Source organism: Myxocyprinus asiaticus, chromosome 38, assembly GCF_019703515.2.
Source record: "Myxocyprinus asiaticus isolate MX2 ecotype Aquarium Trade chromosome 38, UBuf_Myxa_2, whole genome shotgun sequence".
Lineage (NCBI taxonomy): Eukaryota > Metazoa > Chordata > Actinopteri > Cypriniformes > Catostomidae > Myxocyprinus > Myxocyprinus asiaticus.
The window spans coordinates 17,358,739-17,430,827 of record NC_059381.1 but is presented as its reverse complement, the minus strand read 5'-3'; the positions used below and the strand labels follow the sequence as shown (position 1 = coordinate 17,430,827).

Below are 72,089 nucleotides of genomic sequence, written 5' to 3'. Positions count from 1 at the left end.
CTACAATATAGTTGTAAAATTTCCAGCTATTAATGTAAAAAAATAAATAAATAAATAAAATGATATTTGTAAAAAAATTTTGATAAACTTGGTTTAATGAAAAAAAAAACATATATATATAAAACATCTCGCTAAAACTAAAACGTATCTTTTTTTGGTGATGGGGCAAGTAAAAATTAACTAATGGCTAATCATCCTTTTTGTTGTGCCATAAAGAGGTCATGTCATGCAATCTTTTTTATTTTATCATTTTCCTAAAAGTTAATTTTCTAATGTTAGTTATGTTTTAAATAGTTTTTAGGAAAGGTCTTAAAGACAAATGGAAAATAAAATCTTATTGCGAGTATCTTGTGTTTCATCCTTCAGAAAGTTGGACACCTTGGGTTGTTCCTCCTTAATGCCAAACTCAGATTTGAAAGACTGTGACTGTTTTATACTCACAGTAGCAGATGTGGTCGAGCCTCCATCAGTTTCTTCTTTGATGTTTTTGTTGGGTTTTTCAATAAACCTTTTCTAAATTTTACACAGTAAGTATGTTTTGCTTGATTTTGTATGCTTTAAATGGCAGTTAAAAAGACAGAAGAATACTTACTTTGAGCAGACTTTCCAAAAAAGTTACTCATTGGGTTTGCTTTGGAGTATGGTTTTGTTTTCGATGTTTCAACCTAAAAATGATACAAAAGACAAAGGGTTCAAGGTTCCAACTCCTTTGATGAAAGAATTTCCATGAATTCTAGATATTACTGGATTTAAAAAAAAAAAAAAAAAAAAAAAAAAAAAAAAAAACACAAAATCACTCAAAGAGCAATTACTAGTCGAACCAAGCATAACTAGACAAAACTGTATATCCCTATACAAATGTGTGATTTTTAAAGATTTCATTCATTTCCATGACTTTACATTTTTAAAACTCACCGATATTTCCAGGTTATCCAAAACTGTGGGAATGCCGAACAATATAAGTACACACTTACTTGAGAGGATTCATCTTTCTGCTCTGTTTTCACTTTGCTGGATTCTTGGCTTTTAGCAGCATTTTTGTTTGCAAAAATTCCCATGAGGCCTGCTGGCTGTTTTGCATTTGGTTTGGAGGTAGCAGAAGTGTTTTTATTTAAGCCAGGTTTACTGATCACCTTTTGGGCTGGCATGTCCAAAGCCATCTCCTGAACTCTCTGGAGCTGTGTAGAATACATTGGCACTGCTGCAGCACAGCGTATAGCACTATACCTGAGGAAAAGAGGGAAAAAGGGTTTGATGCATGCATTCACAGAATAATGAAATTTTTTGTCATACTTTGTGGAGATCACATACTTATTGCAGTTCTTCAGGTTCTCCTTAACAGCATCATAATCTGTACTGTAGAGTGGAGCACTATCCTTGAGCTCTGCTCTCTGCACGCTGTACACATGTACACTGACGGTCACATCCATCTTAGCTTTAACATCTGTTTAAAAAGGAGTCACATCATTATGTGAGATCAGAGTAACCTGACAGAAGCTGCAAACACGAGAGACCAGTGAAGCCACACAGGGAAGTTGTCGCATTTTTACTGGGCAGTGTTTTAATGTTTTTTTAAATGTTATAAATGCATACAAGTTAATCATTAAAATATTTGTTGGCCTTAATCATGGCTTGATATTTGTGTATGTTACCTTTAAATTTTTGTTGCTTCATAAATAGTTTTGTTTCAGTTATTTTACCATTTAAACTTTGAAATAGGCTGTTGAATGGCAGGTTCAATATTGTGACAAAGTGTGACATTATGCCCCAATATTGGACCACTTTACCTGTATCTTTATTTTCTAGGTAACAATTGTGAAACTATTAAATAGCTTTTTTGTAGCTGAGACTGTGTGTTTGTATACAGAAAGTGACTTTCAAAAATAAACCTGACAAATATTTAGTAAAAAGTGTGACAGCTAACCCCAGTTTCCCAAACATCAATTCAGAACATCTTATTTCTCCAAACCAAGATTTCAAACATAGTAGTCTTACCCTCAAGCTTGTCCTCGCGTACTACTGACACTTTATGGCACTAAAAAGGAAAAGAAAACGTTCAATGGCAGGTAATGACCTTAAAGGGATAATTCACCCAAAAAATGAAAATTCTCTCATTATTTACTCACCCTCATACCATCCCAGATATGTATGACTTTCTTTCTTCTGCTGAACATAAAGATTTTTAGAAGAATCTCTCAGCTCTGTGGGTCCTTACAATGCAAATGAATGGCGATCAGTCCTTTGTAGCTCCAAAAATCACATAAAGGAAATATAAAAGTAATCCATATGACTCCAGTGGTTAAATATGTATCTTCAGAAGTGATATGATAGAGAAACAGACCAAAATTAAAGTCCTTTTTTTTTTTTAACTCTAAATCTCCATTTTTACTTTCAAACGTGAAAGTAAACAGGCACCACAAATGGCTTTCAGATCTAAAAGTGAAAGTGGATATTTAGAGTAAAAAAAGGACTTACATTTCAATCCGTTTCTCACCCACATCTATAATATCGCTTCTGAAGATACAGATTTAAAGCTACAGTAAGTAACTTTTGGCCCTCTAGCGGTTAAAAAATAAAACTGCATGCGTCTTGCAGAAGGACATTATTTTGGTAATGACATAAGTTGTGCTTCAGCTCTGCTCCTCTGTGCGGATGAATGTGGGTCGAGGCACCGGTGTACAAATGGATACAGGACATCTTATCAGAGCAAATGGACAAATAAATAATGAAAGTGTTAGGCAACGTTTGTTAATTAGACATAACGATTGCTAGTCTGATAAGGTCAAATGTTGAAAAGTTTTTATAACAGCAGGATATTCTGGCCAAATAGGACATGACAGTAACTAATTTATAGATTGTCATTGTTACCAACCAGTTATCAGCATCATTTTAAGACAAACATGTCCCTGGCAAGCCTAGGAATAAAGGATTTATTTATATACATTTTTGCCATTATAAAGAAAAATACACACGTGTGTAAGCAAGTGAAAATTCTGCACCAATTACAGTATAATTATTGTATTTCACTACACACACACACAGACGTGTGTGTGTGTGATTACACAATTATACATAAACCACATCAATAAAATATCTTACCTGTTGAGTAAAAAAAAAAGCCATCTCTGGGTCGCTTTTAAATCCTTTCATATCTCGGAGTTGTACACATCTGAAAAGCCAAGCCGATGTTGATTCAGGTTTTATTACGGACTCTGTCACTTTCCCTTTTTGCTTGTAGACTCTGTTCGGGGTTTCTTTGTTTTTACAAAGTGATTCCCTGGAGGTTTGCAGTTTTGAATGATCCATGGTCAATTTTTCTCATTCTTCTTGACAAACTTTCAGCTTCACGCTACTCCCACACACGCGCTACAATAGCCGGAGCTTAATTTATCTGTGTATGGATATGACCTCAACATGCACGGGCGAATGACGTGTGTATGCAATTTCCCATGAAATCTGTCCCGACATCTCTAAAATATTTATAATATAATATCATTATTATAGGTTTATCAAAGTGTATTTGGGTAAAGTAAATACATGGTTTGGAAGATGGATTTTTGTTGCACTCTCTCATTAATAACATTTTATTCTTTTTTAACAACAACAAACTTTAACTTTAACCATATCCATATTTAGTCATATGGATTACTTTTATGCTGCCTTTATGTGATTTTTGGTGCTACAAATATCTGATCAACATTCACTTGCATTGTATGGACCTACAGAGCTATTATTATTATATAAATATTATTCTAAAAATCTTAATTTGTGTTCTGCTGAAGAAAGTCATACACATATGGGATTGCATGAGAGTGAGTAAATGATGAGAGATAAAACATGTTGTGTGAACTATACCTTTAAGGTTGTTTATTCTGGAATAGTTTGCTTCACAACCTATAAATTAATGGGTGCCCGCATTTTAAGCAATAATCACATCTCCATCCTTACCATGCTACCATTCTCCACACACTTGCCAGATATGAGGTAGGTGGCGTGAAGGGGAGTCCCTGAACATTCCTTGCGCTTCTGCTCCAAGAAATGATACAACATTCTGCAACAATTCCACATGAAAACTGATGCTGTCAGCACATCATAAGCAACAACTGCTTGTTATACATTACAACTGACATCAACTTAAAATACACGACTTACTGTTTGGCTGCGTTTACATGGACCCCAAGAGTTAAACTGAGCCATTTGTAGGTGACCTGGAAAATGAAAATAAAAACACTGACATCACTTGTATATAGGGAACACGAATTCCTCGAATGCACTGTAATTCGCTCTGAAAAACAGCGTCAGTTAAATTAATAAATGCAAATGTAAATAAAGTTTCAAGGCAGAACAGCTTTATTTGATGTTTGGTCTTTAACAGCTTGGATCCGAGCTCTGCAGTGTCATCTACAAACACATTGAGAAAACATTTTCTGCTTGATATCCCAACATAAGTGGACAATTCTAACATCACATCACACATTACGTTACGAATATAAACACAAAGACAAATAAACATTAAGCTGTTGTAAACAGACACATGCAAGCTAGCTTGTTATCTTATCAATCATCTCACTTTTTAGTTGCATGAACAATATCGTAAAGAGCAACTTACAATCTTATTTTGGTCATTGACGAATTCGTCAATATTTTCTAAATACAGGTCATCCATATTGGAAATTCCAGCTAAATAAAATCCAGTTTCACGCTTTTGCTCTTCACGTTTGTGGAAGTCACCAAGCGCGGGAACTGCTGCAGAGCTGTATTTACTTCCGGGCTTCTTCCTCTTCTTCTTCTTCTTCTTCTTCTTCCTTTTCCGTTTTATGGCGGGTGGCACCTACTATGTTGGAGTGTGGACCAGAGTTATATATCCCTTTAACATCAAATAAATAAAACTATATTTCACTTAAAGGAGCAATATGTAACATTGACATCAAGCGTTTAAAATGGGTACTGCAGTCCAAATTCAAAATATTGGAGAAGGTTGTCTCCCCTACCCCTTCCTCCCCAGATTCGAAGGTCACACGGGTTGCCAGGTTGAGGACACGCAACAGGAACGAGCAAACTGACAATGGCAAGCGACGAGCTTTACACTGTAAGTTGATCAGCTAATGTATACGTTTGCAAAGTTTTTATTGTTTACAAATTATAAACCAGCTCATGTGGATTTTTTTTATAACTCTGTCAATGTTACCGAGATGTATTGCTGGCTTCCAAATCAAATCAAATCAAATCACTTTATTGTCACACAGCCATAAACACAAGTGCAATGGTGTGTGAAATTCTTGGGTGCAGTTCCGATCAACATAGCAGTCGTGACAGTGATGAGACATATAGCAATTTACAATAACATCAAATTAACACAGCACAATTTAAACATCTGATATACACATAATTACACTCAAAAATATACAAATAATAACATACACTGTACAGTATACAATACGCACTATATAGATACACATTATTCAATAAAAAAAAATAAAAAAAAAATATATATAAAAAAAGTATATATATATATATATAGAATGTACAGTATTGTACTGTATTGACATTCAGGCTGTCGGTTGATAGTCAGTTGTTAAGAGAGAATATAATATAATAGTAATATAATTTATGACAGTCCAGTGTGAGATATAAGAGTAAGGGTAATAAAGTGCAGTGCTGATGTATTTGATCGTGGGAGATCAAGAGTTCAGAAGTCTGATTGCTTGGGGGAAGAAGCTGTCATGGAGACGGCTGGTGCGGGTCCTGATGCTGCGATACCGCCTACCTGATGGTAGCAGTGAGAACAGCCCATGGCTCGGGTGGCTGGAGTCTCTGATGATCCTCCAAGCTTTTTTCACACACCGCCTTGTATATATTTCCTGGAGGGAGGGAAGCTCACCTCCGATGATGTGTCTGGCAGTTCGCACCACCCTTTGCAGTGCTTTGCGGTTGTGGGCGGTGCTATTGCTGTACCAGGCGGAGATGCAGCCAGTCAGGATACTCTCTACAGTGCAGGTGTAGAACCGTGTGAGGATGTGGCGGTTCATTCCAAACTTCCTCAGCCGTCTCAGAAAGAAGAGGCGCTGATGAGCCTTCTTCACAACGACTTCAGTGTGGATGGACCATGTGAGTTCCTCAGTGATGTGGACACCCAGGAACTTGAAGCTGCTGACTCTCTCCACTGGTGCTCCATTGATGGTGATGGGACTGTGTTCTCTGTCTTTTCTTCTGAAGTCCACCACAAGCTCCTTTGTCTTACTGACGTTGAGGGAGAGGTTGTGCTCCTGACACCAGTGTGTCAGAGTGTGCACCTCCTCTCTGTAGGCTGTTTCATCATTGTCAGTGATCAGACCTACCACCGCCGTGTCATCAGCAAACTTAATGATGGCATTGGAGCTATGTGTTGCCACACAGTCATGTGTGTACAGGGAATACAGGAGTGGGCTGAGAACACAGCCCTCCGGGCTCCAGTGTTGAGGGTCAGTGAGGAGGAGATGATGTTGCTGCCTATTCTAACCACCTGGCGTCTGCTTGACAGGAAGTCCAGGATCCAGCTGCACAGTGAGCTGTTTAAGCCCAGAGCCCGGAGTTTCTCATCTAGCTTGGAGGGCACTATGGTGTTGAATGCTGAGCTGTAGTCTACAAACAGTATTCTCACATAAGTGTTCTTTTTTTCCAGGTGGGAGAGAGCAGTGTGTATTGTAGATGCAATGGCATCATCAGTGGAGTGGTTGTTGCGGTAAGCAAACTGCAGTGGGTCAAGAGAGAGAGGCAATACAGAGCAGATGTAATCTCTGATTAGTCTCTCAAAGCATTTGCTGATGATGGGGGTCAGAGCAACAGGACGCCAGTCATTTAAGCAAGTTGTTTTTGATTGTTTTGGAACAGGCACAATGGTGGATGTTTTAAAGCATGTGGGGACTACAGACAAAGAGAAGGAAAGGTTGAAAATGTCCATAAAAACACCAGCTAGCTGGTTCGCGCACGCTCTGATGACGCGGCCTGGAATGCCATCTGGACCCGCGGCTTTGTGGATATTCACCCGTTGGAAGGATCGGGTTACATCCGCTACAGAGACGGAGAGTGAACTAACCTCTGTAGCTTCAGCCGCGAGAGCTCTCTCCGCGAGGGCGGTGTTATTTCCCTTGAAACGAGCATAAAAAGTATTTAGCTCATCCGGGAGAGAGGCAGCGGTGTTCATGGCGGAGTTTTTATTCCCTTTAAAGTCCATGATGATGTTAATTCCCTGCCACATGCTTCTAGAGTTGGTGGTGTTAAACTGTCCTTCAATCTTGCTCCTGTACTGGCGTTTTGCGTTTTCTGAGGGCATAACTGGCTTGTTTATGCTCCTCCGCGTTCCCGGAATTAAAAGCGGAGGTCCGCACATTAAGTGCCGCGCGAACATCGCTATTAATCCAAGGTTTCTGATTCAGGTCGGAACAACATCCTCTACGCACATTTTGATGAAACACATTACGCTATCAGCGTAAAGCTCGATGTCGTCATCAGAGGCGTACCGGAACATCTCCCAGTCCGTGTGATCAAAACAGTCTTGTAGCGTAGAATCTGATTGGTCCGACCAGCACTGGATCGTTCTGAGGGTGGGTGCTTCCTGTTTCAATTTCTGCCTGTAAGCGGGCAGAAGCAGAATGGAAGAGTGGTCCGATTTGCCAAATGGTGGGTGGGGGAGGGATTTGTAGCCATCCCGGAAGGGAGAGTAGCAATGGTCCAAAACCTGGTCCCCTCGTGTGTTGAAACTAATGTGCTGGAGGTATTTTGGTGCGACTGATTTTAAACTGGCTTTATTAAAGTCCCCGGTCACAATGAACACGGCCTCAGGGTGCGCGGTTTCCTGCTCACTTATACTCCCATACAGTTCCTTGAGTGCCCGGTCTGTGTCGGCTTGTGGGGGAATGTACACAGCTGTGATAATGACCGCTGTGAATTCCCTCGGTAGCCAGAATGGTCGACACAGAAGCATAAGAAATTCCAGATCAGGAGAGCAGAAAGACTTGATAGAATGTACGTTCCTCTGATCACACCAGGATTTGTTGATCATAAAACATACACCACCTCCTCTACTTTTACCTGAGAGGTCTTTCGCTCTGTCCGCTCGGTGCACGGAGAACTCCGCAGGTTCAATGGCTGAGTCTGGAATCTCCGCAGACATCCAAGTTTCCATAAGGGAGATAATGCAGCAGTCCCTTGTATCTCGTTGGAAAGAGATCCGCGCTTTCAGCTCGCAGAGCTTGTTATCCAGAGACTTGCCAGTAGAATAGTGGGTAGCGGGGGTCGATTTGCGCGGCGTCTTACTCTGATGAGAACGTCGGCTCTGTTTCCCCTTTTCCTTTTGTGTTTCCGCAGCCGGGCAGCCCAGACAAAGGGCTCCGCTGGCGTGTTTGTAAACGGCGGGTCGGCATTGAGGAATGTGAAGTCCGGTTTACAGTGTGAAATTGCTGAACCAATGTCCAAAAGTGTTTGTCTGTTGTAGACAATAAGGCAGACAACATCCAAGACAAAAACCATAAGAATTGTGAACAAAACAAACAAAACACTACTATGTTGTGTCGGAGCTCGCAACGCAGCAGCCATACTCGGTGCCATCTTGAGTTTCCAGTCCAAGTTTCCAGTTCCAGTTGAGTTTCCATGGCTGCAGCGTTCTGTGTTTGCCCGCTAACTTTTATTTAAAATCTGGCAACCCTGGGTGTCGAAATACTATTGGGAAATGGGCAGTGGGCGGGATCACACAGGCCATAGCACAAACAGAAATTCTGGCCTGGAAGGACATTTCAAAGTAGAGTATACTGGCTGTAGCATTGTTTTCGGAGAAGCCATATTTCAACTTAGCATGTTTCCTAAATCTCTGATAACATGATAATTTTATGCTTTAGTACAGTAAATATATTGCATACTGCACCTTTAACACTAAATTATGTTGATCAGCCCATTTTCTTTTAAATAATGGAATAGATTCCCTAACCCGATGGTAAATCATTTTTTTTAAACTCAGTTCTTCCGCTCCAAGCTTCCTGATTTCCCTCTTTAATGTTTCTGGTTCTGGAGAGTACTTTTGGCAGTGACAGATGACATGCTCCACTGATTCCTCTAATTAACAGTGCTCACATAGTCCTGAGGGATGTTTATTTATTAAGTGCAGTGTTTTATTAAGCCTGGTATGTCCTACCCTCAGCCTTGTTAAGATGTTCTCTTTAATGCTCCTTTTAGTTGTCCTCACTGTGCCTGTATCCTCACTGTGCTGCCACTCTTTAATGATGTTTCTTTTATTCCTTTTGCTTCATATTTACTGAGTGAAATGTCCATGATGTCCTCATGTTTCAGAGCCTGTTTTGCTAATGTATCAATTTCATTGCCCTTTATCCCACTGTGAGCTGGTATCCACATAAATGTTATCATAATATTCATTTAAATCTGTACAGAGCTTCATATATCACATTAACTGTATCCTGCTGAGATGTAAATGACTGCAATGACATTAATGCAGAACACGAATCAGTACAAAGAACAACCTTTTTAACTCTTCTACCCACTGTAATGCTGTTGCAATTGCCATCATCTCGATTGTGTATATGGACAAATGATCTGATGTTCTTCTTTTAACAGAAACTTGTAAGGCTGGAATACTAAAAGCAAAACATCTGCTTCCTGTATTAGGACCCTTGGATATACTGGAACAAATGTTTGATATAATGTTTGTAACCTGTCTTCAACAAAGACTGCTATATTTCCAAAACCTTTATGTACCTGCATTTCCTCCAGAATATAGAAATCAGCTGACACTGAAGGAAACAGCCAGGGTGGTGTTACTGATAACTGTACTGTGGGAATATATCTTTTCTGATTTAATGTCATGTCTCTGGCTACTTTCTCACTGCTCCATGCACACTCTTGTTTGGCCCTTTCTCTCTCCCAACATGGGAGAAATAGGCCCTATCTTTGTTGTTGGATGTCGGTCTTCTGAATGTCTTTGAAGATTTACCCAGTAGTTCATCATTAACTGTTTGCGTCTAATATGCAGCGGTATTTCACCCACTTCAACCTGAAGAGTGGACACAGGAGTCGTTTTGAAACCACCATAACAAAGTCTCAAAGTTTGAGTTTGCACAACCTCCAACTTCTTTAATGTGGTTTGTGCTGCTGAAACATAAGCATTGCACCCATAGTCTAACACTGATCTAATCAATGCTACATAAATATTTCTAATTGCAGATCTGCTCGCTCCCCATTCTGACCCTGTTAAACATCTCATCACATTCAATATCTTTTTACACTTGGTGATTATCTTATGAATATGTTCATTCCATGTTAACTTTGCATCATACCACACACCCAGAAACCTAAAGACTGTCACTTGTTCTATCATTTGCCCATACATCTTTATCTGTGTATCAACACCTCTCTTTCAAGTGAACATTACTGTTTTGTTTTTTTCTACTGAAAACTTGAATCCGCATGAATATGACTATGACTATGAATTTTCAACCACCTTAACTGCCTCTTGTATTTTTCCCATAATATGATTAATATTCTTTCCCTTTTTCCACAAGGCTCCATCATCAGCAAATGATGACTGTCCAATATCACCTTGGACTTGAGAAAAAACATCATTAATCATAATGGAAAAGAGTATTGGGCTAGTGACACTGCCCTGAGGAGTACCATTATCTACCATATTACTTCCTTATAAAGCTGTCCCAATTCAGACATGAATAAATCTATCAAATAAAAATGCTTTAATCCAATTATATGTTCTACCTTCTATTCCTATCATATTTAAATTGATCATTAATTTACTTCTGGTCATGTGGGTTACAGCATCAAATAGCGGCGTGAGTCTTGTATTTTAGAGCTTATACTTTACAAACCAATGTTTCTACACTGTTTTTCATCATACACACTATATGTTTTATCATAATGTGTTAGTGTATGTAGAGTTGATCCAATATCAGTTAGTGGCAGGTTATTGCATGTTGCAGAAACCTTTCAATGTATTACATTTTCTGGCTGCCACCACACGAGGTGCATTTGCTGATTATTTTAAATGGGACACTGCAAATTTCACCTGGGCTTGTCAGTTTTGGGGTGCTTACACTAAAACTAGTTGCCTAGTACAGGGATTGTAAAACTTTTTGATGCCATGGACCCCCAAATATGATGATCCACTTGTGAGGGACCACCTTCCTAAATAGGCAGCTTGAAGACCCAGTCTGAAGACCCAGTTATACTAAATTGACTTGTATATTTTCATTGTACTAAAGCCAAATGATCTGAGAGTGAATAATGTCTTAAATTTGTTCTGTTCAGCGCACAGTTATCACTATTAACCGACTATAAGTAAATAAACTAATATATTGAAAATTCATCTTTAGAGTTCTACTGAAGAAAAAAAGTTATATGGTTTTGAGCAAAAATAGTAAATAAGAGTAAACAATGACATTCACCCATTTTAACATATATTTTCTACGGACAACTTAGCACCCCCTTGCGGCCCCCTGGGGGTCCACGAACCCCTGAAAACCCCTGGCCTAGTAGCCTATAACCATAAACCTGACCGCCAGCAAAGTTCTGTTGCAAAAGCAATCTTTTGCTCAAAACATTGTAATTTGAAAAAAATTACTTTTTAACTTGACTGAATTGCTGATTGACACAACATATTACATGAAATTACTTTTCAAAAGAGTGTTTACCTGTTGTTACCCAGTGTATTATTCTCAATATACATTCCACCATTTGGTTTCAATCTCAGCTGACAACAGGAATGTGATATTTTAATTTATTTTGTTTTAATAATTATATGCTTTTTACAATATATGTATATATATATATATATATATATATATATATATATATATATATATATATATATATATATATATATATAAAAGCTACGACCAGCCAATTAGCTTAGGCTGGTTTTAGCTTTTTTTTTTCTTTCTTTTTTCACAGGCATGAATGTTTTTATTTTTTATCCAAGCTTCTCATGTGATATAGGCTACATAATTTTCACAAGCACAAGCATTAGACTCTCTGCAGATTTCACAAAGGCATCACTGACACATCTCTCCATTGACATTATCTCAAATTAAACATTTAAGCATGGCTTGAGTTAAAAAAAAAAGAAAGAAAAGAAAAGAAAAAAAAAGAAATGATGGTGAACTCCTCTTTAGGAACGGCTACTGTGTCCTCATTTCATTTGTACTTCTCAAAGAAAATGTGATACTCAGCATCTGCAAAGAACCAAACCAAAATATTAATGTATTTAAAAAAAAGTATATATATATATATATATAATGGATGTGGCAGACTATAACTATGTTATAATGCTTATGCCTAAATGTATAGGAACTCACTGAAATTCCTTGCCGCAGCCTAAGTGTCCAAAGTAAAACTCGGATTGAAGGCACACTCCTTGTCGGCAAACTCCACTGAGGCTTGCACAGCTCCAGGGAAATGATGCAGCCTCAGTCTCTTTGCCTTAAACCAACAATAAATATATTTGCTCATACAGACCAACACTGACAGATGAAAACAATCTAGCAAAATAACTCAAATGTGGTTGGAGCAATGCATCAAGAATATGTTTTTTTTCTGTACTATGCTATTACAGTCACTTCCACTAACATCACATTAAAACTGTTTATTTTTGCATTTTTGTCCCGGAAATGTGATCCAAAGTAAATTTTCAGGTTTACGAAAGCACATACATATTAGAAATGGAAAGATGAAAAATGTAAAATTTTAATTACTCTACATCATCCAATGCAAACATACATAACTTACATTGCAATGCTAAGATGACCAGGAGAATCAAGGCAGGTACAATCTGAAGTTTCATGTTGGTTTCTTCGGCTGGCGATACTCCTGAGACGTTGGCATAGTGTTCTGGTCAGGCTGGGTCTTATTTTCCAAGTCACTCCAGGAGGAGTGACTAAATTTACTCTAATCAAACTAAGTTAAAAATTAAATTAAGTGGCTGAATGAATGGACATATTGTTCTTAATTCCACATGGTGTAATCAGAAAATACCTACAATGGAAGAGGTATTCATAGCAGAGTAACATCATGCGTTTTAGGCTGCAGCAAATTATCAACATACAAAAGAAAATCATCACCTGATCTGAGACACATGCTTGTCCTGACGGCTATAATTTTTTTGTCTCTCTTTAGAATTCTCACTGAACAATGACTTCTTGGATTTCATTCCATGCAAGATCGTGCATTTTTTAAGAATATAATTTAGAAGCATTTGATGTAAGGATTTATAAACTTCACTTCTACAGTTATAACTATCTTTATAGCTTGTTGTAGCTAGGATACAACTGGAAAGGTCTATCATTTGCTCTTTAACATGGTCTAAGAATGGGTGAAGTGTGTCATTATGACCATTGTGGCTAAATAAATGTAACCTGAAACAATGAAACCTCAAATAAAACTCTTGAGAATAATATATATATATATATATATATATATATATATATATATATATATATATAGTGTGTGTGTGTGTGTGTGTGTGTGTGTGTGTGTGTGTGTGTGTGTGTGTGTGTGTGTGTGTAAATGATCAAACAATAATAATTAATTGCTGAGGAAAAAGAAATCTAAGTAAAAATCTGTGTTGTTTACAAAAGCCATCAATATGCAGAAATCTGACAGCCAGTAATATGTTTCCCCTCCTCTTGACTTAATATAAGACAGTATTTAACAGTGCACAAAACATAATTAGTTCAAAGCAGGCCTGTGTTTTTTCTATGCTTTGGTTTGTTTGTTTTTTAGGTCTGAAAAAAATTAAAAATAAGGTTTAGAGAATGTGTCAAATTATGTTCTTCTGTGGGTTTTGCACCAAACAACACACTAACAACGCCAAGGTCATGGGTTCAATACAGGAAACACAAAATAATAAAGTGTAAACCTTGAATTTACTGTTTGTCACTTTGGATAAAAAAGTCTGTCAGATTTGTAATTGTCAAAGTTAACTGCCGTTAACAAATGTAAACTTATATCTTAAACCTTTTAAGCACAATCACAATTTTTAATGATTGCTAATTTAAACAATAACAATAAAAAAAAGAAAAAAAGAAAAAAAGAAAATGTGGATTTTATAATTTGAAGGTTTGCAGACTATATAAGTCAAATTCACAATGTGAAATGTTTGAGCAGTTCAGACAGTACTTAGTAACATCCCATTTGGCAGAAATCCTAGTAGTCCAACGTAGGCTGCTCTAGCAGTCCTTCTTCCTGTTGGATTTTTTCTCATCCTTCCTTATAGAATGTTTTAGTAATATTCTTGTTGTGTTGTGTACAGTGCATGTTTAAGATCTATCCACATATTGAGTTTGAGGTATATATTAGAGTATCATCTTGTTGTAATATAAAACTTTCAACTTTAGTTTCATCCCTGATATTGAGACATTAGTAACACACACTGATAAAATGGAAGGATATCCACACCTTTGCAAATGTTACATTTGTTTTTTTTAATTATTATTATTATTATTAGTCTGATAAACCCAAAAAATAAATAGAAAATTAGCATTGCATGACATTACATGTTACAATGCAACTTTTGCATTACAGAAACAGTTTGAGTTTGTTTGCTGCATTAACTTCTTTACACCTAAACAACACAAAATTTGGCCAATTATTCCCAAACTCTTGTATAAAACTGCATTTTTTATTTTATTTGAGGCAGTTAAGTAAAACTGCTGAAAATATTAATACAGAGAGAACAAATAATGAGTTAACGCTCAATTAGAATAATTTAAAAATTGTGCTTTCCAGTGTGAATCTTACAGAAGTGTGGAGTGGCAGTAATAACTTGTTAACAGAAGATGGCACCAAATATTCACATTGATGACATCTTTCTCAACTGTTATAATGTCTTTGTTCATAAGATCACTTAAAGGTGTTCTGTATGAGAAGAAGGCCTGTTTTGGGCTTTTTTTGTCTTTAATGGCCTTAAAGATGTGACATATACTGAGTCAAATGTGAACCTTCAGACATATTATCCCCCAACTGCAAACATACATATTTCATGCTCTTATATAGATACATATTTTTATCCCAGGCCTATCAAATCCAACATTAAAACTACAGCTTAAATTAAAAAAATGTAAACTAATCATTGTATTAATGCAGCAAAGTAAAAATCATCTCAAAATAAAACTTCTATTTTCACTTGCATAATTGGCAGAAAGCTATATATATATATATAATCACTAAACAGCCCATGCACATCATTTTATTGTGTGCCATGAACACATAAAATAAAAAATAAAAAATACACAACAAACGTACACACTGTGAGTTATGAGAAAAGCCTTTTATTTCTCATCATTTGGAAAACAAACAATATTTTTGCTCTGACAGGACCTAAATTTATACAATATATTATTGAATTAACAAAAGGGGGGATGGTCAGGAAAATAACAGACAAAAATATATTTAATATGTGAGGTAATGATTTTGCTCTAAATTCTGTGTGGAGAGAATCAAAAAGAGCACAAGTATGTAGTTCAGAAAGGAAATCAAGTGTGGCACACAAGTGCTAAAGAACTTGTCTTGATTTAGTTTTGATTTTCTGCATGCTAAAATTATTTTCAAATAGGAAATCAGTACAAAACTAACCAAAATAGTTATCAAAACAAACACTGACCCATTAAACAGACCCTGAAAAATGTCTTGCTTGCATCCAAGATTCTGCAAGTACAGGTTTTCACAGAAAAGTTTATCTATGCTATGTCTGCAAATAGGGCTTTTAATAGCCAGTAAAATGGCTTGTACAACAAGGAAATACCCAAATAAAAGTCATCAGCCATAGTACAGTTAAAGCTGACATTATACTATGGTAATGTAGGTCGGCATTTTGCTATGTACCTATCAAATGCCATGACACTTACATTTGTGAATTTGCCAATTCCATAGATGAGGATGACAATACTTTGCACAATGCATTCCTCAAGTGAAATCAAACTGGTTTCCATGAGCAAATATGACAAAGCCCTTAGATAAAAACCTGTGGTTCCACACAAATCATTAATACAGAGATTACACAAGAAAATATACATAGAATCGTGCAGTGCTTTCTTAAAAGCAATAATCAGGATTAAGATGGCATTAAGAACAATAGTCAGAAGGTAACGTGGAAGCACAAAAGCAAATACTATGATCCTACTGGTCCAGTCCCATTCATTTAGAGCTGTGACAGTATTGAGGCAGAAATGTTATCCATTCCTTCTAAAAATCTTGTTTCCAGATTGTCTCTAGGCCTACACAAACAATTTAGTCTTTCAATTACGTATCTTGTGTTGTCCTTTTGAAAGCTGTTTCTAGCTTTTTAAATAATTTAAATGGTCTAAGTATCAGCATATCATACGCAAAACATTTGAAGTAACATAAACAAAGGTCTTGTGCTTGAAGAGTTGTACGGGTTAGAGATGGTCTCTGAGCACCTCCACTGTCAGATTATGTGCTTCAAGGGGTCAAACCCTTCACTGTTCTACAACTGCTTGAGCCAACTTTATATACTGTCAGATATGTAACATTTAGGAATAATTGTAGAATTGCAAGGTTAACCTTGCAGTTATAATATTAGGTGGTTTTATCCTGTAATTCTAAAGGAACTGAAAATAAATAAATAAATGTTAACCTAAAAATGTGCTTTATGTGTTAACATTTAAATGAACTGGTTTTATTCAAGTACAAAATATTATTTAACTAGGGTTACAAATTTTAATAAAATGAAATCCCAATTAATTAATCAACTTAATCATAATTAATTGCATGTATAATGATCTCTGAAAAAAGACCTAAAATAACAATAATTCAATATACTGTATAATGATTAAATCATTATAAATATTGAAATAAAAAAATTATAAATATAATATATATTTTTAAATATGATAATTCAGACTATTAAAATGCATTACACCATTGTGGCAAGCAAGTAAAGCATTGATAAGACAATACAAAAAGTGGCTTAGAAAACAATATATTGTTTATTTCCACATTATTGAACATATTTAATTGGCCTACAGTCCACAGCAATCCATTTTTTCAGTTGAATTCATCATTCTGTCCAAAATAGATGAATTATAAGGGCTTTTCTAAGTGTCACGGACGCTGGTGAAGATTCCTCAATTGGCCATCGGAGGTCTCCCTCACTTGAGTATTAACACTGGACTACATTTCCCAAGTACCCGCATACCTGGACTGATTACTGCCTACCTGTTCCACATCACTCAGACTATTTAAGCCCTGTGTGTTTGTTCATTTATTGCGAAGTCTTGTTTGCCCCGGCTACATTTCTGAGCATTATTATTTCCTGTGTTGTTCTACCCGTGTATGACTCTGCCTTGGATTACATCTTTACGTATTTTGCTGCCTGCCTATCATTGTATTTGCCTGGACTATTTCTATTGATGTTTGCTGCCTGCCCCGATCCTCTGCCTGTTTCACCACGTTACTGCTCTGCCTCTGATATTGTTGATTGCCCTGGTTATTCGACCCATGCTTGTCTGTACTCTTTACTTGCTGTATTAAATCGCAGATGGATCCCACTCAACCTGAGTCACTGTTACAGAAGACTTCGCCAACTACCGATCCAGAGGTCCTCATGCATCTGTCCAACGAACTCTGTCCAAGCAAACCAACTGGCATCTCACCAACAACAACTAGGTCGACTCACCTTGTTAACGGAGGAGTTGGTGAAATCCGTTCAGTGTCTCCATCAGCCTGCACCCGAATCCGTTTCCCCAGTGCCTCAAGCGAGTCAGGTACCTATCATAATGCCTCACAGCACAGTGACTGCTAATCCACATTTAGCCTTTCCAGGAAACTTTGACGGTATCCCAACCAAATGGAAGGACATTTTCATGCAATGCTCTATGTTCCAAGCTCAACAATCTTCGTTATACCCGACTGATGATAGTAAGATCTCTCTTGTGTGTTCACCATGGGAAAGGTGCTGGAGTGCGCAACAGCTGTATGGGCCAATCGAGGGTTAAACCGCACCACTTTCAATGATTTTATTCGCGACTAAGAGAGGTCTTCGAACATTCTGAGGGAGGAAGGAGTGCTGGGGAACAACTGCTTGTGCTTCGTCAGGGAAGTAATACCGCAGCTGAATTCGCTCTGGCTTTTGCACTCTTGCTGCACAAACTGTTTGGATGGAAGACACATTAAAACTGCTGTTTCATCAAGGATTAAACACAGATGTGCAATCAGAGCTGGCCTGCTGTGATGAAGGCAGAACCCTGGACCAAATCATTGACCTCGCTATTCGTATTGACAATCTCATTCGCTTCAGGAGACCTAACCGATTTACCAGCCCTCTCAGTCAAATAAATCAACCCAGTGATGACGCTGAACATGCAAGTCGGTCGAACTCATCTCTCCACAGAGAAGCATGAACGCTGCATCAATAATCATCTCTGTCTATATTGAGGCCAAGCGGGACATTTGAGAGCTGACTGCTCGACACGTCCCTCTCAAACACACAGTCGCAGGGTGAGTTTGTTGATTTCCTCCATCCAAACTACTGCTTGTTTTGAAGTGCCAGTAAAATTAACATTTCTATCTGATGTCATCACCACCAAAGCCTTGGTAGGTTCGGGGGTAGTGGGCAACTTTATTGACAAAGATCTAGCCCAACAGCATAAGATACCACTAATTCCTTGCAACTCTCCTTTGGCAGTAGCAGTGCTAGATGGGCGTCCCCTGGGGACCGGCCAGGTACTGTACGCCACTACCTGATCTCATTCTGCAAGCTGGAGTTTTACACACAAACTACTCACCTCTTCATCATACACTCTCCTCACAACCCAGTCATTCTCAGTTTACCCTGGCTGCAGGACCATAATCCACAAATTTCATGGTGTGAGAAGCAGATCATGCAATGGGACCCCAGCTGCTCGTCCAAGTGTTTAAAACCTATCACCCCTATACCCGTGAGAACCACTAAGGTGACTGAGTCCAACTTAGCACCACATGTACCTTCTGAGTATGCTGATCTGATTGAAGCCTTTAGTAAAACCAAAGCCTCGCAACTACCACCACATCGATCTAGTGACTACGCCATTGATCTGTTACCTGATACTTCGCCACCTAGAGGCAGAATCTTTCCCTTGTCAGAACCTGAGGCTAAAGCAATGAAAGCGTACATTGAAGAAGAACTGACCAAGGGTTTCATCCATCCATTCACTTCACCGGCAACAGCAGGCTTTTTATTTGTGGGTAAGAAGGATGGGGGCCTTCGTCCTTGTATTGATTATCATGGTCTAAATGACATAACGGTCAAATTCAGATATCCATTACCCCTGGTCCCTGCAGCTTTGGAATGACTGAGATCTGCTAAGTTTTACACCAAGCTCGATCTATGCTGCGCTTACAACCTCATTCGCATTCGAGAGGGGGATGAATGGAAAACAGCCTTTTCCACCAGCAGCGGGCACTACGAATATCTCGTTATGCCATTCGGCCTGTCCAATAGTCCATCTGTGTTCCAATCCTTCATAAACGATGTATTCAGAGACATGTTAAATCAGTGCTTAAATGCATATATTGATGAGATCTTGATTTATTCAGACACCCTGGAGGAACACATCAAGCAGGTCTGGGCAGTCTTGAAGTGTCTCATAGAACACCAACTGTATGCCAAAGCTGAGAAATGTGAATTCCACCAAGCTTCAATCTCCTTCCTCGGTTATATCATCAGTCCAGAAGGGGTGTCTATGGACAAGGGCAAGGTACGGGCAGTACTAAACTGGCCTCAATCCACTACAGTAAACAAACTCCAACGATTCTTAGGATTTGCTAACTTTTACAGAAGATTTATCAGATATTTCAGCACTGTCGCCGTTCCACTCACTGCCATGGTAAAAAGAGGAAACACCAAGCTTCACTGGTCTACTGACGCCATTCAAGCCTTCAATGAATTGAAGAATCACTTCACCTTTGCTCCAATACTGCATCATCCTGATCTCAACGCACCTTTCGTGGTAGAAGTAGATGCATCAAACACCGGTATTGGCGCTATCCTCTCTCAACGCCAAGGTAATCCTCCTAAACTTTTCCCATGTGCTTACTACTCTTGTAAACTTACCTCTGCTGAACAGAATTATGATGTGGGAAATCTTGAACTGTTAGCTATGAAAGCAGCATTTGAAGAATGGCGACCCTGGTTAGAGGGGGCCAGACATCCATTTCTGGTACTAACGGATCATCACAACTTGGAATACTTGTGGTCAGCCAAAAGACTTAACCCCAGACAGGCCAGATGGGCTTTGTTTTTCACTCGATTTAACTTTTCAATCACTTATCTTCCAGGATCAAAGAACATCAAGAACGACTCGTTATCCCGTCAATATGACTCCACTCCTCAGAATCCCTCTCCAGAACCCATCATTTCATCCACGCTGATTCTATCTCCTGTCCAGTGGGACATCATGTCCGAAATCTCCCGGGCCAACGCACAAGATCCTCCTCCTCCAGAATGCCTGCCCAACCGAACGTTTGTGTCACCAAATCTACGAGAAAAGGTAATCCACTGGGTGCACTCTTTCACAAGCTCTGGCCATCCTGGTATTACTTCCACAGTACGTTTGTTAAGGAATCGTTTCTGGTGGGAAACGTTACAGGCAGACACCATTACATTTGTGAATGCTTGTCACACCTGCGCCACAGCAAAAACCCCCACACAACTTCTGGCAGGGCTGCTACAACCTTTACCCATACCACAACGACCATGGTCCCACATCGCCATTGATTTTATCACTGATCTACCAGCCTCTCAAGGTAACACCACCATATTAACTGTCATTGATCGTTTCTCTAAGGCATGTCGACTAATACCCCTGTCTAAGCTTCCATCAGCCTTCGAAACTGCAGAACACTTCTTCCATTATGTGTTCCGTTACTATGGTCTTCCTGAAGACATTGTCACTGACCGGGGTCCTCATTTTACATCAAGGGTTTGGACAGCCTTATTTCGATTAATTATTGTCAATACAAGTCTCACTTCAGGTTACCACTGCCAGTCTAATGGCCAGATGGAACGTCTAAATGAAGAACTCACTAAATTCCTTCACATGTACTGTCAACAGAATCAAACCGACTGGAGCCGCTTTCTTCCCTGGGCAGAGTATGTGCAGAACTCAATCCTCAAACCCTCCATGAAATGAACGCCCTTTCAGTGTGTTTTGGGGTTCCAACCTCCTCTATTTCCATGGTCGGGTGAACTGTCTGAAGTGACTGGTCTCGACGAAGTGAGGCTGTTTGGGACCAAACACATGTCCATCTACAACATGCCATAAATAGTGGTAAAGAGCAAACGAATGCCGATGAAGATTCCTCAATCGGCCACCAGAGGTCTCCCTCCCCTGAGTATTAACATTGGACTACATTTCCCAAGTACCCGCATACCTGGACTGATTACTGCATACCTGTTCCACATCACTCAGACTATTTAGGCCCTGTGTGTTTGTTCACTTGTTGCGAAGTCTTGTTTGCCCCGGGTACATTTCTGAGCGTTATTATTTCCTGTGTTGTTCTACCCATGTATGACTGCCTTGGATTACCTCTTTACGCATGTTTGCTGCCTGCCTACCATTGTATTTGCCTAGACTATTTCTATGGAGGTTTGCTGCCTGCCCCGATCCTCTGCCTGTTTCACCACATTACTGCTCTGCCTCTGATATTGTTTATTGCCCTGGTTATTCGACCCATGCTTGTCTGTACTCCCTTACTTGCTTTATTAAACCGCACATGCATCCCACTCAACCTGAGTCAATGTTACACTAAGGATGCATCAGTGTACACATTTGTCAGATGGGTGCTTTTGGAGCATCTCACTTTGTTTGCATGGTGTCATAAACAACCTGAATACATTAGGTTACACCAATAAAAATAATTTAAGGATTAGATTATTAGAAAATGGAACCTCTGAATCGTGCTCATCATTAATTATGTGAACATAATTACTTTCTGGTTTCAATGCAGGATAAGAACCCAGGTCTCCCACTCTGTGGGTGCAACGTGCTTCCAGTGCAAAAATGTTTAATGGAAGATTCCACATGTCAGTTACTCGGTATAATGGGACTCCCCTTTAGGTCATGTTAAATCCGATATTGAATACAAATTGCTCAATTTATATTGTAATGAGTAATGTAATCTTTGAAACTGTTGTAATATTTTTTTGGTAATCTTATCCAATTACCTTTGGATTACTCAATGCATATTTAAAAAAAAACAAAAAACATTGCACTGTACATAACAGATTTGTATTTACACTGTACATAACAGATTGTATTAGATTTGCACTACCCATGTGTGTATGTATATATGTGTGTGTCTGTACGTATGTGTATAATTATTTTTTATTATTATCTATGTCTTGCTACTGTTTTTGTATTGTTTTGTATTGTTGTACACTGGAAGCTCCTGTCACTAAGACAAATTCCTTGTATGTGTAAGCATACTTGGCAATAAAGCTCATTCTGATTCTGATATTTTGATAAAAATTCAATAATGAATTTTAAATGCATTATGCACCAATTAATACTAATTTCATTTACCATTAGTAAACATAAAATCAAACAGAAACTTGCTATCTGCTATCCATGATATCAAAAAGCATAGCAAAAGTGAAATTTATGAGTGAAAATATATGTGGCAAACATGTTTTCCAGAATTTCCTTCTATTCTCAAAAGATGTTTTATATGCAGCAATCAGTTTAATATAGGACTATGATAACAACTACAAAGCTAAAAAAATGTGACCGTAATGACTTATCCAAAGACATTATTAACAAAAGATGATGTACAAGACAGCTTTACAACTGACCAGTTGCCAGAATATAATTTGTCAACGTGATATTTACAAAATGGTTTCAAGTTTGATAACAAGGATATTGGAACCCAAAATAAATTGGGTAAATCCGGGATAAAATAATTAATTTAACACAGGTGAATGTTATTAATTTAGAATTATATCTATCATAAGACATTAAAGACATTAAAGTTCATATTAAAAACTTATAAAGTAAAGAGTTGTAGATAACATATGTTTGTAGAGCACACATGTGAAAGGATATCACAAATGAATCTAATATTAAATCAGGCAAAATTTTGGGGTAGAATCCTTTGGCTCCATAATTATATTTACATTTACATTTAGTAATTTAGTAGATGCTTTTATCCAAAGCGACTTACAAATGAGACACATATCAATTTGTCATATAAAGTTTAACGACATCTGCAGTATAGGTCTTGCCAAGTTCTCACAATGGCTGGATTAGTAAAGATGCTAGCACAGAAGAAAGAGACAGACAAGGATTTTTGTTTCCTGGAAAGGCAACATACATTAAGCCACTGTTGCTTAAAGAAATAAAGCAGTCACAGTCAGTCACAATCAAATCAACAGTCCCACAGATCATGAGCTGGGTGTATCATCAACTGATAGTGGTGAGGTCTTGGTTGGTTTTATATTATCCCTTTTTCATGTGGAAAATATCTTAGAGATGTTCTAAAGTTTCTTGGGATTAATTATTCACAACACATTACACTATAGAGTACAAATATTTTTAGCATGACTAATTTTCATGTTAAAAGTGTAGAACCGATTTCAGAGTGTTTTTTATAATTTTTTTTAAACATTTATTATAGAGTCAGTTCACCCAAAGATGAAAACTTTTCAATTACTCATCCTTAATGTAATTCAAACCAGTTTAAATCTCTTTCTCCCATGTAAAACCAAAGGAGAAGTTTAGCAGAATATCAGAGTTGCTCTTCAATGAGATTTAATGGGGACTTATGCTGTAGAGCTCCAAAAACGACAGAAAAAATCATACCAAGATGTGTTGTGTTAGTTTTGACATCAGTGATGAGACACATGAGAACTAATGACATTTGATGTCATTGACATCAAACCTGGCATGGCTTGTTCTGAAAAACAGTACACCATTACTCAACTGTTTCAACCTTCTTACTAACTCTAAGCGCAGAACGAAGACAAATTTTGCTGTGTGTATATCAAAGCCAACAGACATGTGAATGGGTGATTTCTACCACAACATTTTAAAACAAAAACTTTTTACCAACAATAATCGTGTAACTTCATTATCAAAGATAAAAGTTGCAAATGTATATTCATACTGTTAAATATACATGTACAGTATAAATTATATTTGAGGGAACAGTGATTTGACTCAAAGTATACTACACCCTTGTACCTCCCAATGAACTGCCAGGTCTTTTAAAGTTATATTTTGTGTCTCTTGACTGAATATTAACTGATGAAGATTAACTCAGTCTTTGACTTCATCTGGTCTGCTTCTTGTCCACGTCATCACTGCTATTACATGTCTTACTGTGCTACCACATATTGAACATATTGCAGAAACATATTTCTAATTTAAACTGATCATACAGTACTTTCATCAAATCAAATACAATGAGTGACTGGACTTGTATACACATTACATTTTAGTATGTTTTTTACCATTTTATTTATTAAGAATAACATGAGAGTCATAAAATAAATCAAGACATTTATCACAAAATGGGCATCATAAGGCATCAACATCATCCCCTAACTGTTAGAGAATGCTAGTGGGGAAGTTTTTGCTAAGCAAGGAATAGCTGTGAAATACATGATGCATTAGCCAAATGGCACTGTCATTTAAACGTGCAGTCTTCTAATATTTTGCTTCACAACTGAAAACATGGGATCTAATTCATATAATAACGCTATAAATTATGCTATAAATCCTGTTGCTTTTGATCATTTAGACAAAAAGCATACATGAGAAACAAATATCCATATAGTCAGTGGGTTGTGGAGAGTAAGCCATTACAACTAATCACATAAGTTAAATTTTTTTATCTGGACAGTATTATGCCATATGTAACCCATGTAATCTTTTACCTTGTACATATAATGCCTTTGAAAACATATATATATATATATACATTATAAATTCATGTATAAAGCCAGATGTCATAATTGTCAGCAAGGACGGATTAAGAACTGAGAGGCCCATGGGCTGGTACAGCATGGAGGCCCCCCATGACATTTCACGTGACTTCTTCACTTTTATGTGCTACAGGACACTTGCCAGATTTGGTTGGATTTTTCAAACTGACAAAAAAAAAGTTTGGAGCAATGTCTTACATGGCCAGTTATATGTAGTTTTTAATTATGAACCGATCCAAAATCATGTGTTATTAATAGGGATGTGCATGATATTCAAATACCAAAATCACTATTCGGTTATTCTGCACGTGTTTAGAGGTCTTCAGCCCAATCTGAGTCTGATGGTACCCGACAAACCTACAGGTTTTGGGCCAGGTTCGGGTCAGTTTTTCAAGTAGCCTATAGGGAGAGTTAGGGGCTGTTCACACGTACGTCAAGGCCATGTAAACACGCACTGGACAGATGCTTTTGATCGTTGTGCCACAACTCACTGTAAAGTTTAAAAGATCTTAAATATTTGAAACGCATCTCGAGACACCTGTGTTCTGTTTCACCATTTGTTGCGCTGCATCAAGCTTTTTCAGCGCTGGTGTAACAAATCGACATTCTGATGAAGTTCAGGTTGCAAAGAGGACTTAATGTGACGGTTACACATGATTCCAGATTGTTTTTCACCTGATAAAGTTTCAGCGCTTCATAAACGGTGAGCCAATGTTTTTTCCCCCTTTTGCTCTGGTGTGCAGACAATTACACACGTTAAATGCTGAATCATTTAAAAATCAAAGTATCCCGCAGAATCCTATAATCTGTAGCATTCGCTGCCTCATGGAAAGTGAACCTGCCCGGGCAGAATAACATATTTTACATTGGTTAAGAATAGGCCTACTATGTTGCAGGCAGTGACAGTGATTATTTTTGTTCGACTTTAATTTGAATTAAATAATTTGAAGATCTATGTATTGTGCTATTTAGGCTCATAGCTTACTGTGCACTTTATATCCTGCTATCTGAGATTGTGTTTGACACATCCATGGCAATAAACTTTCTTCCAGAGTCCCAACAAATAACAGAATAACCATTAATGAAATCTCGCAGTTAACCAAATATTACAAAAGGTTACCATGCACATAGTTAGGATATTAAGGCACCTTTCTCTTTATCATAATACATTAAATGCATGCAGGACTTAAAAAATTTTAATTCCTCTATACTGTTGCACAAATTCTGTCGCTTATATTAATTTAAACCATCAGCTTTGTACACAGCCAGGGTAAACTGCACCTTATCTTTGTGTTCGGAAACGTTTTGTAAATCAGACACTGTTCTCTGTAGTCCTCCAAATAAACATGCTGCACCTGTGAGACACAGATTCCTTGAGCACGCACTCAAGTGTCTGTGCTCGCACTGCTGCAGTCTAGCATGTATTCGGCCGAACAAATGGTATTTCACATAAGGTTGACTGTGGCAGTGGGGGGTGGTCGAGCGTCCATCGAGGGAGAGAGAGAGAGCGGTAAGGGTGCATACACCTGAGCCAAATTATGACTAATACCTGTCTCTAATTGTAGTGAGATTGGGAAGAGCGGCATAAAAGGACCATGCCAGCGCCAGATCGAGAGAGAGAGACTGGGTCGAGAATTTTACTGTGAAGCTGATGAGTTATTGTGAAATTGTAAACCAGAGAAGTGGTCAATTAAAAGTTCCCTACCTGTGTTTGAATAATCCAGTTCCCGGTGTCCTTCCTTGTTACACTGGTGCCGAAACCCAGGATCTGATTTGAAGACTGTACGCCCCATGGAGTACTTCCCGCTGACCGACATCATCAAGTCCCTCGCCGACATACATTATACCCAAAAACAGGCTCTGCTTGAACTCCGCCACTTCCATGAGGTCCTTAGAGTTCAGGCAAAGGACCGGTCATTCGGAGCCTCTTCACCCAGGAGAAAGCACCGGCAGCGACCCCAGACAACAGCATCCCCCTGCCGCCCCCCCCCCCCCCCCACGCTGTTGAAGATGGGGGCGGAAGATGACCCTGAAGCCTTCCTTGACATATTTGAGCGAACTGCTGAAATCTGGGGCTGGCTGCAGCCCAGCTTATCCCTCTGCTGTCCGGGGAAGCCCAGCTTGCAGCACAACAACTGTCGGTGGCTAATCTCCTGGTCTAAGGCGATCTGAGGAAGACCATCCTGCAGCGGGTCGGCCGGAGCCCAGAGCATTACTGTCAACTGTTCCACTCGATGAAGTTGGAAGGGGCCGGTCACCCATTTTCCTTTTCTCAGCGGCTCCGTGATGTCTGCCGGAAATGGCTGCGGGCAGGGGACCACGATGTCGAGGGAGTGATCAACCAAGTGATGCTGGAACAGCTGATCCATCGGCTTCCAGAAGGGTCGGCAGAGTGGGTCCAGTGCCATTGCCCGGCGTCACTGGAGGAAGCGGTCCAGCTGGCGGAGGACCATATGGCGGTGTGCCCAAGCATGGAAGAGCCCTCTCTCTCTCTCTCCCCTCCCCCTGTGTTTTCTCCCATCTCTTCCCACTCCCCTCTCCCCTCTCACTCTGTCCTCTCCCCAGGCCCTGTTCTTGCACCCCGGAGGCGTGGAAACCCGCCGCCAAAGCCGGCTCCTCACTTGCGCTGGTTTATCCCTTTCCCAGTGACTTCAGGGTCTAACCGCTCTCCCCCTCAGGTGGATGTACCTGCCCCCACAAGCGTGAGTGTAGCGCCTGGGCCAGCCTGCTGGCATTACGGAGGTCCGAAACACTTCCTGGATCAGTGTCCTGTGATGGAGCTGAGAACTGTAGTCCGGATCCCCGATGCACCACAGGCTGCCCCCGAACGGGCTGGAGGGTAAAGGATACCGGTAAGAATCAAGGGGAGTACACACCAAGCCATAGTGGACACGGGTTGTAACCAGACCACTATCTACCAATGCTTGGTTCAACACAAGGCTTTGGGCACAGCTAAAATGGTGAGGGTGAAGTGTGTGCATGGGGATATTCACAACTACCCTGTGGTGACCCTTGTGATTAAATTCCGGGGAACAAAACATAGAGTGGAGGCCATGATTAGTTCCCGCCTCACCCATCCACAGATTTTGGGGACTAATTGGCCTGAATTTAGAAATATATTAAAGGGAATATGCGTGGATGGGTCCTGCACAAATGCGATGAGATGTGAAATGTGCGATGATCTGGCAGGGGAGGTGGAGCCTTGGCCATCTTCGTCAGCTCCACGTCAGGCTGTGGCCCCTCCCATCCTCTGGGGATTTCCCGAAGGGTATTTCCCTTTGGAGCAGTCGGGAGACGAAACCCTCAAGCATGCTTTCAACCAAGTGAGAGTGAACACCGCTGCCTCTCTCCTGGATGAGCTAAATACTTTTTATGCTCGTTTCGAGGGAAATAACACTGCCCTTGTGGAGAGAGCTCTCGTGGCCCAAGCTACAGAGGTTAGTTCACTCTCCGTCTCTGTAGCGGATGTAACCTGATCCTTCCGATGGGTGAATATATGTAAAGCCGTGGGTCCAGACGGCATTCCGGGCCACGTCATCAGAGTGTGCACGAACCAACTGGCTGGTGTTTTTATGGACATTTTTAAACTTTCCCTTTCCTTGTCTGTGGTCCCCACATGCTTTAAAACGTCCACCATTGTGCCTGTACCAAAGCAATCCAAAATCACTTGCTTAAATGACTGGCGTCCTGTTGCTCTGACCCCCATCATCAGCAAATGCTTTGAGAGACTAATCAGAGATTACATCTGCTCTGTGCTGCCTCCCTCACTGGACCCATTGCAGTTTACTTACCGCAACAACCGCTCCACTGATGATCCCATTGCATCTACACTACACACTGCTCTCTCCCACCTGGAAAAAAGGAACACTTATGTGAGAATGCTGTTTGGAGACTATAGCTCAGCATTCAACACCATAGTGCCCTCCAAGCTTGATGTGAAACTCCAGGCTCTGGGCTTAAACAGCTCGCTGTGCAGCTGGATCCTGGACTTCCTGTCAAGCAGACGCCAGGTGGTTAGAATGGGCAGCAACATCTCCTCATCACTGACCCTCAACACTGGAGCCCCACATGACTGTGTGGCTACACATAGCTCCAAAGCCTTCATTAAGTTTGCTGATGATACGACGGTGGTAGGTCTGATCACTGACAACTTTTGAACTCTTGATCTCTCACAATCAATATACATCAGCACTGCACTTTATTAATCTTATTATCTCACACTGGACTGACATAAATTATATTCTTTCTTAACAACACACTGGCAACTGACTATCAACCGACAGCCTGAATGTCAATACAGTAAAATACAACCTACTGTATATTTTATATATACTATATATACTATTTTTATTGTATAATGTGTATTCTATATTGTGTGTATGTGTATTCTATATTGTGTGTACTGTATACTGTACATTGTATATTATTATTTGTATATTGTGTTGTGTAAATATGATGTTTATTGTAAATTGGTATGTCTCTTCACTGTCATGACTGCTATGTTGCTCGGAACTGCACCCAAGTCTTTCACCCACTATTGCACTTGTGTATATGGTTGTGTGACAGTAAAAGTGATTTGATGGATTTGATTTTGATTTGATAGTGGACTATGCAACTCGATATCCGGAAGAAGTGCCTCTGTGCAACATCTCAGCACGCAGTGTTGTGGAGGCACTCTTCAAAATAATCTCCCGGGTGGGGATTCCGAAAGAAATCCTCACCGATCAGGGCACAAACTTTATGTCACGGACACTACATGAGCTTTACGAATTATTGGGCATTAAGTCAATTTGCACCATCGTTTACCATCCAAAGACAGATGGCCTGGTGGAGCAATTTAATAAAACCCTTAAAAAATATGATTCGTATGTTTGTGCATGAGGATGCTAGGAATTGAGACAAATGGCTCGATCCCTTGTTATTTGCAGTACGACAGGTCCTGCAAGCCTCCACGGGGTTTTCCCCATTCGAGCTGCTAAATGGGCAGCACCCGCGTGGCATGCTTGATGTCATACGCGAAGCTTGGGAGGAGGGACCTTCAAACAGTAAGAATGAAATTCAATACGTTCTTGATCTTAGAGCAAATCTCCACACCCTGGGACAACTAACACAGGAGAATTTGCTCCAAGCTCAAGAACGACAGAGCCAACTGTATAACAGGGGAACTTGGCTAAGGGAATGTGCACCGGGAGACAAAGTGCTCGTATTACTCCCCACATCGAGCTCCAAATTACTCGCCAAGTGGCAAGGACCATTTGAGGTCAAACGACGAGTGGGGGATCTCGATTATGAGGTAAAGCGAACCGATAGAGGGGGCACACGTCAAATTTTTCACCTTAACCTCCTGAAATTATGGGGGGAGGTGGCCCCTGTGATGTTGGCTATGGTAGTTCCAGAGAGGGCGGAGCTCGGGCCGGAGGTAAACACAAAACTTGCGGAGACCATCTCTCACCGTACCAACTCACAGAGTTTGCCAAACTACAACAAGAATTTGCAGATGTGATTTCCCCTCTACCGGTTGCACGAACCACATCCAACACCACATCACGAGCCAGGGGTGGTGGTACGTACCCATCCCTACCGATTACCCGAACATAAAAAAAAATAGTTCGAGAAGAATTGGATGCAATGCTCGATATGGGAGTAATAGAGGAATCCCTCAGCGACTGGTCCAGCCTGGCTGTTCTGGTCCCTAAGAGCGACGGATCTGTACGGTTCTGTGTGGATTATAGAAAAATCAAATGCGGTGTCTAAATTTGATGCCTACCAATGCCTCATATTGATGAGTTGCTCGATCGGTTGGGCACTGCTCGTTTTTTCTCAACACTGGATTTGACTAAGGGTTACTGGCAGATCCCCTTGACACCAATTCCCCATGAAAAACGGCTTTCTCCACTCCGTTCGGATTACACCAATTTGTGACACTTCCGTTCGGTTTGTTTGGGGCCCCGGCCACAACTAACACCTGTCTCTAATTGTAATGAGATTGGGGAGAGGGACATAAAAGGACCATGCCAGCGCCAGATTGAGAGAGAGAGAGAGAGACTGGGTCGAAAACTTTACTGTGAAGCTAATGTGTATGAGTTATTGTGAAGCTGATGAGTTATTGTGAAACTGATGAGTTATTGTGAAGCTGTAAACCAGAGAAGTGGTCAATTAAAAGTTCCCTACCTGTGTTTGAAGAATCCAGTTCTCGTTGTCCTTCCTTGTTACACTGACATTTACGTGGATTTAAATAACTAACTTAGAGCTCGGGCCCTTTGGGTTTAGAGGCCCCAATTGGCCCGGTGGTTAATCCGTCGCTGATTGTCAGTTTATGCATGTTTCAGTACATATTTAAGTTCTACACATTTTGTGAGCTTTGAGAAACATTTACTGTTGGTGCAGCACATGATGGAAAAAGTATTTTGTGCACTGCCTAAATATTTAATCCATAGATTAGAGGATTAAAAACAGATGGGACTATAACCAATTCTAAAGCCAAGAAATTGCTTAGACTCTCTGGAATATAATTTGCACCATATCTGGTATACAAGCCATTGAAGCCATCATAGCTAAAGTTAAATTTATGAGTGAAAAATATATGTGGTAAACATGTTTGCCAGAATTTCCTTCTATTCTCTAAATATGCTTTACATGCAGCGATCAGTTTAATATAGGACACTATTATAACAACTACAAAGCTAAAAAATGTGAAAATAAACAAGACAGCTTTACAATTGACCATTTGTCACAGTATAATTTATCAATGTGATATTTACAAAATTGCCTCAAGCTTGATAACAAGACTCCAGAAATCACATAGCTGTTGGGTACAATCCAGGATAAAATAATTAATTTAAAACAGGTGAATTCAGTTAATATGGAATGATAATCTAAAGGTCTGCATATGGCTACATATTCTATCATAAGACGTCACTGTTAATATTGAAATTTCACAAAATAATGAGCTGTAGATAACATATGTTTGTAGAGCACACATGTGAGAGGAGATCACATATGAATCCAATATTAAATTAGACAACATTTTAGGGTAGAAACCTGTGGCTCCATATATTCCATTTACACAAAGATAACTCAAGAATATGTACACTGGTTCACAAAGAGCTTTCTCCATGATAATGACAACAACAAGGCGGATATTCATTGACAATATAAACATATAAGGCAAGACAACAAATAAAATAGATATGCCAATTTGATTTTGATTCTTTGGGCACCATAAGAGTAAGCATCACAGGATAAAAAATTTTATCCATTCAGATGGTCCCTCAAAAAATCACATAAAACTTAAAATATTATGCAATACAAACTGTACATAAGACAATATTAATCAAAGTCCACACCAAAGTGTACATAAAGCAGACATTTCATTAAGCTTCAGTTGCTATTGTTGCTGTGGTAAATGAGGCGGTCATAGTCAGAGCTATGACAGTCACAGTTGATTACGGTCAGAAAAAACAGCAAATGAACAGATCCAGTTCTGGGAGTGTTCTAACTGAAAGTGATGAGGTCATGTGTGGTTTTATATTAAGTGATTTTTCATTTGGGATCTCTTAGAGATGTTCTGAAATTACTTGGGATTAATTATCCACTCGTGCACAAATCTTTGTAAACACATTAATTTATTGTAATAAAGAAAAACATTTTTTTAAAGGTAAGGTCTAATCATAAACTACTTGACACATTTTTTATTTATTTTTTTGCATGATACATCTTATATCTAATACAACAGGACAGATGTTCTTATGCTTTCAAAAAAAGGTCTAGGTTTAGTTTACCCTTGTGTCCTTAACCTGGATGACTTTCGTTCTTCAGTGGAACACCAAGGAGAAGTTTAGCAGAATATCCAATGAAATTAATGAATCTAATCAAAGTGAATGGAGACTGATACTGTAAAAAAAAAAGAAAAAAAAAGAGAATTAAATGGTATTTAAATATGGCATGTCAAGGTGCATCGCACCAGGTTCGACTTCAGTGATGAGACACACAGGAAGCAATTATATTTGATTTAAATGACATCAAAACAGGCGATACTCATTTTGGTGTGCCATATTTGAATATATGCTGCTACAAATGAGATTTGAGAGCTGTATTGTAAAGGTGAAATTCCTTAGCTGGTCTCCTGAGGTAAAGGACAACGATGTAATTAGACACTTGCACACACCTTTGGAAACCTGAAGACCTTGATGACATTTAACAAAATTTGGGCTTCATGTGGTATCAACAACATCCCTTATTGCTAAAGAATGTTAATGTCAAGCGAGGAACAGCTGTGAAACATAGCTGAAATACAGAAAGTTCTTGCAGTGTTTTTTTTAAAGATCTGCCTTACACACATACCAGTTTTTGTAACCCTAAAATATTTAATGCAACTAATGCATTAGTCAAATGGAAATTTGTCATTTAGACGTGCTTTATTATTATTCTGTACTACTGAAACAATTGTATCAAATGCCAGTGATACCATGCTAAGAGTGTCATTAGATAGATACACAACAGATCTTATGCTATCAGTCCAGCAATATGTAGTTGTTGTTGGTGAGTAGATACACAAGAAAAACATTAAAATAGCGAATACCCATTCAAAAAATACTTTAAAGAAAGAAAACAGCAAAGGATCTAAACAACAAATAAGAGGGTTGTCGAGGAGTGTACACAACAACAAATACAGTAATTAGAATATATATACTGTATATATATATATATATATATATATATATATATATATATATATATATATATATTTTTTTTTTTTTTTTTTTCTGGATGTATTTAGACTAAAAATGCCAAATGAAGAACTCTTCCTGATTTATAATGCAATTATTTGACAGTCTGTACAGATATCACACTAGAAATGTACCCGAAATAACACATTTGCATTTGATAACAATTTAGTTATAAAGCCAATTTATCATAGCAATGGATGTGCATGTTCCTGTATGCCTAATTAAGTTTTACAACTTTTTTGAGCTCTGAGCTTTGAGTTTTGAGAAACATGTACAATTGGTGCAATGAAATAAAAAATTTTTTTACGTAGTTCCTTAATATTTAATCCATATATTAGAGGATTAAAAACAGGTGGGACAATAACCAATTCTAAAGTCAAAAAATTGCGTAGACTCTCTGAAATGTCATAAGAACCATATCTGCGATACATGACATCAAAAAGTAAAGCAAAAGTGAAATTTATGAGTGACAATATATGTGGTAAACATGTTTGCCAGAATTTCTAAAGATGTTTTGCATGCAGCTTAATATAGGACACTATAATAACAACTACAAAGCAAAATAAAATTGACAGTAGTGGCACATTCAGACTGAGAGGATTTCTACTAAAGTCCACTATCATCTCCACTGTTTTGAGCATGTTCAACTCAAGGTTGTTTTGACTGCACCAGACAGCCAGCTGTTCAACCTCCCATCTGTATGCAGACTCGTCACTGTCACGGATAAGGCCAATGACCGTCAAATCAAATCAAATCAAATCAAATCAAATCACTTTATTGTCACACAGCCATATACACAAGTGCAATGGTGTGTGAAATTCTTGGGTGCAGTTCCGATCAACATAGCAGTCGTGACAGTGATGAGACATATACCAATTTACAATAACATCAGATTAACACAACACAATTTAAACATCTGTTATACACATAATTACACTCAACAATATACAAATAATAACATACACTGTGCAGTATACAATACGCACTATATAGATACACATTATTCAATAAAAATAAAAAATAAAAATATATAAAAAAGTATATATATATATAGAATGTACAGTATTGTATTATATTGACATTCAGGCTGTCGGTTGATAGTCAGTTGTTAAGAGAGAACATAATATAATAATAATAATATAATTTATGACAGTCCGGTGTGAGATATAAGAGTAAGGGTAATAAAGTGCAGTGCTGATGTATTTTGATCGTGGGAGATCAAGAGTTCAAAAGTCTGATTGCTTGGGGGAAGAAGCTATCATGAGTCGGCTGGTGCGGGTCCTGATGCTGCGATACCGCCTACCTGATGGTAGCAGTGAGAACAGCCCATGGCTCGGGTGGCTGGAGTCTCTGATGATCCTCCGAGCTTTTTTCACACACTGCCTTGTATATATTTCCTGGAGGGAGGGAAGCTCACCTCCGATGATGTGTCTGGCAGTTCGCACCACCCTTTGCAGTGCTTTGCGGTTGTGGGCGGTGCTATTGCCGTACCAGGTGGAGATACAGCCAGTCAGGATGCTCTCCACAGTGCAGGTGTAGAACCGTGTGAGGATGTGGCGGTTCATTCCAAACTTCCTCAGCCATCTCAGGAAGAAGAGGCGCTGATGAGCCTTCTTCACAACGACTTCAGTGTGGATGGACCATGTGAGTTCCTCAGTGATGTGGACACCCAGGAACTTGAAGCTGCTGACTCTCTCCACTGATGCTCCATTGATGGTGATGGGACTGTGTTCTCTGTCTTTTCTTCTGAAGTCCACCACAAGCTCCTTTGTCTTACTGACGTTGAGGGAGAGGTTGTGCTCCTGACACCAGTGTGTCAGAGTGTGTACCTCCTCTCTGTAGGCTGTTTCATCATTGTCAGTGTTCAGACCTACCACCGTTGTGTCATCAGCAAACTTAATAATGGCATTGGAGACATTTGGGTGTCATGGTGTCATTAAATATTTCAGGAGCTTGACAGAGGGGTCCTTTGCAGTGGAGTCATTTGTGTACAGAGCAGTGGAGAGAGAACACATTCCTGAGGAGCACCAGTGCTAATAGTAAGGGTCCCAGATGTGATTTTCCCCAGTCTCACTAGCTGCTGCCCATCTGTCAGAAAGCTGTAGATCCACCGACAGATTATGGTTGGCACGGAGAGCTGGGTCAGTTTGGTGGAGAGAAGATCAGGCATGATGGTACTGAAGGCTGAACTCCACAAATAGAATCCTTGCTTAAGTCCCAGGTCTGTCGAGGTGTTGCAGGATAAAATGCAGTCCCATGTTGACAGCATCATCCACAGACCTGTTTGTTTGGTAAGCAAACTGAAGGGGATCTAGCAGGGGTCCAGTGATGTCCTTCAGGTAGGCCAAAACCAGTCTCTCAAATGACTTCATGACCACAGATGTGAGAGCAACAGGTCTGTAGCCATTAAGTCCTGTGATATTGGGTTTTTTGGGGACCGGAATGATAATGATGGAGCGTTTGAAGCAGCAGGGAACTTCACACTGCTCCAGTGATCTACCGAAGATCTGTGTGAAGATGGTGGCCAGTTGGTCAATGCAGACTTTCAGACAGGCAGGTGAGACACCGTCTGGGCCTGAAGCTTTCCTAAGTCTTTTGTTTCTGGAAGACCTGGCACACATCCTCCTCACAGACCATTAGTGCAGGTTGAGTAGCAGGAGGGGGAGAAGGGGGGGTTCCAGGAGGTGTTGGTGTGTGTGTGTGAGGTGAGCGGGGGATAGGTGTGAGACTGGGCTTTTCAAACCTTCAGTAAAACACATTCAGTTCATCAGCCATTTGTTGATTTTCTATAGAGTGAGGGGGAGGTGTCTTATACTTAGTAATGCTTTTCAGGCCTTTCCACACAGATGCAGGATTGTTGGCTGAAAACTGTTTTTTCAGCTTTTCAGAGTAGCTTCTTTTAGCCACTCTGATTTCCTTAGTCAGTGTGTTTCTGGCCTGGTTGTACAATATTTTATCCCCACTTCTGTAAGCATCATCCTTGGCGTGACAAAGCTGCCTGAGTTTTCCTGTAAACCATGGTTTATCGTTATTGAATAATAAAAATATCCTAGTAGGGATGCACATATCCTCACAGAAACTGATATATGATGTCACAGTATATGTGAGCTCGTTCAGGACTGTGGCTGCAGCTTCAAAAACACTCCAATCAGTGCAGTCAATGCAGGTTTGTAGTTCCAGCTCTGCTTAATTAATCCATCTCTTTACAGTCCTTACAACAGTCTTAGCTGATTATAGTTTCTGCTTGTAGGTCGGGAGAAGATTAACCAGACAGTCCTAAAGCTGCACATGGGACAGAGTGATATGCATCCTTTACAGTGGTGTAGCAGTGGTCCAGTATATTAATGTCTCTGATGGGGCATGTGAGGTGCTGTTTGTATTTTGGCAGTTTGGTTAGCTTTATCAAAATCTCCCAGAATAATGATAAGAGAATCTGGGTGTTGTTGCTACATGTCTGTGAAGTGATCAGCCAGCTGTTGCAACGCTGCGTTCACGCATGCTTGTGGCGGGATGTGAACACTCACCAGAATAAACAAGGAAAACTCCCGCGGCGAGTAGAAAGGCTTAAAGTTGATGAAGAGCGCTTCTAAATTAGGACAGCACATCTTCTTCAACGCTGTTACATCTGTACATCAACTTTTGTTGATGTAAAAGCATGTTCCACCGCCTCTCGTTTTCCCTGATGATTCCGCAATGCAATCCGCTCTGAACAGCCAGAAGTCCGGCAGATGTAGCGCCCTGTCCGGGATGGCTTCACTCAGCCAGGTTTCTATGAAACACAGAGCAGCAGAGTTAGAAAAGTCCTTATATGTTTGAGTGAGCAGAAGCAGTTTGTCCATTTTGTTGGCGAGGGAGTGGATATTCGCCAGATGAATACTCGGCAGCGGAGTCCTAAAGCCGCGTTGACGAAGCTTCACAAGCGTGGTGACGTGCTTCCCTCACTTGCGTCTCTTGGAGCTCTTGTAGAACACCGCTGTGCCTCCATTCAAGATGTCCAATAAAATGTCAGAATAATCAAACACCAGCAAAAAATTACCAAGTATGCACTGCCAAATATACAAACCAAAGTTCTTTGCAATTTTAGGTTTCAACCACAGATTTCCCTAGAGAGCCCAGAGTTACATAGTGCAGCTTTAACCTTCAGTTATCCCTTAAAATAGTTTACTATGATAACTGTAGTTTACACCAAAATACAATAGTAATATAATAATTATTGTCAATACTGTAAAGTTATTAAAGCAATCTCACATGAGCAAGAGTGCTGTATGTCCAGCTATTGGCCTGCGGCCTCATACCTATGGCTGAATCACAGATGTGCTGATAGATTGACAAAACCCTCTTTTGGATAACATCGTCATCTAAATGAATAAATGTAAATGTAATACAGCATGATTGCGAGTGTGATATTGCTTTTATACAACAGTTCAAAGAACAAGTAAATAAATGAGTATGGAAAATTTAAGGCGTGGTCACATTTACCTTTACACAAAATTCCACGGTTGAAATACAGTCATCTCAAAGGTAATCCGCGCAATGGACTTCCAGAGGTGAAGAATTTCTCCTCGCAGAACTTGAAGAGGCAAATTCACAGCGTTGACCAATAGGAAGTTTATTCATTTAGCAGTGACCTTATAAGGAAGTTCTTTGACTCTCTGAAGGAAGCATGAGCCGTGCAAACATCCAACATCAGACTCTTTATGGTCAGCACTTTACAGTGTAACAAAACATTCAACACCGCTGCTTTTCAGCAGCACGAACACACATCAACGGGGTGCTTTTCAGCTCCCCAGACACACACAGCTTTGTTGTAGCTCTCTCTCTCTCTGTCTCTCCCCGACTGCAGCTATCGTTGCGGCTTTATCTCTCGCCCGTTAATGCTGTAATCACCCACAGCTGGGCGAAATAATCCGCTGCAGGTGTCCATCCCGGCCTCGCTCCGCACAGTCGCTGCTCGGCCCACCCCGCTCTCCACAGACCTCTATCTGCATAGTGTGACCTTGCATTTAGGACTGTCCCCAATAAAAAGCTCTTGTGTGTGAATCTACTTTCTAATGACAGAGGATCTGCCATTGCAAGTTTGAAAAATGCACCCTAGCCTCCTTTACTAATTTGAAAACCACACTTTAGAACTAGTAATGACAGTTTGAGCTTATTGGAGAAACAAGAGTGTGTGTGTGTGTGTGTGTGTGTGTGTGTGTGTGTGTGTGTGTGTGTGTGGAGAGAGAGAGAGAGAGAGAGAGAGAGAGAGAGAGAGAGAGAGAGAGAGAGAGAGAGACTTCCAGGCCCAGGAAAGTGTGCTGGTGTGTGGGGATCTAAATGCAAGAATGGGATCCCTACCCGACTTCACCACAGACAGTGGGAATAGCTATATATTTGGCAGAGCTTTCCCTAAAACAGCATACATTTTACAAGGATTAACTCTGCTCCCCAATTAAATAAAAACGAGAAGCTTCTAATTCAGCTCTGCCGAAGCCTCAGTCTGTACCTCGTCAATAGCAGGGTGAGAGGGGATTCTCTTGGAAGATACGCCTACAGTTCATTTCATGGTTGCTCAGCAGTTGATTACATGATCACAGACTTAGATTTATTATCTTTCAAAGCATTCATGGTCAAACCACTTACACCCCTATCAGATCACAGCCAAATTACTGTGTATCTAAAAAGGACAAAAAATACTAACATGCATCCACAACCCAGTATGCTGTATAACATTAAAAAGCTTTTAAAAATACCTGACAGCAACTGCCATCCCACAGTGTGTTCACTTGTAGATCATTTTATAGAAACCATACATCCTCACAATGGAGATTGCGTTAATTAGGCTGTAGAAAATATAAATGACATATTTGTTTATTTGGCAACAATATCTAACCTTAAACCACTAAGAAAACCAAAAACACAGACAACCAGACAGTTCAGATTTACTCCTTAATTTTTGTGAAGAACTTAAAAAGTATAAAAATACACTCAGAAAGAAGAGAGAACAATGCATCCAAAATCAGCTCAAAACAACAGAAGAATCTATACATTCAAACAGTTTCTGGGACAATTAGAATCTCCTGAATAAAAAGCATCATGAACAAATAACCATAAAAAATGGAGATGCAAGAAAAAAATCCCCTCAAACGACTTGATGGTAAAATAAACATGAATACAGAATAAACCCAGATATATGAAAAATTAAACCATATGGAATACAAAATTGGCAAGTACCAAAATCCATTAGACTACCCAATCACAGATAAATATTAATTGATAAAATACAGGCCATATTAGCCAAAAAGGCAAGTGGACCAGATGGCATTCTAAACAAAATGCTCAAAAATACAAACCACAAATTCAGATTGGCCATATTAAAACTCTTCAACTTCGTTCTGAGTGTTGGTCATTTCCCTGACACCTGGAATAAAGGACTCATAACGCCCATATTCAAGAGACAAATCTGACCCAAACAATTACAGAGGCATCTGTGTCAGCAGTAATCTGGGGAAGTTGTTTTGCAGTATCAGCACAAGACTCATACACTTCCTTACAGAGCATGATGTCTTAAGCAAAAGTCAGATTGGATTCTTGCCAAATTATAGAACATCAGACCATATCTTCACCCTACATACCCTGATTGACAAATACACCAACTATATTTGCTTGATTTGTAGATTTCCAGAAGACCTTTGATTCAATTTGGCATTAAGGTCTACTGTATAAACTTATAGAAATTGTTAATGGGGGCAAAACATACAACATTATAGAAATAATGTATTCAAACAATAAATGTGCCATCAAAATTGGAAACAAACCAACAGAGTTCTTCACTCAAGGGCAGGGTATGAGACAGGGCTGCCCTCTATCACTGACCCTCTTCAATATTCAGATGTCAGGGAAAGAGACCTAATTTCACCCTTGGTGTGACCAAAATTGAACATGCCACAAACTACACATATCTCAGGTTGAAAATAAGTGCAACTGGAAACCTCAGCTTGGCCATGAATGAACTGAAAGAGAAAGCAAGAAGGGCCTTCTATGCCATCAAAAAATCGATACAATTTGAAATACCAATTAGAATCTGGCTCAAAATATTCCAATCAATTATAGAATCTATTGCATTATATAGCAGTGAAGTATGGGGTCCTCTTCTGAATCATGAATTTGACAAATGGGACAAAAACCCGATTGAAGCCCTGCATGCAGAGTTTTGTTAGGGTATCCTCAGAGTCCAGAGGAATACACCAAACAATTACATGCAGGGCGGAATTAGGCCAATACCCTCTAGTGATTCGCATTGAGATACAAGCCATAACATTTTGGAAACATCTAAAAATGAGCGACCCCAAATCCAAAAAATGAGCAAGCCCTTAAAAACCATGAAATGAATACTGAAAAAAGCCCCATAATTCAGATGGTCCTGAGGCTGCAAAAACAGACTAACACAACTAACATGAATAACAACAGTCAGCAGGACACTGACACCCTCATCCACAAAACTCGACCTGACCAAATGATCAAAACACAAACAGAAAATTATCTGGATTATTGGACTGAAACAACACAAAAACAAAGTAAACTTGAATGTTATTTGGCCCTTAACAGAGAATACACAACAGCAGAATACCTAAGCACAGTGAAAGACTGCAAGTTAAGGAAAACAATGATGTGGTACAGACCGAGCAATCACACTCTGGCTATAGAGACGGGCAGATATCGACAGAACTGTCTGCCCAGAGAGAGCAGGATATGCCCATACTGTAGCAAAGGAGATATAGAGACAGAGCAACACTTTCTTACCATCTGCCCTAACTATGTGGAAATTCTGAAACAAATATTTCCCAAATATGACACAATTTGCCCTGACTTCAGAAAGAATAATACACAACTGCAGTATTTATAAGGTGTAAGAAGAGATTGCATTTTACTAGCAGCATAGTACATCGATGCCTGCCACAAAAAGATGGAGGAATTGACCAATCAGTGCTGCGCTCACAAACACCCATATGTACATACACGCACGCACGCACACACACACACAATTCTACATTATATGTTTGCTTATCTGGTAACATTTTATAGTACATGAATAATCATGAATTAATACCTGAATTAATAGTTACTTCCGCATAAATTAATGATGAATTAGGGAATGGACTAATAAGGAACTAATGAAGAGCTAACATTAACTACAACATGAGTCGTATGAATTCATGCATTAATAACGGTCACCTTAATTACATGTTAGTACATGTTTGATAGTTAATGCATTAATTAACATTATGGAATAAATTAAATCAAACAGGCTTTATTAGAAAGAATGTGAAGTACTTCAACCTTGAATTAAATGTGCATAATGGTCATAAATGGTCATAATTACAGCTTTATATATATATATATATATATATATATATATATATATATATATATATATATATAACTTTTTATGTCTTCAGTTTCGCCACAAACATCATTGGATGCCACAGGATTTTTCTGCATAATTTACATGGATCATCCTTATCAAATGTTGAACATAGTAAAGGAATAGTTCTCCCATCATTTACTCACCCTCATGCCATTCCAGATGTTTATGACTTTGTTTTTTCTGCAGAACACAAATGAAGATTTTTAGAAAAATATATCAGCACTGCAGGCCAATATATTGCATAATACAAGACATTTTTGAAGTTACAAAAAGCACACAAGACAGTATAAATGTAATCTGTATGACTCCAGTGGTTTAAATCATGTCTTCTGAAGTAATGCAATCAGTTCTGGGTGAGAATAAACCAAATTGTAACCCATTTTTCACTGTATATCTTGCCACTGCAGTCACTCAGATTACACTTTCTAGTGCTTGATGCATGCACAGAGTGCTAGATGGTGCAGGGAAGTGTAATTGAGTTTGAAATCATGATGGCCAAGGAAATGTATTGTGAAAAAGGAGTTATATTTTGTTCTAATCTCACCGAAAACCATTTGGACAACTTAAAGGTGCAATATGTAAGATTCAGAAACCCTTGTTATTAATGACACCTGTGGCCGTTAAGTGAACTGCAGCCAGCTACCTGTTGCTCGTGCTCACGCACACACTCCATAGGGGTGCGAGCGAGCATCGACCAAAACAAGGACGTAACGTACAAAGAGGCTGAACGTGATTCACTGACATCATGCTGACAGATGAGGTAGCATAATTAAAATTACACAGTTATGATTGTTTTACTACAAACTTTGAGACTGCATATTATATTTGACTCTCCAGTGCTGGAACAGTGCTAAAACAAAGCATGGATATAGGTCTGACTATGCGATACTGTAGTTTGAAGTAATCACTTTTCTTTGCATGATACATTGACTGCATTTATACGATAGCCTATGTCAGCATTAGCTAGCTAGCCAGCTTTATCAATAGCTGTTAGCTAAATTTGGTGGATGACAGTAGCTGTTTATAAAATAGACTGTACATTATAAATATGTTGACACAAGTCAGTATTGATGTGATCCATCACAACTGTCATTTTGATATATTGATGCACTATTGTTTTATAGTAATAGAATGAATATTTTCTGTATAACCAAGTTAAATTACACTAATGAATGGAGCTTTTTGCATTATCTTGAACATTGTCTAGCATTCATTTAATGTATTATTGTAGTTTACCTTGCTGATTAATTACAGATTAACATTGCCATTAACCTGACTTTTAGTATAAAGAGAAGATTGTTGAAATTATTTGAAAGTCGCCAGAAGTTAAACTTCTCTGTTTCTTATCGTCCAGGGTCCAAGAACACCAAAGCGGATGCTCTATCTCGACTGCATGCTGTGGAACCTCTTAATGGTACACCTGAATCCATTCTACCACCAGCACTGATCGTTAGTCCCATCCAGTGGACCCTGGATGATCAAATAGAGGAGGCCACCAGAGAAGAACCTGCTCTGCTGGGGTGTCCCGGGGATGCAAATACATCCCAACATGGCTTCAGACTTCCCTCATCACTTCTGTCCACTCCTCCCTGGGCTCTGGGTCATCTTGGTTACCATCAAACCCTCTCGCTCCTCCAAAATTGATACTGGTGGCCCTGTATGTCCCAGGAAGTCCAGCAATATATCCAGGGCTGTCCAGAATATGCCATCTCCAAATCTCAGAGACTACGGACCTTCCTAGAATTGACAAACTTACCTAATGTTATATTCTGTGGATATTACCTCCTTGATATTATCCTTGTCTGGGTTTATGTGTTGGTTCCTCCTCCGGTTATCCTCCAGGATTGTTATTCTTCAAAGTTACCTGCAAGTATCAAAAGACTGTTGCAAGCTATCTATTCATCTGTACATCGTGTTATTTCCCTGTGTGGAAATTACTTACCTGTTGTTTTGCAACACTGCTCAAACTGGATTTACTCACCTGTTGTTTACATCGCTGTTTCATTCACCTGTTCAATAAAACCCCGCTGTTGAGTCCATATCTCTGCATCCGTGAGTTTCTCTGTGATAGTTACTTCTGTGTGTATTTAAACCCAGTTTTTTCCTCCTGTCTTTGCTAAGTCTTTGGAAGTTAATTTGTGTTTGTTAATTCTCTATATTTTCTATATTATTATGGTTAAATGTATATCTCTGCCTGTCTTTTGGGTTTCTATTTTTTTATTTATTAGATGTAGGATGGAGTGCCTTCTGTTTGCTTCATCATACATGAGGTAGATCGTTTTTGGAATTGTGTTTTCTACCTGTCTGCCTCCTGCCATAGCTTTAAGCCTTTTTGCCATTTTGGAATGTATCTTCTGAATGTTGGTTTCTTGCCTGCAATAAATTACCCATTGACTGTCCTTTACTGCCTCTACACTTGAGCCCAGCACCACCCTGGATAGACTAGTGGTGGATTACTAGGTTATTAACCTGGAGACCAGAGTTCAAGTCCTGGCCCTGACACACAAGCATTCTTCAATGCACATACATACAGAGTGCATGAAAGCAACTGTCAGCAAGACAGTGTGTGTGTACTGAATTAAATTAGTATTTGGTGTTATCAACATGGTGTGTATATTACTTGACATTTTAATATATTATATTTTAGAATCAACTTCTGGTACTTTTGACATCACTATAAGATGATAAAAACATTCAGGGCTTTACTGAAAACATTCAGGGCTTAACCCCCTGCAGCCTTCCCCTAGCACCACCCATGGCAGGGTGTGAACTCTGAACTTTCTAAGTTAAAGTGTACTTTTTCCCTTCATTCTCACGTGCTCCACTTCTGTCGCAAGAAGGCTAGTGTAATCTGAGACGGTATATGTATCACACTGGGTTAAGGATAATTGATTCTTAAATTCCGTAGGAAATTGATGCATCGAAATTTAATTGTCAGATCGAAGCATTGATACATTTCTACACCCCTACTCTTTTGTCATGTGGGAAATCACTAAGAGATTCTCTAAAGTTTCTTGGGATTAATTATTCTCTCACTCAAAACTTTAAAAACACATTTAATTAGTTTGAAACCTCAATAAATGCATAAAAGTGAATAGTTATTATTATTATTATTATTGTTATATAAAAAGGTATGGTCCAGTAATTTACTGTAGGCCACGACATATTTTTAGCATGACTCATTTTCATGTTAAAGAGTAGAACAGACTTTTGAATGCTTTAAAACTTATATGGTTAGTTCACCCAAAGATGAAAAGTCTTCATTTACTCATCTTCATGACTTTTTAAACCTTTATTAATTTTTTTCTTCCATAGAACACCAAATGAGAAGTTTAGCAAAATATCCAAGCTGCAGAATTAAGCTTTATAACTAATTACAACTTAATTATAACAATTAATTTATAACAATGGATGTGCATGTGCCTAATTAAGTTGTACACCTTTTTGAGCTCTGAGCTTTGAGTTTTGAGAAACATGTACTCTTGGTGCAATACATGAAGGGAAAGCTCTTTTGCGCACTACCTTAATATTTAATCCATGCAGGGGTGTCATACTCGGTTCCTGGAGGGCCACAGTCCAGCAGAGTTTAGCTCCAACCTTAATTAAACACACCTGAAGCAGCTAATCAAGGTCTTAAGGAGTGCTTGAAGATTACAAGGAGGCATTTTGGAGCAGGGCTGGAACTAGACTCTGCAGGGCTGCGGCCCTCCAGGAACTGAGTTTGACACCCCTGGATTAGAGGATTAAAAACAGGTGGGACTATAACCAATTCTAAAGACAAGAAATTGTGTAGGCTCTCTGAAATGTCATTTGCACCATATCTGCTATACATGATATCGAAAAGCATAGCGACAGTGAAATTTATCAAATAAAATATATGTGGCAAACATGTTTGCCAGAATTTCCTTCTATTCTCTAAAGGTGTTTTACCTGCAGAAACCAGTTTAATATAGAACGATATGATAACAACTACAAAGCTACAAAATATGACAGTAGAGACATATCGAAAAACATTATAACAAATGATGATGCACAGGACAATTTTACAATTGACTAGTTATCACAATATAATTTGTCAATGTGATTTTAACAAAATGGTCTTAAATTTGATAACAGGACTGATGTAACCCCATAACAGTTGGGGACACTCCAGGATAATATAACTAATTTACAACATGTGGATTTAGTTAATTTGGAATGATAGTCTAAAGGTCTGCATATGGCTAGATATATATCATAAGACATCACTGATAATATTGTAAACTCACAAAGTAAAGAACTGTAGATAACAAAAGTTTGCAGGGCACACATGTGAGAGGAGATCACATATTAATCAAACATTAAGTCAAATAACATTTTAGGGTAGAATCCCGAAACTCCAAATACCCCATTTATACACAGATAACTCATGAATATGAACACCGGTTCATGGAGAGCTTTCTCCACGAATTCAAACACTGCTTATAACCCTAACCCCTTAAAATAACATTCAAATCCAGTGCATGTATTTCTCACTGGCAAAAATAATTTTGTGTGCCCTCTAGTGTAGAAACACCAAAATGGTTGAGTCATAAAGGGCAGATAAATATCCAATGAAATAACCCTATCTTTTGCGGTTAAAAAAATTAATCTACTCGTGCGTCACACAAATATATTTTTTCGCCAGCCCAGCACACTGGTGACGTAGCTTAGTGCTAACAAGTAAAATTGATACTTCACTATTTTACCAGACTCGCACGTCAATCATCCACGATTTTAGTTTGTCTGTTTGTTTTTTTTCGCCGTTTAAAACGTAATTTGTATTTAAAGGTGCAGTATGTAAGATTCAGAAACCCTTGTTATTAATGACACCTGTGGCCGTTAAGTGAACTGCAGCCTGTAGCTTGTGATCGCGCGCACTCCATAGGGAACAAAACAAAGAGACTGAACATGATTCACCAGCATCATGATGTCAGATAAGGTAGCATAATTAAAATTACACAGTTATGAATGTTTTACTACAAACTTTGATACTGCATATTATATTTGACTCTCCAGTGCTGGAACAGGGATAAAACAGAGTGCGGATATAGGTCTGAATATGCGAGACTGTAGTAATCACTTTTCTTTGCATGACACATTGACTGCATTTATATGATAGCCTATGTCGGCGTTAGCTAGCTAGCCAGCTTTATCAATAGCTGTTAGCTAAATTTGGTGGATGATGACAGTAGCTGTTTATAAAATAGACTGTACATTATAAATATGTTGACACAATTCAGTATTGATGTGATTCCATCACAACTGTCATTTTGATATATCGATGCGCTATTGTTTTATAATAAAAGATTGTATATATTTTCTGTACAACCAAATTACGTTACACTAATGAATGGAGCTTTTTGCATTATCTTGAACATTGTCTAGCATTCATTTCATGTATTATTGTAGTTTACCTTGCTGAATAATTACAGATTAACATTATGTCTGTTACTGTGAATCAGCATACCTGACTTTTAGTATAAAGAGAAGATTGTTGAAATTATTTGAAAGTCACGAAGCAAGGTAGCTTGCAATTCGTCAGCATTAGCAGGCAAGATCAAGTTAGCTAAAATTACACCGATCAATCCTTATGGCACTATATTTCACATGCTTTGCAGTTACAGTGCATCCGGAAAGTATTCACAGCGCTTCACTTTTTCCACATTTTATGTTACAGCCTTATTCCAAAATGGATTAAATTCATTATTTTCCTCAAAATTCTACAAACTATACCCCATAATGACAACATGAAAGAAGTTTGTTTGAAATCTTTGCAAATTTATTAAAAATCAAAAACGGAAAAAAAAAATCACATGTATATAAGTATTCATAGCCTTTGCTCATTACTTTGTTGAAGCACCTTTGGCACCAATTACAGCCTCAAGTCTTTTTGAGTATGATGCTACAAGCTTGGCACACCTATTTTTGGGCAGTTTCTCCCATTCTTCTTTGCAGGACCTCTCAAGCTCCATCAGGTTGGATGGGGAGCATCGGTTCACAGCCATTTTCAGATCTCTCCAGAGATGTTCAATCAGGTTCAAGTCTGGGCTCTGGCTGGGCCACTCAAGGACATTCACAGAGTTGTCCTGGAGCCACTCCTTTGTTATCTTGGCTGTGTGCTTAGGTTCATCTTCCAACAGGACAACGACCCTTCGCCCCATTCTGAGGTCCAGAGCGCTCTGGAGCAGGTTTTCATCAAGGATGTCTCTGTACATTGCTGCATTCATCTTTCCCTCGATCCTGACTAGTCTCCCAGTTCCTGCCGCTGAAAAACATTCCCACAGCATGATGCTGCCACCACCATGCTTCACTGTAGGGATGGTATTGGCCAGGTGATGAGCAGTGCCTGGTTTCCTCCAGACATGACGCTTGCCATTCAGGCCAAAGAGTTCAATCTTTGTTTCTCATGGTCTGAGAGTCCTTCAGGTGCCTTTTGGCAAACTCCAGGCGGGCTGTCATGTGCCTTTTACTGAGGATTGGCTTCCGTCTGGCCACTCTACAATACAGGCCTGACTGGTGGAGAGCTGCAGAGATGGTTGTTCTTCTGGAAGATTCTCCTCTCTCCACAGAGAAATGCTGGAGCTCTGTCAGAGTGACCATCGGGTTCTTGGTCACCTCCCTGACTAAGGCCCTTCTCCCCGATCGCTCAATTTGGCAAGGCGGCCAGCTCTAGGTAGAGTCCTGGTGGTTCCAAACTTCTTCCATTTACGGATGGAGGCCACTGTGCTCATTGGGACCTTCAATGTTGCAGAAATTTTTCTATACCCTTCCCCAGATCTGTGCCTCGATACAATCCTCTCTCGGAGGTCTACAGACAATTCCTTGGACTTCATGGCTTGGTTTGTGCTCTGACATGCACTGTTAACTGTGGGACCTTATATAGACAGGTGTGTGCCTTTCCAAATCATGTCCAATCAACTGAATTTACCACAGGTGGACTCCAATCAAGTTGTAGAAACATCTCAAGGATGATCAGTAGAAACGGGATGCACCTGAGCTCAATTTTGAGTGTCATGGCAAAGGCTGTGAATACTTATGTACAGTTGATTTTTTTTTCGTTTTTTATTTTTAATACATTTGCAAAGATTTCAAACAAACTTCTTTCATGTTGTCATTATGGGGTATTGTTTGTAGAATTTTGAGGAAAATAATGAATTTAATCAATTTTGGAATAAGGCTGTAACATAACAAAATGTGGAGAAAGTGAAGCGCTGTGAATACTTTCCGGATGCACTGTATGTAAGCTTACCTGTCCAATAAGAAGAATGCCAATTCAGGGTCGGTTTTGATTCTCAAAACCGAATGAAGGTCCCTCAATACCCTGCTGATGTTCACTCAAGTTTTCGCTCGACCACGATCACGTTTCCGCTTAGCCAGACGGGAATGTTTTTGTTTTTTGTTTTTTTTGGCTTACTCTGAGTTTGTGTAGGAGTCGGTGTTGTGCTGGGAGCCGGACGTTTGCTGGATTCCATCTCTAAGATAATGTTACCTAGTGTTGCAGTTTGTTGTCGCTGTTGAATAGCGGAAGAGAAGCACTGAGGCAAGGCTCTCGGGAGCGTGCATAAACGTCACATACTTTGGATTTTCCCGGCAAAAGCGACCCGCTCCCTTCGCATGAAAATCAGTCTACAGGCTTTAATAGGCAACCTAGGAAGTCTGGGAAGGGCTCATTTTTTAAGTTGAGTTACAAGCCATTCACACATTGGCAAAAAAATAAATAAAATAATTGCACCTTTAAGGTTAGATGCATACAGATTTTTGATTCTGATGGTATAAGTTCCTAAGCTTTGATGACCGGTGTCAGACATCCAGTGCGGCCAAATCATTTTCCACATTCACACGCTGTAATTTTCACTCACATTAATATATGTGTATAACATGTGTATATCATGTACAAAACATACAAATATAACATGTTTAATATAAGGGAGTTGTTTTACAAAGATAATTGTGTTAAATATACATATTTTCAAAATACCTTGTGTGAATGTTATCTATGCGTTAGAGAGAGGGTACGCAAAAGGATTTTGAATGTTTGGAGGCATACACCACTGTAAAAAGTTTGGGAACCACTGGGTTAGGGGGATGGTGCCCCCCTAGGGAGTTGGTGCCCTTCGCAGACTGTGTTATATGCGTATAGGGAGCGGTGGTACTGTGTGTGGTCCTCGGAAATTATCGAAAAAACTCGAAGTGCTTTGCTCTCAGCTCACTTTTCGTTCTGAAAATCGAAGATGGTCCCCTCTCCTACATCTAAAGCAGCTTCGCCTGCCCAATATCTATCGAGGACAAGATGCAGAGCGCGGAGAATTTGAGGGCGATTTTCGCCAGCTTGAGCCTGCATCTCTCCTCTTCTCCATCTTCAGCGGACTCGCCTGTTCCATGGCAATTAACATTTTCCTCTGCCATGCTGTAATCGTTCACGCTGGTGTTTATGTCAGCGATACTTCGTCCCTAGGCTACATTAGTTGGACATTAGGTGGACAGCTTTTTTTTGTTTAAGCCTTAAAAAAAAAAAAAAAAAAATTGTTAATCATGTTTCGCACGGTTGTAACTTATTAAACACACATCGTTTCTAGGGATGTGCGCGACTAGTCGACTAAATGCGTCTGATGCTGCTAGTCCACACTGGAATTACTAGTCAATTAATATCCCCCCCCCTAAACTGATCAACATTTTTACACATTTGCATTTGGCTTTATATTTTTACACAGGCTGCGCTTAAATTACTGTCATATTAATGTTACATATTTTAAATAGAATTAATACTACAACTATTATTTAAAAAAGACGCCGCGTTTCAGCAGCGTTGTTTCCTCCACGGCGGATTATGTCCCATTTTGAATTTGAGGCGCTTAAACCAGACACTCGTGGAGTGTCCATTCAAAATAGTTACTCAGAAGCAAATGCTGTGTTATGTGTCAATCAACCTGAAAAACACTTACATTAATGTGCACATAGCACCTCATCACTGGATTCACACACATTCTTGAGGTTCGTCTTTGAGGGTACTGCTTACCAGTTCAAAATCCTGTCCTTCAGCTTGTGCTTGACTCTGCATTCACGAAATGTGTAGTTGCAGCGCTCACTCCGCTGACCCACTGGAATTGTGATATAGTCAATTAAAAGTGAAACAATCTGTCTGTAAACAATTGTTGGAAAAACTACTTGTGTCATGCACAAAGTAGATGTCCTAAACGACTTGCCAAAACTATAGTTTGCTAATATAAATTCTGTGGAGTGGTTAAAAAATGTGTTTTAATGACTTCAACCTAAGTGTATGTAAACTTCTGACTTCAACTGTATATACAGTATATACATTCACACACACACACACACACACACACACACACACACACACACACACACACACATAGTTAACTTCCTTTCTATATTCATTGTCTAGTTATTTTTATTTAAAGGATTACCCAAAACTCACCCTCATGCCATTCCAGAAACATGGCTTTCTTTCTTTTGCAGAATACAAATGAATATTTTTAGAAGAATATTTAAGCTCTGTTGGTCCATAAAATGTAAGTGAATGTTGGCCAGAACTTTGAAGCTCCAAAAAAGCACATGAAAGTGGCATATTAGTCCATAAGACTCCAGTGTTTAAATCTACGTATGTCTTCAGAAGCAACATGATTTTTTTTTTTTTTCATTTGGGAAGTCTGTTCTGAAATATCTTGGGATTAATTATTTACTCATGAACAAAACTTTGCAAACATTAATTTGTTAGAATAAAGGAAATATAAAACTACTGTATACAGTAACTTTATTATTTAAAAAAGAAAGGTCTAATATTTTGCTTTAGGCTATACTTGATTAATCTTTTAGCATGCCACTGATCTTTATGTTAATACAACAAGACAGATTTCTATCACTTTCAAAAAATGTAGGATTAGTTCACCCTCATGTAGTTCTGAACCTTTATGACTTTCTTTCTCCTACGGACCTCAAACGTATAAGTTTAGCAGAATATTCAAGCTGCTCTTTTCCATACCATGAAAGTGAATGGGGTCTGAGTCTGTAAAGCACCTAAAATGCTGATAGATAGAAAAAGAAAGTCACATTTGCATTAATTCAAATAAGACATAAAAACAATTATAAATGTAAAAATAATAATTATAATAATGATAATAATCACTGAAATATAAATCATGGTTCGAGGTGAACGTGTTTGTGTTATTTTATGTTTTAATCACAGAAGTATAGGCTGAGTTGTGGTCACAATGAACTGCTATGTGGAAATAAAGTGAATGAACTCAAAGCACCCCCTGAGCTGAGATGTCTGAGGTCATTTGCAGCATTCATATACGATACTGTACTTGCAAAAATAAAAGCAAAAATAAATAAAAAAATTCAGAAGAAAGATTTGAAACAAAGAAAGTTTGAGAAACTTTTACATGCGTGTTCCACAAGACTACACGACTCCGAACAAACATACATGCGCATAGATGGCTTTTCTGTCATCTGTTCTTAATAATATAATAAAGTGTGTTTCTTCAAGTGCGTGTCTGTGTGTCTTTGGGCAAATTATTTGTAATATTAATAGCCTAATAATAATAATAATAATAATAATAATAATTATATACATTAATAGGAAAACGAACCAAATATCGTCTTGGCATCGTCAAAGGCATCAGCTATCGGCGATCACTCTGACCATCGTCGATCCCCGAGATCATCGTCTGTCGGCACAACCCTAATGTGCATTTAGCTTTTTTCCGGTGTCGCTGCAGCTCGCTTCGTGCGTGCGCTTGTAAAATTTATATTTTAAAGTCTCATTATTAAGGTTTAGTATTTCTCTGTGATGTAGAACAGTGTTAGCAATGTTACTTATACCATTCCTTCTCAGACCTGGAACTCAAACCATTTTCTGATGCCCCCCAATTTATATATATTTAAGTAATTAAATTAATATCATAAACGTGCGACTAGTTGACTAATGGCTTAAACTAACGACTACTAGTCGACTAGGAAAATCTTTGGTCGGAGGCAGCCCTATCTTGCTCTAGGTTTGATAAAATATACTGTACACCAGTAAAGTGTTTATTATGCAGTATATGGTCAATTAATTTAATGTCATAGAAAGAGGTTTTGAATGTGTGAATATTTATGTAACTGATTTATGTATCTGATTAAATTATTAAAATGTAGAACCAAATACTTGAGTAATCAATGTTAACTGACAGGTAACACCTCAGTTACCAGCCTGATCTCATAAAAAAAAAATAAAAATAAAAAAAAAATCAGCCATTGTACTCATGATTTGTGTGAAATTGACTTCATTAGTAATTTCTTCATATGAATGTGGGAACACTTGACTCATTGCTATAGGTTAACCAAGATTTTCACTTTACTTTTATTAATAAAGTTATTATTGAGAAGAACTTATGATGTATTATGTGACATGTAAAAGTTATTCATTTGCAATGATTGGAAAGATACCCCAAATAATAGAGAGGTCGGCACATACAGTAAAACATCCCTTTATTTAAGGTAAGTTGACAAGTCATGATACTCTGGTTAAATTCCGTTATTTATGATTAGCTAGCTGACTTTATCTTGGCCTTTACCAGGCAATGAATACTCAATGTTTTGGCTCTGACTGAGATATGGATTGGCATAGACAACACTGCGACTCCCTCAGCTCTCTCTACTGACTTCACTTTCACCCACACCCCTTGTCTCACTGGGCTGGGTGGGGGAACTGGTTTTCTCATTTCCAACTCATGGAAATTCACTCCTCTCTCATCTTTCTGCAATAACACATCTTTCGCAACTTCGTTGAAGAGCTAGATGTATTGCTGTCCTCATTCCCTGAGGATGGCATTCCGCTGGTGGTCCTTGGGGGCTTCAGCATCAACCTGGGCAAACCTCACATGGCTGACTTTCTAGCTCTTCTGATCTTTTTGACCTTACAAGAATGCACACTCCTGCAACACACAGAGCAGGAAAACAGCTAGATCTCATCCTTATTTGAAACTCTAATAATCCTTTTGTTACTCCTCTAAATATCTCTGACAATTTCTTCATCCAGTTCTCTGTCACTCTTCCTTCTTCCTTACCTCTCTCTCCACCTATGGTCTCCATCCGCTGTAACCTCGCTCTCTCTCCCTAACTCACTTCTTTTTCTTATGGTCTCTGTGTTGGGGATTGTTAACTTTTAAATGTCAGTTACTGTTCAGTGGCATTTAACTTACCATGTTAGCTAGGTTAGCTAGCTAGCAACTTGGGATGGGACAATATATCGATTTTTTATATATTGCGAACCAAAAAAATGACAAACCATATCAAACAAACACCATAACCTCTCTGTCGCTTGATTTGACCCCTACTGCACTTTTTCAACACTGTTTACGGTGTTCGCACAAGGTCCTTGAAATGCTTAAAGTTAGCTTTAAGAAATGTAAGTACTTGAAAACCTGGAAATACACTTTTTTGTTGAAAAGTGCTTGAGATTAAAACAGAACATTTCTTCTGTGTAATGTGACCATCAAAGATGAGATACTACACTCCACTTTCATTGAATAATGTGTCTTTTAATATCTTTCCTGTTCTTTACAGTCAGATAACAATGTAAAAAGAAATATTAATTTTAATCACAAATTAAATGGATGTGCTAAAAAAAGAGACTTCTCTCTTGTTAATAAACCAGTGCACCTGTGCGAGTCTGAGATGTGCTTGTTAAAGTGACAGTGCCATTTTTGCGCTTGTCAAAGGAATGTTCCAGGTTCAATACAAGTTAAACTCAATCGACAGCATTTTGTGGAATACTTTTGACACGTCCATCCTTTTCTTTAAAAAAAGCAAAAATCTACAGTGAGGCACTTACAGTGGAAGTGAATGGGGGCCCATTTTTGAAAGTTAAAACGCTACAGTAACTGTTTCAAAAGTATAGTCACAAGACATAATACGTTAACATGATTTTAGTGTGATAAAATCGCTTACTAAGCTTTTCTGTTATAGCCAGTATTTATAGCCGATTTGGTTGCCATGATGATGTAATGTCAACAAACCCTAAAACCATAACATAACTGTAAAAATGACAATTTAAACAACATTACAGCTCAAATAATACATGAGTTTTAACAGAAGAATGAGTTATTTTATAAAATTATAAGATTCACTTTTCTGTTTAATCCCTTCAAAACTTCGCCCCATTCACTTCCATTGTAAGTGCCTCACTGTAACCTCGACTGACAAATGCTCGTCAATGTCATTTGAGATAAAATCGATGAAGGCGGGACTCAAATTTAAGAAGCTGAGCGGGAACCTTGTGAATTATTTCAGAGCCACGCAGCACGCACGCATCAGTGTCAGCAGTGTAAGAGTGTTAGTGCCATGTAAGATGTCAGTATATAACTAAACATGCAATATTTGCCCACTATTTTATGATTGAAATGTTGCACAGAACAACAGTAATTTCCAATGGTACAAACTATTCACCTTTTGGCATTTTGAAGTAAAATATGTCAAGTACAGTACGTGATTCGTATGCCATTCATAATTTTGAATGTGAAAAATGAACAGAGCCATTTTCAACATAAAAGGCTTAAGACAAAGAGCAAATGTGTGTATACTGTAAAGGAATTGAATGAATGTGGTTATCTGGTAAGTTTCTAGAAAATTCACATAACACAAAGTAGAGCGTTTTCACCCTCAGATTAAAATTTGAACAGGGTAAGACCTGTGACTTGTGGCTTCAACTGAGTTATTAGGTTGTGGCAAGGACAGTGTCATATATTTTTAATACAAATATTATAAGTTAATAATTTAAAATCAATTTAAGATTTTCTAAATAATTTATTTATGCCTTTAATTTTGAATTTTGTACAGCATCTCCTAAGAGTCTTCTTTTAAAAGAGACCATTTTATTTTGAGGATGAGCCACCAGTTAAAGGAGTAGTTCACCTAAAAATAGAAAATTTACTTTTACTCACTCATTTACTCACCCTTATGTTGTTAAAAACCCAAATGCTGTAACTTTTTCTTGGAACATAAAAATGTATATTTTAAGCAGCTCTATTCCATAGAATAACAGTTTATAGTGAGCAGGAGCTGTCGAGCTTCAAAAAGGACAAATACTATAAAGCACTATTAAAGGTTCAGTAAAGACGTCATAACAGTAGTCCATATGACTCGTGCATTATATTCCAAGCTTTCTGGGGCCACACAACAGCTTTGTGTTGTATGGACTACTTTTATGGTATATTAATAATGATTTTCTTTTCTTTGGACCTTGACAGTAGTGCTCAGTATGAACTGATTTTGCATGTAAAAGAGCAGTGTTCGCATTCTCGAAGAAAAGATTGTGTTAAGATTCTACTGGGGGAAAAAAAACACAATGAGGGACAACTTGATGGCAGGAAATAATTCTGTGTATTTTCTTTTTGCTAGCCAGCTGACACAGTCATTTCATTTTACAGATACAAGTGGCTTACTTGTGACTTGTACAACAATGACTTGGTAACACCTCTGAACATGCACAATAAATAGAAAAATGGCAGAGCCTGTGATGGAATGACATTTTGAAGATGCAGGCAAAAAGTTGATACGGTGACATTTTGGTAATGAGACTGCCCTGGCCACACCCTCTAGCCCCTGGCTGTCTGAGACATTTTGTGATCACCGCACTAAGTTCAGGGCTGCGGAGAGGAAGTGCCGCAAGCCAAAAGACCTTGCTGACCAGAGCAATTATCAATCTTTTCTCTCCTCTTTTCCTCTAGTGTTTCTGTTGCTACAATTAACTATAACCAAAATAAGATCAGTAACAAATTAGATTCCCGCAAACTGTTTTCAAAATTATCTTTTCTATCCTCTCACACTTCCTCCCACTATTTCTCTGACTAAGGATGACTATGCCACATTTTTAATGACAAATTAGCAAGCATCGTTTACACTAAACACCCACAACCGCCCTCTTCCTACATCCCATCCTTTGTTTCCCTTTTTCTTTTCTCTCTCTGAGACTGAGGTCTCCAAAGTAGTTATTTCTAACAGTCCTACCACCTGTCCCCTTGACCGTATCATCTCCCATCTTCTGCAAGCTCCATTAGTCTAGCCCGCACTCACAGGTCATCAACATATCTCTTACAACTGGAAAATTTCCCAACACATTCAAGCAGATCTGAGTAACCCCACTGTAAAAATAACTAACACATAACCCCATGGTATTCTATAACTACAGACCAGTCTCTCTCTTACCTTTCCTAGCTAAAACTCTTGAGAGGGTTGTATTCAACCAGTTGTCTACTTTTCTGTCACAGAACAACTTATTCAACAGACATCAGTCTGTCTTCAAAAAAGGACAATCAATGGTTAATGTCCTCATCAGTAGCTGAAACCCTGCGACTGGTGAGAGCTCACTCTTAATCATCTGTTCTCATTCTCATTGAACAGTCAGCTGATTTTGAAACAGTAAACCACCAGATGCTCCTGGCCACCCTCTCCAAACTTGGCATCACAGGGACTGCACTTGGATGGTTTAAGTCATACCTCACAGACAGATCCTTCAAGGTCTCCTGGAGAGGAAAGGTGTACTTGGACTCCTCCTCTTCTTGATCTACACTTTATCATTTGGACCAATAATTAAGGCACATGACTTTTCCTGCCACTGCTAAACAAATGATATGCAGCTGTACCTGTCATTCCAGCCTGACGACCCCACTGTTTCAGCAATTATCTCTGCCTGCCTGTCAGAGATCTTGGCCTGGAAGATGGAAATTCACCTACAGCACAACCTATCCAAGACAGAACTCCTCGTGATCCCAGCAAACCCATCGATTGACCACAACCTCACCATTCAATTTGGTTCAACCACACTAAAGCCAACCAGGACAGCCTGGAACCTGGGAGTGGTGCTTGATGACCAGCTTAACTTCATCGACCACATCTCATCAGCCCATTATAAAACACATTCTAAACCATTAAGCTTTTTATTGCCCACATATAAATAAAAAAGTATAAAGTTTAAGGAATATTCCAGGTTCAATACAAGTTAAGCTTAATCAACAGCATTTGTGGCACAAAAATTATTTTGACTGGCCCCTCCTTTTCTTTAAAGAAAAAAAGCAAAAATTGTGGTTACAGTGAAGCACTTACAATGGAAGTGAATGGGGACAATTTTTGAGGGTTTAAATGCAAAATGTGAAGCTTATTATTATATGAACAGTGAGTATTTTTAACATTTGCGGATTGGCCCCATTCACTTCTATTGTAAGTAGCTCACTGTAACCCAGATTTTTTCCATAAAAAAAGGAGGGACAAGTTGAAATGAATTTGTGTGGTAATTACCATTATGCCACAAATGCTGTCGATTAAGCTTAACTTCTTTTGAACCTGGAATATTCCTTTCAGCACTCGAATTGGAAGTCACTTATGCAGCCGATATTAAGATGTATTAATTTTACGTAACTTACTGAGAATGCATTAAAATTAGGGCTGGGAAATGTAATGCATTAATTTTTGCGATTAACAGTTGACAGATCAACGCATTAAACTAACGCAATTATTGTAGAAGCTTCCCGAAAGTTCCTGAATCTTCACTAATTCCTGTTGCTAAAATTGGCATATACTGTATACATTTCTAGGAGGTACACACTCGACTCGACTGCACATCCTAGCAAAGAAACTGATTATGAGGAGCTGTGCACACTTATTCATTACTCGCAAGAATTGAGACTTCACCTGCAAGCAGTGAGCCAGGTGTGGGAGAGATATGGGCAAGCTGCCGTATCTCTTCACATCACCCAAAAATGCTCACTCACTGTCATCTGAACCAGTGTCAAAAGCTAAACAGCATGGAAGAGACCCAGCGAGTGCACAATAGAGACTGAATGGCAGCCAGAGAAAATAAAGTTTAGCATTCAATTTGTTTTATATCTGTATGTGTAGTGTCTTATAATGCATTGTCATGTGTATTTTGTTGATTCATGTCTTTTATTTTGAAATGTTTAGTTCCTGTTTCCCTTGTCATGTGATTTCTGTTTTCCCTCCATGTTCATGTGTCATGTTTTCATTGGTTTATTGTTTAATTAGCTTGTTATGAGTTCTGTTTGTTTATTGGCTTATGTTCTCCCATGTCTTGTATTTAAGCCCTCATGTTTGCATTGTCTGGTTGTCAAGTATTGGATGTGATCGTAGATGTTTAAGTCAAGCCACGTTTATGTCAAGCCATGTTTAAATCAAGTCAAGCCATGTTCATGTTTATGTTTAGTTTAGTTCACGTGTAGTCAGGGTTATTGGATCTCACTTTGTAAATAAACTGCACTTGTGTTCTTCATCTCATCATCATCTTCGTCATTGCCATCATTGTCAGCAGCCAACACGTTACAGAATACTTGACCCAACCATGAACCCAGCAGTTCGGCTTCTGCGCCTACGTCAGGGAATCGTCCCCTGGAGGACTATGTGGAGGACTTTTGCGATCTGGCTTTCCAGGTGGACTTTAATGAGGTTGCCCTCAAAGACTGTTTTAGATTTGGACTGAATGAGTCCATTTCTTTTTTGATGCCTGGCGGTCGCAGTTCCCTCAGCCTGGCTCAATATATCGACCTCGCCCTACGGTTCATTGGTTCCCCGTTCACTGTGGGGGAGGCGGATGCCGAGCCAGAGTTCCACGACATGGCCGCCGCCAAGCCAGAGTTCCACGCCATGGCCGCCAAGCCAGAGTTCCACGTCATGGCCGCCAAGCCAGAGTTCCACGTCATGGCCGCCAAGCCAGAGGTCCACGTCATGACCGCTGCCGAGCCAGAGGTCCACGACATGGCCGCCGCCGAGCCAGAGGTCCACGACATGGCCACCGCCGAGCCAGAGGTCCACGACATGGCCGCCGCCGAGCCAGAGTTTCACGTCATGGTTGCTGAGCTAGCGCCATCTTTTGCTCCATGCCACGTCACAGCAACGCCTCAGCCTGCTCCATGCCACGTCACAGCAACGCCTCAGCCTGCTCCATGCCACGTCACAGCCACACTTGAGCAGTTGGACCTGGAGATGGTTCCCACCCTTATACCCACCCTTCATTCTCCTGAGCAGGCAAGGGGAACTTTCGGCCCTCCAACCCCGCCTGGACCCTCCATGCCCTGGACTTTGCCTTGGCCTGTCAGTCCCTCGACATTGCCTCAGCTCTGCGTTCCCTCGGCTCCACTGCGGTCCTTCAGCCTGTTGGCTTTGCCGGGGTCCCTCGTCCCTCCGGCTCCTCCTTGGTCTGTTGGCCACCTGGCTCCGCTTTGGCTCTCCGATCCTCTGGCTGCGCCTCGTCCCTCCAACCTGTCAGCTTCACCGGGGACCTCCTTCCCTACGGCTCCACCTTGGTCCTCAGTCCCACCGGCTCCACCTCAGTCTTCCGATCCCCCAGCTCCGCCTTGCTCCTCCGAGCCTCCAGCACCGCCTTGGTCCTCCCTGCCATCGGCTCCACCCTGGCCTTGCGAGTCTTTGTCTACTCTCCGGGCACCAAGTTCCATGGCTCCGCCCCTCGAGCCTCTCACGGCTCCGCCTTCCATGGCTCCACCCCTCGAGCCTCTCATGGCTCCACCCTCCACGGACTCTGCCACGCCCCACGCCTCAAGACACACATCCCCCACCCCCCCCCGCTCCCTACAGAACTTTGAATTTATGTCATGTTTTACGTGTTTTGTTTATGTGTTGGGGTGTCGGGAGCCACCCCTTAGTGGGGGGGATATGTCATGTGTATTTTGTTGATTCATGTCTTTTATTTTGAAATGTTTAGTTCCTGTTTCCCTTGTCATGTGATTTCTGTTTTCCCTCCATGTTCATGTGTCATGTTTTCATTGGTTTATTGTTTAATTACCTTGTTATGAGTTCTGTTTGTTTATTGGTTTATGTTCTCCCATGTCTTGTATTTAAGCCCTCATGTTTGCATTGTCTGGTTGTCAAGTTTTGGATGTGATCGTAGATGTTTAAGTCAAGCCACGTTTATGTCAAGCCGTGTTTAAATCAAGTCAAGCCATGTTCATGTTTATGTTTAGTTTAGTTCACGTGTAGTCAGGGTTATTGGTTCTCACTTTGTAAATAAACTGCACTTGGGTTCTTCATCTCATCATCGTCTTCGTCATTGCCATCATTGTCAGCAGCCAACACGTTACATGCATTGGCAATATACACTTAAGTTCATCCTGCCAACAGAGCTTGATATAAATTTAATCCGATCTCATTGTAGCCAGCGGTAGCAAGGGATAATCACTGTACAGATCTTGAGACTTATGTATTAAATGGAAGCAGAGCTACGCCACCCTAGAAAATACTCCAGGGAAAAATGTTTACCCAATGAAGGGCACAAAGGTTCACGTTTTCCCAACAACAAAAGGCAGGAGGTGTGGATACAAAATATATTTTTCTTTTTTAGCTTACACAAGGCAATACATATATCAGATAAAATGCACGTATAAAGTTAGTTAAAAATACAACCAACCTACAGGGTAAGTATTGGAACTACTGGCCAGAAGCAGCTGAATGGCACCCTAGAAGTTATAACAAAATATATCCAAAACAAATTATATTAAAAGGGCAGAGGCTTACCAGTAGTGTGCAGGCTAGCCACAAGCTAAATGTTCCCCCTGAAAAGATATGCTATAACCACATGTGCACCATATCACTTGCACACACGCACACAAGTGAAATAGGTGGTGAAATCTACACAGCACTCTGTGACGGGGGAGACCACCACCGCAAACGGGAATGGCTAGCCTCCCAAACCTGGGCCTTGAGCTTCTAACGAAAAAAACAAACAAACAAAACACAATAACAAAGAGGAAAACACCAATAATAAACAAAGCGCTGGCCACGTTAAATGGACCAGAACTAAAAAGACAAGACACACAAACTTTCAACTTGAGATCAGAAATACTCAAATATTAGTATTGACTTCACAAAGCAATATGTGTACATAAAAGGACAGAAAAAGTTTGAGACTATCCTGTCAAAAAAAATAAAATAAAATAAATAAATAATAATAAAAAAAAAAATACTAAAACTAAACAAAAACATTTGAGCAGCAGAATTACTCAAAGAAATATAGTTAAGCCAAACAAATATACATTTTAGATAAACAATACAAAAATAAAAGCAAAATAAACAAACACAAAGCAATGTTTGAGAACATCAGTTTTACAGGCTCAGCCCTGAAGCCTGAGCACAACGGACACACTCTGACTTTTTTTTATTTTTATTTTTTTTACCCATTAACAGCCATAATTAAATAATTAGCTGTGAAAAGGAAATAATGTTAATGCATGTGCTGCTTTTGGAAGACTTTCCCATGGCATTATATGGAACAGAGGGAACATAATTTTAATGACAGTGAGAATTTCTTGGCTTGTGATATTTTTGACTCCCAAGGGCCATCCGCTTGGAATTGTGTTCTTTTATAGAAATCACGAGGTAAAATACAAGACTTGAATAAAGATGATCTGTGATGCGCACTTGACCCTGACTGACGTGGAATGGCTTTGTAAAACACATTCAGTTGTTGAACGGACCATTGGAAAGACTGGTGGTTGGCTGTCTGGATAGGTCTAATCAGAAACACGGTACTGTACAGCCGCACACAGGTGCAGCACTGGAGAACATAGGCATAAAATTTCCTGCCTGCCCCATTTACCAGTAATCATGACATGAAATGAAAAGACAACCCCGTTCACGGTAGCCAGTGAAAAACATTATAAAAAATACCATACAAACAAAATAAAAGATACGCTTACACATTGCACATTTTATTTATTTAAAAAAGCTGCAATCTGATGATGTCAGATAGTGTTTATCACTGCAAAAATCATTATCTTATAATAATTAACTTTAAAGGTGCACTCAGTAATTGTTTCCTCATTAAAAATGTTTAACTCCTAAAGACATTAAGTATAATTTTATTATAATTATATTACAAAGGTATTGTAAGGGGGGGCGCGGAAGACTGACCCGTTCTCAAATCAGTTATACACATTCAGCATAAATAGTGACAACACACGCAAGAACCAATGTGCGCAATTTCTACACCTCTGCTTTTTCTCCTGCTTTGTTTAAACTTTTGGCAGGCACCACAGCGTGAACTGCACAAAGCATGTAATAGTGTCAGGTGCGCTCTCAGTTTCAAATGGGGGAAACGATGAATTAACACTGTGTGGAGCGGGACATGGCCGTGTGTCTGTCACTGGGGAGAGAGGAAGCGGTAAGGACCATCACCTGGTGATTAATGATGCGTAACTCCTGTTTCTCGTTAAAGTGACGAAGGAGATGGGCTTAAAAAGGCCGCTGAGAACACCAGTGAGGGAGGGAGAGTTGCGTGTAGCTGAAAGCCACGGCTGTGTCTGAGAACCTGTTTAGTGTTACATGAAGCTGAAAAGCCTATATTTTGTCTGTGAAGCTGAACGCTGAATAAAAGCTGATTTTCCTGGACTGCCAACCCGCTTCCCGCTTCCTTCCTGCTGAAACCTTTACACACTGATATTTCGGTTGGTCCCTCACACAACACTATCGAATGGCTTCAGAAGAATTGATACATAAGTTTTTTTTTTTGTTTTGTTTTTTTTTTCAAGGTGGGGGTCCAAATACATTTGAGAACCACTGGTGTAAGTCCAAGATGACAAAAAGACAAAAGTTACAGAGTGCACCTTTAAGGATCTATAAAAACATCCTAAACGAGATTTAAAAATGAAATGAGAAGCAAAATGTAATAAGTTAGGTTAGGTTTTTGGTTATTACACTCAAACATAATTTCCAAATGGTGTGAGGATAAGAAAAAGTAATAATATAATAAGATATGTACTCTGTAAACAAGTCTTGATATAAAATGATGTTTCTCAGGTAAATTGATCTTGTTTAAAGGATGTTTAGAGACACAGTACTAAGATTAGACCTTTAGCAGCAGAATCTATTCACATGTAACACATAGGCTTCAGTGTGTATTATCTTCTATTTTCCTGGTTTCTTGTACCATTAAACACAGTATTGTCACATGACTGGATGGCAATATGCATATGCTAATTATATAGAGATAAGGTTATGCATAGTAAAAACAGACATTGTTTACTCCATATATGATTATTTCGGAGTGGGGAAAAAACACGTGGATGTTCGCACAATCCTCTGCTAACTGGGATTTATCATGAAAGTCTGCACAGGTTCTGGCGTCCATACAGTTTTATTAATCTGACATTTTTGTGCGTACGCACACTTTTAGTATGAAATCTGCTCTAGGTTTTATATATACCCAGTGGAGTAAAACCTTAATCTTAGAGGAAAATTAGGACCAATGAATCGCACTTGTCATTGATTATGTAAGCGTGATTACTTCCTGGTTTTAACTCGGGACTAGAACCCAGATGTCAGAGGCTGCTGACACAACACACCATTAGTTGTGCCACAGATTTGGACTGATGGCAAAATGTCCGATGGGAGATGGCACTGTCAGTAAGTCATCAGAATGGGGTCATTGACAGGGCACTGGAACATTCAGTAGCAATATGTTGACTTCCAGTGTGAACATGTTGACTGTTCTCTCTGTGTCTTTTGCATTATAGATTCAAAAGGACCGGCTCAAATGAGTCATTCATTTGGGAACCGGACTTCACACTGTGTGTGTTTCATGCTATTGATTCAGTAGGCAGGGCTGCTGCTGAATAATGCATCAGGAAACACTGTCAGAGTATTTTAGCACTATGTTCCTCTGCATCGCCAGCAAAATGTATGTTCAAGGACTGTTAATGGAACCGAAGTCATGAAAATCATATTGTCCTGGTATAAAAAAAATAAAATAAAAAATAGAAACAGCTTTAGTTTTATTGATTTAATTTGGTTAAAGATTACTCAATTCAGTTTGATGGAATTTTGTTATGAAATATATTTTGGTTCACTTTCCTTGAGGTATTTGCTATTTGAATTAATTATCTGTCTCCATCATCACTTCTGTCACTTGTCTTGTTGTACTAGCACATATTGAACATATTGTAGAGACATATTATTAACTTATATCGAAAATGCCATCATCATCAAATCCAGCACAATGGGTGACCTGTGTAGGATGTTATGGGCAGAAGAATTAACAATTTCTACGCAGAATTACTTAAATACAGAATCTACACTGACATTCTCCTAAGCAATAAAGATATTCAGACTGGTGCCGGCCATATCTGGCAAATCTTAACTGTCTTATATACAAAGGGCAGATTTGTCTGAACACACTCCTAGATAGATCCAAGAACTGTTGCCATGGTCGCCATGGAATCCCGTGAAATCACAGAGCAAAGACATATGGTTCTTCAATATAACCAACTCTCTACACTTAAAATTATTATACTAATCATGAAGCATGTTTCTGGCTCACCAGCTCACATGAATGTTAATTCATGAACATTTGACATGGACTTTGGACTTTTCTTATTTCACTACAATCCAAAAACATAGCCATGTGTAGAATTATACTAAAAATATGGACAAATACATCCTAGGCAGATGATAACCCTGACAATTATGTTTTTCATAATGTGTGGTGTATTATCCATGTTTAAATCTAAAAAAACTAATTAGTAGGAAGTTTTATCATACATTATAACTGAATTATAAGTGTAATTTAATAAGAAAGTACAAGTGTTTAGTATGTAATTGATTGTCACTTAAATTGCAGAATGATGCTATGTACACATACCACTTACTGTAACCCCAACATACTTAGAATAACTAACGCAGAAGTCAAAAGGCAATTAATCATTTAGATGTGCAGTGGCATTTTACTGAAAACATGGGATCAAATGCCCGTGATGACGTTTAGTGTGTCCTGTCATTAGATACACGACAGATCTTATGCTATAAGTCCTGCAAGATGTAATTAATGTTGGTAATTTAGACATATATGAGAAGCAAAACCAATTTGATTCAAAAGAATATAAAAAAAAATTAGAACAACAAATTCCATCAGTGGGTTCTGGAAGAGTATATGCCATTACATATCATAAAAAGGGCGATATTATGACATACAATGCCAAAATGAAGAACAACTGTAATATATCATGACATTTTTGACAGTTTGTACGTATATAACACCAGAAATACACTTGTAAAAACACTCAATGTTTCAGTATGCCTAATTAAGATTTACACCTTTTTTGAGCTCTATGCTTTGAGTTTTGAGAAACATGTATTCTTGGTGCAATACATGAAGGAAAAACTCTTTTGCGCACTGCCTTAATATTTAATCCATAGATTAGAGGATTAAAAACAGGTGGGACTACAACCAATTCTAAAGCCAAGAAATTTCGTAGGCTCTCTGGAATGTCATTTGCACCATATCTAGTATACATGAAATCAAAAATCATAGCAAAAGTGAAATTTATCAGTGAAAATAAGTGTGGAAAACATGTTTGCCAGAATTTCTTTCTATTCTCTAAAGATGTTTTACATGCAGTGGTCAGCTTAATATAGGACACTATGATAACAACTACAAAGCTTAAAAATGTGACAGCAATGACATATCCAAATATATTATTAACAAAAGATGATGCACAAGACAGCTTTACAACTGACCAGTTGTCACAGTATAATTTGTCAATGTGATATTTGCAAAATGGCCTCAAGTTTGCTAGAAGGACAGTTGGAAACCCCAAGCAGTTAGGTAAAATCCATGATAAAATAATTAATTTAGCACAGGTGTGTTTAGTTAATTTGGAACGATAGTCTAAAGGTCTGCATATGGCTACATATCTATCATAAGACATCACTGTTAATATTGTAAATTCACAAAGTAAAGAGCTGTAGATAACATATGTTTGTAGAGCACACATGTGAGAGGTGATCACATATGAATCCAATATTAAATCAGACAACATTTTAGGGTAGAAACCTGTGGCTCCATATACCCCATTTACACACATATTGCATAAGAAGATGTACATTGGTTCATGAAGAGCTTTCTCCATTATAATGACCATAGCAAGACGAATATTAATTGACAGTATAAGTACGTACAAGGCAAGAAAACAAGTAAAATATATATGCCTGAATGATTTAGATTCTTTGGGCACCATTAGCGTCAGCATCACAGGATAAGAAATGTTATCCATCATGTATGGATGGTCCCTTAAATCACACGAAACAAACAACTTTTGCATATGCAATACATACTGCACACAAGACATCAAACCAATCAAAGTTCACTACAACATGTAAATAAATAGGAGATTTCATTCATTTCATTGTTGCTGAAGCAAATAAGGCAGTCACAGTCAGAGTTATAGCAGTCACAAAAAGGGAAACCAACAGATCCACAGATTAGGAGCTGAGTGTGTTCTCAGCTGATAGTGATGAGGTATTGGTTGTTTTTATACAATGTGTTTTTGCATTAGGGCAACGTTTTTCAAACTAGGGGATGCTCCATCCCAGGGGGGTGCAGGAACATGAAAAGGCAGTGCACAGAGAATGATGATAAATTCACAGAGTAAAATCAAAAGATAAATAAATATATCAAAATCTATTGTTAAGATAAATTAAAATGAATAGCTTAATATACCATACTGTAGTTCAGTTTAATAGACTGTAGCTCTATGGGGTTATAATACTGCTAAATTTTAAGTAGTGCCTGCCCTATCTAGGATGGCATGAGGGTGAGTAAATAATGAGGGAATTTTAATTTGTGGGTGAACTTTTCCTTCAGTAAAAATTGCGACTCATTTCTGAGAGATCATATGAGTGGGGAGGGGTCTGCCGAACAAAAGAGAAAGAGAGCCCTTATGAGAAGCAAACATTTTTATTCTGTCTTTTTTCCTAATCGTTTGCAGAAAAGCAAAAAGTCACAGTTCTGACACAATAATTTGACACAATAAAAAATGAATGCATTGTGTTATTGTATCCTATTTGTTTTTTATTTATGAAAATGTTGTGGTGTGATATTACAGTTGTAACACTACTTAGTGGAAAGGAGGAGGCGAGAAGCAGATTTCCTGGTTCAGGTAGGAGTTTTAATCATGCACTCTGACGCTTACAGTTCCACACTCGTCGGTTTTACAGGCAAACATTTACTCAAACACTTCCAGTTCAATACACTAATAATACAACAGAATGCAGCGTTGTGGCCTTTCTTGCGCCAGTCTCTCTCTCACCACGTCTACTGGTGGTGTGGCTCTTTTATGCCGCTCTCCCCGTATTTACTGAAATTAGAGACAGGTGTTAGACATAATTTAGCTCAGGTGTAAGCGCCCTTACCGCTTTCTCTCTCTCCGGAGAGATGCTTGACCACGCCCCCGCTGCCACAACAGTTTATATGAAATCAGTCATATTATCAGTTATATCAGTTATATTAATCAGTCCTCAACTGTAAGTTTTTTTTTTTTTTTTTTGAAGAATATGGTGCTTTGCTCATGTGTATGCTCATGCTGTCACAGTTATTCACCTTTCTGTTCTGTGGACTCTTATTTTGATATGGTTTTGTGTCATCCTTAGTTTGCCCTGGACTACACTTCCCATAATGCACTGCCCTCATCACTGCCATCTGTTCCCAATCCTCCTCACCTGTTCTCCATTCCCTCATCAGCACCTTTGTGTATAAATACCCTCCAGTTCATTCCTTCTCTATTCATCTATTCATTCCTTGTCAGTTCTTGTATTGTCACTTTGTATTGTATTTGTTCCACTCCAGCATTTGTTCTACTCCAGCGAGTTTCATTGACTGATTCTCTGTATATGATCCACTCCTGCATCTACTATTAAAAGATTGAAATGTTGCTTCTGTGTCTCCTCTCTTCCATTCCTTGAACCAACGTTACAGAAGAACTGACCGACAAAAGGCCTTCCACAGCCCCTGTCTCCAAGGCAACTCCACTCCTTTTCCCCCTTTCACTGCGAATTATGGGGGGAACCCCGGGCCACAACCAGCGCCTGCACCTGCCATAGTATAGAGGCCAGTGCCCATACCTGACACGGTATATGAGCCAGTGCCCATGCCTGCCATGGTATACGAGCCAGTGCCCATGCCTGCCACAGTATACGAGCCAGTGCCCATGCCTGCCACGGTATATGAGCCAGTGCCCATGCCTGCCATGGTTAATGAGCCAGTGCCCATGCCTGACATGGTTAATGAGCCAGCGCTAGAGCCAATGCCTGTAGCCTTGACCGTTCCAGAGCCAATGCCTGTAGCCTTGACCATCCCAGTGCCAATGCCTGTAACCTCGACTGTCCCCGTATCTACACTCCATGCTGGCCGAAAGAGGAGGAGGAGTAGTAGGAGGAGAAGGAAAAGGACACCTTCTCTCCAGTCTCTGCCCATATTCACGACCACGGAGGTCGTTCCTCAGTCTCTGCCCACGTTTATGACCACAGAGGTCATTCCCCAGTCTCTGCCCATGCTCACGACCATGGAGGTCGTTCCCCAGTTTCTTCCCATGCTCATGACCATGGAGGTCGATCCCCAGTCTCTGCCTTTACACTCTACAATGGGAGTCACTTCCCAGCCTCCCACGGCTCTTAGCCCCGAGCCTCCCATGGCCTTGTCCCTCGAACCTTCCACGCCCTCATCCCTTGAGCCCTCCACGGCCTCATCCCTCGATCCTCCCATGACTCTGCTTTCCATGGCTTCGCCCCTGTAAGGTTGGCACCAGAATGTCTACAACCAAAAGGCGCCATTTCTGGTAAAAGTCAAAGAACTCTGCGAGAATCAGCGTCATAGAACTCTCTCACAAAAGCTGAAATCTACACCTGAATATCACCACAGTGTGTAAAATTGCAAATCACCTTGCTGCCCCCCCTTCTCTCTCCCCTTCTCCCCTTCAACAGCTCTGGACCAACACAAAGACATAAGATTTATATGTAAACAAATATAACAAATAACATGAAAACAAAGAATGCAACTGTATGTGTTTGATATCATTTAAGAGGTCTCTGTGCGACTGGTATAGTGGTCTCTTTCCCATGTTGATAAAACTAATGGTAACAAAGTTATAAGGTCTTTGCCAAATACTGCATAATTCTGAAGGTGTCTCCCCCTCCTTGAACTACAATTGAAATTATCTCCTGTATGTTAACAAGGTTAAACCCCAGGAAGTCAAGAACCCATTCACCCCCAAATCCTCATTGTCCATAGGACAATACCATTTGGTACACAATGTTTATTCTGTCTAGATATTTAAGGAAAGTTGGCACGAAGCTCTGGGAATCTGTATACAGATCTCCCATGCTGTACCGCTGCATGTAGTTTTGTCAGGTATGTTTCTTTGACTTGTCTTTTATTTTTAGTAATGCTTGTTTATTCTGATCATGTGAAATTGGCTTTGATTTGAATTTCTGCAACAATGTTTTATATCCTACCTGACAAATAAATTGTTATAATTTGATTTATTCTGAATTCCTCTGAAATCATTACTGGAGCTTTAATATAGGAGGAAGCCATTTAAAGACTCTCAGTTTGAATTTAAGCCACTCAGGACAACCAGGTAGGATAACCACCTAGGACAACCAGGTAGGACAACCACCTAGGACAGCCGGGTAGGATTTGAATTTCAATAGACCAGGGTAGACCATACTGGAGCTTTAATATAGGAGAAACCACTCAGGACAACCGGGAAGGAGAAAGCCATTTAAAGACTCTGTCACTGCTCACCGCCCGTCTTTGCAAGTTGTATGTACGTGACTAAGTGGCAATATCATCTGGTTATGAGAAAAGCCAAACCAGATGATATTAGTTAACCCTACAACCGCTGACTAAGAACGGAACTTGCTATCCATTTTCGGGAGGTTTACGTAATTTAATAACGGCCGGCGTAAGTCTCCAAAGATCAAAAGGACAATGAATAGAAGAGGATTTAGAGTAATAAATAACCTAAAAATGTTAAATTAAAAGAATGATCAGAAATTAATTTGAGCTTAAATATAAATTAGAGGTCAATTTAAAATTGGAGTCAGATTAATATAAAATTGGAGTCAGATAAAATGAATAAAGGAATTAAATGTGTGAATTAACAATAATTGATTTACTTCAGTGCTCAGAAAAGACAGAACAACACAGAGACCTTCAAGGACAATTTATTGAAGTTCCGCTCCGGAACGGATAGAAAATTATCCATAGAAAATTATCTTTTCTTCTTTTTTTTTACACCCTCGAGCCTTCCCTGGCTCTGCCTCCCATGACTCAGCCTTCCATGGCTCTGCTTTACCTGGCTCCGCCTCCCATGGCTCCGCCTTCTATGTATCCTCCCCTCGAGCCTTCCATGGCTCTGCCTCCCATGGCTCCGCCCCTCGTGCCTTCCATGGCTCCGCCTCCCTTGGCTCTGCCCCTTGAGCCTTCCACGGCTCCGCCTTCCCTGGCTCCATCTCCCATGACTCCGCCTTTCATGGCTTCGCCCCCGAGCCTCTCACGGCTCCGTCTTCCATGGCTCTGCCCCTAGAGTCTTATGCGGCTCCGCCTGCCTTCGTTGAGCCTCTCCCGTCTCCGCCTGCCTCCGTCAACCCTTCCTTGGCCCCGCCCCCTGTGTCTCCTACTGCTCCGCCCTCAATCCCTGGATCTCCACCTCCTACGGCTCTGCCCATTCCACCACAGTCTCCACTACCTGTGTCTCAAAACCCCGATCCTCCTGTGGCTCCGCCAGCTCCTCCTCCGGTTCCTCCTCTTGAGACCCAAATCCCCTATTTTCCTGTGGCTCTGCCAGCTCCTCCTCCGGTTCCTCCTCTTGAGACCCAAATCCTCCATCTTCCTGTGGCTCCGTCTCCGGACCCATCTCCACCTCCGCCAACTTGACCTCAAGTCCCTACTCAGTGGCTGCCTCCCAGGCCCCCTGACCCAGTCCCTGTCCTGCGGCTGCCTCCTATCACCCTTTACCTAACCGTGTTTGGAAGTGATGCCCCCTTTTGGAGTAACCCCGCCCCTTCTTATGTAACACCACCCTCTTTTGGAGATTCCATCTCCATTTGGAGATCTCCGGCCTGCAACTGTACCTACTTGGAAATATGTAGGCTATGTGCCGTGAAT

The 72,089-nt window shown here is 39.4% G+C and overlaps 2 protein-coding genes and 4 pseudogenes across 2 annotated transcripts in view; all 6 read right to left on the bottom strand.

The window, feature by feature from the left end:
- Positions 1-5,073, bottom strand: part of LOC127428716 (DNA polymerase delta subunit 3-like) — a 13,280-nt gene extending 8,207 nt beyond the window's left edge. Inside the window, exons 1-8 of the mRNA XM_051677271.1 lie at positions 4,610-5,073; positions 4,153-4,208; positions 3,949-4,051; positions 1,996-2,035; positions 1,312-1,444; positions 975-1,227; positions 589-665; positions 338-508 (exon numbers count right to left, since the gene is read on the bottom strand). Coding sequence (XP_051533231.1) covers positions 338-508; positions 589-665; positions 975-1,227; positions 1,312-1,444; positions 1,996-2,035; positions 3,949-4,051; positions 4,153-4,208; positions 4,610-4,666 — 890 coding nt within the window. The 5' untranslated portion in view covers positions 4,667-5,073. The remainder of the gene's footprint in view (positions 1-337; positions 509-588; positions 666-974; positions 1,228-1,311; positions 1,445-1,995; positions 2,036-3,948; positions 4,052-4,152; positions 4,209-4,609) is intronic.
- A 10,231-nt stretch (positions 5,074-15,304) lies between these two features.
- On the bottom strand, positions 15,305-16,228 carry LOC127428566 (olfactory receptor 15-like; annotated as a pseudogene).
- Positions 16,229-22,603: 6,375 nt separating this feature from the next.
- On the bottom strand, positions 22,604-27,378 carry LOC127428565 (olfactory receptor 2A14-like; annotated as a pseudogene).
- A 4,010-nt stretch (positions 27,379-31,388) lies between these two features.
- LOC127428564 (olfactory receptor 6N2-like) lies at positions 31,389-32,205 on the bottom strand (annotated as a pseudogene).
- A 1,664-nt stretch (positions 32,206-33,869) lies between these two features.
- On the bottom strand, positions 33,870-54,220 carry LOC127428563 (olfactory receptor 142-like; annotated as a pseudogene).
- Positions 54,221-66,225: 12,005 nt separating this feature from the next.
- Positions 66,226-67,197, bottom strand: LOC127428562 (olfactory receptor 52D1-like). Its single transcript, XM_051676997.1, has one exon. The coding sequence runs from the start codon at positions 67,195-67,197 to the stop codon at positions 66,226-66,228; it is 972 nt and encodes a 323-aa protein (XP_051532957.1).
- Positions 67,198-72,089: the final 4,892 nt, after the last annotated feature.

What these genes read in the sequence shown, in the direction of transcription:
- LOC127428562 (XM_051676997.1), bottom strand. Translation starts at nt 67,197, where the DNA reads ATGGATAACATTTCTTATCCTGTGATGCTGACGCTAATGGTGCCCAAA.